The following is a 60948-nucleotide window of genomic DNA, read 5'->3' as shown; positions in this document are numbered from 1 at the left end:
AAATCAGTGTCAAGTAGAGAACAATCAATTGGTTGAAGTTGGTAGGGCATACCTACAAACTCTCAAACAATCAAGTCGGTATGAGAAGATGAAATGCGAGATTTTTAGGATAAGAATCGCATAATTTATTATTACTTCTTGAAAAGGTTAAATAGTCCCGAAAAAGAGCTGATGATCTTTGATGGAGGGGACAGTTACAACCGGCACCCCCCAATGATAGATTTTGTGGCCATCGATAAACCTTTTAAAATCACATGCATTACTAAATTTTTACATGTTTGAGTTATTTTGGTGAAAATAGCAACACATGTTGCATTTGAGAGTCATGCTAGTAGTGCAAAATAACGCCCATCAGATTATATTATTCTTGAGAATGTGAAATCTCTTGTATTATCATGAATACATTTTTGAACAATCCTGTAGATGTCAATGACCCGGATTAGTTTATTTTTGAGTTTATGTATTATTATAAATTTGTCAAGATAGTTTATGATAAAATAGCATATAAAAATTCAATTTTCACTAGTGTGAATTTATAAAATAGCATAAAACTTAATTTATATTGCATAAGTTGTTTGTATAAGTTCAAAAATAAGTTAATCTAAACGGGACCAATATTGAGGAAGTTGTCCATAAGGCCCTTGCAGACATTTTTTTTTTTGTACAGGCCCTTGGAGATCTTACTATGAAAAAATCCACTAGAAATATATGTAATTCACGTGTTTAGTATCCTACCTTATGTTCATGTGTTTGCATGCTTATCGTAGAAAGTTTAAGAAGTAATTTTGAAAGATACTCCGGTCTTTACTATAAGTAAAATATAACTTTTTGATTTAATGAAAAATTGATGTATTTAGTCCAAAATATAAATCAGATATATCAATATTTGAATGAACTTAAAAAATGAATTTTTGTTTATAATACAAGAAAGAGTACAGTTTACTTTTAATGTTAATTTTTTGTCAAGACTATAATAGTGTTTTCAAAATTGAGGATTAGACAAATCGTTAGTTGGTCCAACGGTGAATGATGCTGGACTTAATAGGGAGGACTATAATTTCATCTCTCGCAGCTGCGATCGGAGGGGGCCGGAACCACTTGATCTTCGAACCAAATTAGGTCATCTAGTGAGTCGTATACCGATGGTGAAAATAAAATAAAATAAAATTGAGAATTAGAATTAATACCACATTTTGGGCCTGTTTGTTATAGATTTTTTTTAAAATAGATTCTTGTATATGTTACATAATTTTGTGTAAAAAAAGTTTACAAAGAAACTTTTTATAAAAGCCTCAAATAAAGATTTTGTTTGAATAGTTATTCTTAAAATGTGATTTTAGGTATTTGATCATTTTATTGAAACTTTTTTTTGGATATCAAAATTTCGAAAAATCACTTAATTTTGAAGTTATTTCAAATATATTTTCATAAAAATCATTTTTGAAATACAACTTTTTGAAAAAATTGTGATTTTGACTATGTTTTGATATTCAATAATGTGTGTTTATGTTGTATGATGTCAAAACTAGTGTTTCAATTTAGAAAAAACAAATATAAAAAAAACTTGTAATATTTTGAAAATCGATTTTAGAAAATCTAATTTCAAAAATATAAAGAAAAAATTTATTTTTTAAAAGCCGAAACAAACAAGCTTATGTTGTCTTAATAACATAAACAATAACTCAATCAAACGATTGATATTCAAAAGTATGCCGTATTATCTTCTTTAAAAATTATGATAATTGTTTATAAATAATAACTATAAGATTTTTTATACAGTATATTTCATATATTATTTATGATAAATATTTTAGTAGACTACATTTTTTTTTTTTTTTGACAAAAGTAGACTACATGGTTTAAATAATTCTTTTGGTAAACAAGTGTAATGAATTTTATTTTATTTTTGACAAAAACAAGTGTAATGGATGTTTTTAATATAACAACTTCTCTACCCAACACCAAATATTGGGCAGCTTGACCCATCTGATTTGTCTTAAATTCATTGGCTTAGAAATCTGCAATTTATTCAATGACATTAAAAAGTAATAGTTTTACTTGTGGCACTATTATTATTGGTAATTATAAACCCACCCCTATGTCATTAAGAAGGTGATGATTTCCAATACAACTTATGAGAATGGACACGTGATGATGTTTTTTTTTTTTTTTTTTACAGTTTTCGTTAATTTTCTTTTTAACTACTAGTACTAGTAACTTAACTTGTTTTCAAAATTAACAAGTTTTTTTTTAACGGGAAAATAACAACCTTTAAAGCCCATTTAATATATATGAACTCAGTTTACCCTTGTTAGTACTTAAAAAAGTAATAATAATGGGTGGAGAAAATTAATAAAATGTTATTTTTTATTAATCATTTTTTTATTATAAAATTATATTTCTTACTAACAATAAATTGGTTCAAGTGGTAAGAGTCTTGGTCCCTTTAAGCATGTGGTTAGAAGTTCAATTCCTGACTCATGCATACGGAAAAAATTCGGTTAGAGGGGAGAACCCACCTCGTGTGCCCCACAGTTCACCGATGGAGATTAGTCATCACTAACAACGGTGAAAACTTCGTGCCAATATCATGGTAACCCAAATTTCTTTTTATATTTTTATTAAAATTAATTATTATATTTTTAAAATAGGAAAGGTCCACATATGATTTTTTAAAAAAAAATTCATATTAGACACGCTTACTCTTTCGTCTTTATTTATCACTAGCGACCAGACAGACGCGTTCCGTGCCTGCTGTCTAACTTATATCCAAAAAAATAAGACATCTTATGTTATGGTGAATTTGTTAATAAAAGGATTTTGCTTGCTAACAAAAAAAATAGTGTGTCTTATGTTATGGTGAGTTTGTTAATAAATTTTTTTTGTTGCTACTAAAAAAAATCAGGGGTATTGTCGGTATTATTAAATGTCCATACAAAAACTCGTGTATTCTCTTTATATATAGTATAGAATATATATTTATACCTATATAAGACGATACAAAAAAAAATGGTATCGACTTTTGATGACAGTCAATTATATGATGTATTCAGTACTATTTTAGAGTAGTTTTAGTAGCAATTGAAGATCAAATACAAACAAATACCTAAAGTTACGAAATTACTTGTCCAAGAATCAAGAAAAGTGGAAAATGCATAAAAAGGGCAAAAAAGGAAGGAATTGAAGAATCCATCGTACCCACGATGGATGGTCATCGTAGAACGATGAAGAAATACGCACATCATACCAAAAATACCATAACTAGAGCTACGAGTGTCGGATCGAGGCTCGTGACCATGCGTTGGAAAGCTAAGATAAAGCGCTACAACGTTCGTGTTAGAGCAAAAATCAAATTATGGACGCCATCGTGGCTACGATGGGTTACATCGTGGCCACGATGACAAGCAAACATGGCCGAAAACGCACAAACCATCGTACCCACGATGACTTGTCATCGTGGCACGACGATGATGGAAAAAGCACGCAAAGAATCTGAGAAAATCTATCATCGTACCACAATAAGATCCATCGTGGCCACGATGAGGCGAATTTGAACGCCATCGTGGCTACGATGGATACGATGGGTCGCAGTAAAAAGCTCAAACCCAGCTGAAAAACTATAAATAGAACTCTTCTCCTTCACAATTATTCATTCAGAAGTTCAGAAAACTATAAGCTCTATAAGGAACAAAGGAGAAGGAGGCCGGGGTCAATTAGAATCTCGAATTTACTTTCAACGTGGTTTTTAACATAGAGAATTAATAAATTTAAAGATAGTGTAATTTTTTTAGGTCCGATGATAATGTATTTAACTTTTTAATTAATAATTTAAATTAATTTAATAAAACTTGAATTTTTTTAATTAAAATATATTTGAAACACATGTAAAAGTAATGTAGCAAAAATAATACATGTAAGAATATCGAAATGAATTTTTTTTTTAATTGAATATCTAAATAAAGTCTTAACTTGTTTATTTTCAAAATCTGTCAAAAAAGATTACCAGTTTTTTTGTTACATTAGTTTTTTACTTTGTTACAAAAATATTACCGGTTTATTTTTAAAGAAAAAATATGGAGGCATCATCCTTAAATTTTTAATGGAAGTTAAAGTGGAGCAACAATGGTTATGGCTAAGCACTAACTAATGCTACCTACGTGTGTTTTCAAGTGAAAGTGGAAGTGAGCACCTTAATTGGCTAATTGAATTGGAAATGATAAAACTGTTATTAATGCATTTGGGGTTAAAAATGCAATTATCTAATAATAGTAGTGACACAATAATAATATACATAGATTTATCTACAGTTGACAACTAGGATGGGTCAAATTACTCAATTTTGTGTGATGGGTAGTTAAAAATTTGCCTTTAATATAACATATATATCAATTTCAAAAAGATGTACAGTGGCAAAAAGATGCACAGTGGCAAGTGTTGATATGAGCGAACCTGTGTTTTGAGCATTTCAACGACCAACGAAAAACCAATCTCTCTTACTAAGGAATCCGAATCATCCAGCACATTTGTCAAAATCTGATTGATGGAGTAAAAAATAATGGATAAGTAACAACTTAAAATAATGGATAATTAGCAACTGACAATGGATTCTCTCAAGTATAATTTACATTTGAGAGAATAAAGTGTGGTTTGTTACCATTGATCAAGAGAGAAACATAAAAATTTAGAGAAAATAAATTTAGATGGTGTTAGATTACACTTTATTCTCTCAAGTATAAATCACACTTGAGAGAATCCATTCGCGTAACAACTAAAGCTTCTACACTTGAAATGCCTAGTAACTAATAGTAGAAACAATATATTATCTTACCAGAATACCATTATAGCAGCTACTAGTGTTCCATTGACGAGTTCAGTGCTTGATTTCTACAGATGATAGCAAGATATTTGCTCAAATACAGAATATCATGTGGTTCACCCCATTATTTTGACTTCTTTAATTACCAAACAACACATGCAAATGGCTTAATTTACACTTTTGCAATATATTTTCAAAGATTCAAGTCATTGAGTATTGAATCAGTTCTAAAATTGGCCTAATAGGAATTGCAGTCTTTTAAAAGTTCCCTAAGTCAACTTGTATATTGCAATATTTATCCACGAAATTATATAATGATTTGATTTTGTGAAATATTATATTTAATTGTTGGTGCTATTTTTTGGAAACTAAATGAAGTTTTAGATTATGATCAAATACTATAAGAAAAGTAAAATATAACCACTAAATTACACATTAAGTATATGTTTTATGTGTCTACCATAATATAGTTACATTAAAATATTTGTTTTGGATCAACACATGGAAAAATTTGTTACAAAAACAATCCTTGATTTCCTCACTTTAGAGGATCTAAATTCATATTCTCTTTTTTTGAACAAGCTAAATTCATATTCTCTAAATGTAAGATTACTTAAACTCCAGACATTTTGGTAGGACGTGTGAGATTCTCTAAATGTGTAAAACAAATAATGTAAAAAAAATTACTTCGCATAATACTTGTTTAAACTTCTAAAAAATCAAAATATGAAAAAAATTGATATTATTGATTAATGCGAATATTAAATAATGATTAATTTTAAAATTTCAAAACTTTTTTTTTAAACTTGTCTTTTACATACAATTTTAAAAAACACTATTGTAAGATACTCAAACAAATAAATTGTTTCATAATTATGTGATAAAAAATCTGGAGACAGAAAATGGATTAGATGCCTGTGAAGCAATGAAAGGAGCATTGCAACTTGAAGTTTTCAGTTGGAAAGACAATAAAATTGTGCAGGGAATTTGCATTCTAATCAAAGCCCAAGGCAGGCAATTATGGTTTGCATAATTACGAAGGCACACTGCAGACTGTTTGATATAGCAATTGAATATCTCAAATGAAACTGCCAAATTGTTGGCTTCGATTTCCTTTACTATTTCTCACGTGATGGTTACTGTTAGAATAGAAAATATTATAATATTATTTGTTGAGAAAATATCTCGATTTGGTTTGTTTATTCTTAGTCCTATAATAAAGGGATTTAGTTTAGATTTAAATTTATTCACTTGGTTATAAATATCAAGGTAGTATCATACTATTTGAGAATGTAAATAATGTAAATATTGTAATTAGGGTTATTGACATTATTATCAATAATATTTTATTGTTCCTTATTATTTTCTCCTATTCCTTTAACCTAAATTCCCAAATTTCAACATGGTATCAGAGCCATGGTATCCACCTTGAAACATAATTCCGCTGCAATTTTCCCCGAGATTTAACTCTCAATTATTCTTCATTTTACTTACCTTTTTGTTCATATATGCTTTACTTAACCTTTTTTTCATATAAACTCTAGCCGTCATTGAAATTTCTTTTTATTTTGTTACCCGTTTGTGATTCTTTACTCTTCGGGTCCCCGTTACCTTTAATCATGTTACCCGTTTGTGATTCTTTAATCCACAGGTCCCTGCTACCTTTAATCTCGTTACCCGTTTGTGATTATTTAATCCGCGGGCCCCCTTTACCTTTAATCCCGTTACCCGTTTGTGATTCTTTAATCCGCGGGTCCCGTTACCTTTAACCACAGTTACCCGTTTGTGATTCTTTAATCCGCGGGCCCCCGTTTGTGATATTTCAATCCGCGGGTATTTTTACTTAATTTGATATGGATTCATCTCTTCAGCCGCTCCTCTACTGCTTCTTTGGTTGCTGCTCTTCGTTGGCTTGCTATCAATGGATTTAATTTTTTTTCAGGGTTAATTTTGTAACAAGCTTAAAGCTTAGTAAGCTTTAGCTTAAGGGGGAGTGTTAGAATAGAAAATATTATAATATTATTTGTTGAGAAAATATCTCGATTTGGTTTGTTTATTCTTAGCCCTATAATAAAGGGATTTAGTTTAGATTTAAATTTATTCACTTGGTTATAAATACCAATGTAGTATCATACTATTTGAGAATGTAAATAATGTAAATATTGTAATTAGGGTTATTGACATTATTATCAATAATATTTTATTGTTCCTTATTATTTTCTCCTATTCCCTAATTTCCCTAATTTAATGTAAATAATGTAAATATTGTAACCTAAATTCCCTAATTTCAATAGTAACTTTTACCGTATCACCTACGCACATCAAATTCAGTGACTTGGTTGTTCTTGGACCAACATTGAACGCAATATACATTGGATCTCCTGGCCTTGACATTGACATTGACATTTCCATGTACCAGTCTCTGACACTTGCTCTTGGTTCAGTAACTTGTATTCTCGATACTTTGTTATAGGTAACCATTTCATTGGATATTGGAAAAATCATGGTGTTTTCCTCAACAAATTCAACTGTCTCCAGAGATGTGCACTCAACAACATACAATCTCGTAAGGGATGGTACAAGATTGGGGAGAGACGTAAGCCTCTTGCAGTTCTTCAATGAAAGATATTCCAGACATGAAAGATGCTTGATGCTAGCAGGCAAGCTTTCAATATTACAATCATATAGAGACAATCTCCTTAGAGATGAAAAGACGTTGATATTGTTTACAAGTTCACCAAAATAACAATAGTAATCCTGAATTTGTCGTGCTAAATACCGCAGATCATGCAGTGGCTGGGAACTTCTACCAACAAGGCCAAAACTAACAATTACTTCGGCACAATTACCATAGCAGTTGTGTTGCATTTGAAGTTCAACAACATTTGTGGCACAAGAAATTGATGGGATGGATTTCCCAAATTGTCCTTCGGGATACCCTGAAATCCTTTCTTTTAATGACAATTCAAGTCCCTTGTCACGAGGAACAGCATATTGGCGAATAAGGGCATAACTGGTTGGAGTTTTGTTGCCTTCAAACTCCTGATATGCTCTCTTACCTTCTCGGATAACTTCTTCGCTTGAACATTGCATAGTGTCTAACGGAGCATACAATGGTCGAACTCCGCAATGTTTCACAACAAGTCCTGAACTACCAGGCCGGACAAAAAACTCAAAGGAGATCTTATCTGAAGAACCGCTCCCATTTACAACGTTTAAAATCTGGTCATACCACAGCCATACCTGATCTGATTTGGAATCAGTAGAAGAAGACTTTATAATGCATGTTCCAGCATAATTTCCCCCAACATAGCATCTACACCCTGCCACATAACCAGTACGACAAATTTTCTTCCTGTTTGAGTCAGATGGTCCAGCAACAAGGCAGAAAGCAAAACCCAATGAAGAAAGTTCAGTTGTTATGCTAGAGGAGTCTGTACTTTTAAGTGTGAACCAATCTGGGACTTCATTTCCTGGTAAAATAATATAAACCGGACGGGAAATATATACCAAATCTTCAGGGTCAAAATTCTTAGAAATTTCCCCGGTTTGACTGTAAGGATCATTACAATCATCAATCGTTGAGGATAGGCTGGCTGCTAGCTGAATTATAATCACAGCTTCTTCCATAATAGCCTGGCACGCAATCTGATTCAATTTCATGCAATTATAGAACTCAAATCTTCCGAAATACTCACGATGACGAATAGACATTTTTTCTTTCTCCTGAATCTGTCTGAAAAATGATAACTTCTTCTGCTTGTCAAATGAATCTTTCAAAACTGTGATCCCTAAGTTGGATACTATTTCTAGGGAAATGCAATTACTTGCATTCAAGTCTTGTAAAAAGAATGGAAGCTCGGGCAAGGAACGGAGCTTCCTACAGTTGCTCACATTGAGATCTCTCAACTGCGAAAGATATTTTATGCTACCAGGCAAGTTCTCAATATTGCTTCCTCTTAATGATAGTTTATTTAATTTTGACAAGAGGCCGAGGTTGTCAGGGAGTTTTGATAAATTTAAACAATTATCTAGACGGAGCGAAGTAATGGACAGTGAGGAATCAAATGTTGCAGGTAATTTCTCAAGTTTTGGGCAGTCGAGAAGCTGGATGCTACAATCTAAACCAATAACTAATGAAGGCAGTTCTTCAATTGCCGTGTCATCTAAGTTCAAAGAGTCCAATTTCTCTGAAATAACTGAATATTTTACAAGTCTTGAGCATCCTCTGAGATTGAGCCATGTAAGAGATCTAGACTGCTTCTCACTTTGAATGTAACGAAGCTCTTTACAGCCTCTCAGATTTAGTGCAAAAAGACTATCAAGTGACAAAATGGATGAAGGAACATGCAACAAACTTGTACAATCATCAAGATGCACTTCTTCAAGCTTTGAAGCCAAAGACATATCTGGGAGCTCAATCAGGTGCTTGCAACCACCAAGGTTCAATAACTTCAAATTCACAAGATCCTGTATTATAAGAAAGAAAAATGTATTTGCAAATTGTGGATTTCTATAATCAATTCTTTGTATGTATATAGCTTACAAAGTTACAAGTTTCAATAAGATACCTGCACTCCATTCCATAGCTTTTCAACAAGGCTATGTTTTAGATCAAGTTCAACAAGCTTCTCTGCACAAAACGATGGAGGCAAGGATTTCAATGGGAAAAAGTCCCATCGGAGATAACTCAATTCATCCGGCAAACACTCAAGACTTCTGGAAAAATGCACATTGGTTCTTCTCTTACCATGTGAAGGAACATGAAAATTCAAAAGCCTTATCTTGTACATTCTGTCAAAAGTTTGAGGCCTTAATGTCACTTCTTTGATTTGAGACATGTCCAACACTATGCTCTCAATACTGTCAGTACCCTGGCAAATAAAAGCAATATACAAATTCAGAAAGTAAAAACATAATGACAGGCAGATTATTTTATTACCATCTCCACATATTTAGAAAAATAGACTAAGCAAATTGATCCATACCGTGTTGTACTTGAGGACATCATAAATTTCTTTAGGATCCCACAATCGACTTCGTTTTCCAGGCTCTTTCATAGATTCTTCACGAACTATTTGCCAACCCATCTCTTGTATCAGATCATGCACCTCTACCTCGTTGCCATTGGAAATGGTTACAAGAGACTTATCTTCAAGGCTTCTCATCCCAATTTCGGTAGAAAAACCGCAGCCGTCTAATATTCTTGTTATACTGCATTTCGTTTTTCCTTTCAAACAGCAGGCAATATCTAAAAATATATTCTGCTCTTCTGGGTCTAATCCTTCATAACTCAATCTTAACACATCATAAATTTCAGCCTTGGGAATTTTCTTCAGTTTCTCCAGTGCACTCTCCCATTCTTTTGGTCGTTTGGCACAAAGATTGGAACCCAGAACTTTAAGAGCAAGAGGATTGCCCTTAGCATAATCTACTGCCCTGTCTGACAAGTGTTGGTATTCCCTCATTGGATGGTCTTGTTGAAAGGCCTTCAAGCTAAAAAGCTTTAGTGATTCATGAGAATTCAATACCTTCACTTGGTATAATTCATCAACACCACTGTTAAACACTTCTTTATTTCTGGTCGTCACTATGATTCGACTACCAGGTCCAAACCAATCTTTCTCGCCAACAAGATATTCTATTTGTTTGGAATCACTTATGTCATCGAGAACAATGAGAAGCTTTTTACATTGAAGCCTTCCTACAACAAAAGTGGAACTTATAGTAGGGGTGCTAATATCCAAGTTTTGGTTCCCTAATACACCAGCCAGAAGTTTAGTCCGTAACTCGTTTTCTCTAGAATATTTCCATTTTTCCCTCACATTGGCAGCGAAGTAGCATCCGTCGTATTGAGAAGAGACTTTTGTATATATAGCCTCTGCAATGGTTGTCTTGCCTATACCACCCATACCCCAAATACCAATAATCCGTACATCAGCTGATCCAGTGCATAACAATGATTCGACATGTGCCATGTGTCGAGTAATTCCTACAAGCCCCTTCTTTGGAACATGTGGGCTTATACATTTCAACTTATCTAATATATCTTCAACAATTTTTTCCACTAGGTCAGCCTCCAGCCTAGATGTAAAAGAAAATTTGCAAAATATTAATAGGCATATATGTAAAATCAAACACCCACCATACTCCGCCGTATGATCGTACTTCAGTTTGTACTCGTGCATGTTGAAAATTATATGATGCACATTTCTAGATATTTCTAGAATTACATTAGTAATTTATAGAATAACAAAGTAATGATGTGCATGTCTAGAATTTTCTAGATACTTTAGTAGTGCATAGAATAAATTAATAACTAGTTTTCTATTAGGAAATGTCATGATAATTCAAGAATGTAGTATCTGGAATATACCTCTCACACCTATAAATAGGTAAAGCTATGTACAATTGTATTCAATCCTTTGATATGGAATGACAATAACATTGAGGGCTTCACCACACTATATGCATGTCTCCACTTACAATAAGTTAACGAATTTGGATCCTCTCCTTACAGAGTCTCTACATCAGTTTCTCAACCATGTATTCTCTAACAATATTAGTATTTATATGGTTGAGAGACTGATGTAGAGACTTTGTAAGGAGAGAATCCGGATCCTAAGTTAACTACTCATATGTTTCCTCTTGTCTCGTGTTACTAAATACTCCAATACTAGATCGCACACTACTTGCTACTATCTTCCAACTATCAACTAAAGTCTTCTACACTATCCAACTACATTCTAAACTAACAACTACTACCTGTACTACTAACAGTGCCATATATTTTCATACTCAAATAGGGCAAGAAATCAAAATAAATATTGTTGCTAGTCTATTGTTTTTCTTTCAGAAACAGAAATTTACCTAATATTTGAGGAATCCCATCCTGCTGAGTTGGCTGCTTGATGCAGAGCAGTTCTCCACTTTTGTACCTTGAATAGATTATCCTTGAAACGCTGTTCGTGTTTGGTAAATGCATCTTCATAAGTTCCCCTCTGGTGTCTTACATGAGATGGGTCAATATGATAGAAAACAGGTATGACAATAAGTTTTTTGTTCTCATTGCATTCAATGATCTTCGCAAGTTCATCTAAACACCATGCAGAAGAAGCATAATCCTGCGAGAAAATTGTTACGCAAATCTTTGAGCTTTCGATAGCTGAAAAAAGCGTCGGTGAGATACTATCTCCTCTCTCAATTTCCTCGTCATCAATGAATGTGTGGACATTTTTTCTAACCAAGGCAGCATAAAGATGGCTTGTAAAATTGCATCGAGTATCTTCCCCTCTAAAGTTGAGAAAAACATCATGTTTTGAGTTTGACTGAGAAGCACCAAAAGTTGATGAAGAACCCATTTAAACACCAACAGATATCTGGTTACCAATAGATTTGTTATGATTATAAATAAACAAGAATCGAATCGAAAAAAATAAATAAAATAGAGCCAGTTCAAAATGAAAAATAAGATATAACCAGTAACAAAATCATACTAGTATTCTTTGCACTTTAAGTTTAATGTTACTAATAAATAACTGATAATCTACAACTTTAAGTCATTGAAGGGTCATGTTGTGAATTCTGATCGAAAACCACACCAATAATACTTTTGATGTGTGGGACAAATGAATTGAAGCAACTAAATCAAAATGGATGAGCAATAATCAATAAATCAACAATAAACTATGAAAGCGATAAAGAACACGATGAAAATTGTTTACCCAGTTCAGTCAAAACCGACCTACTCTGGGGGAGAGAGAGACCCTCCAATCCACTATCAAACTTCCTTCTTGATTACAAAGATTCATTACAAAAGAGTTACAAGAATTAGACTTCAACCCTAATTCTACCCTTTTCCCAAATCTCTTCCCGTGACCAAGAGATTTCAATGATAAGTGATTACAAGGTGTTAGAAACACTTCCCCAACCCTAGAATATACCCAAAAGGAACCCCTTTTGATCCTAGATTGATGTTGGATGAAGAAACCCTAATTTCTCCTCACATAATACCAGAAAAACGTGACATATATATAAGCCTGCGAAATTTTCGCCTGAGGCACGGGTTTTTTCGCCCGGGGCGAAAAGAAAAACAGAGAGCCCCCTTTTCCTGCTTCAAATTTCGCCCGGGGCACGAGTTTTTTCGCCCGGGGCGAAAAAAACAGCATGGAGTGTTTTTTCCACGTTTTCAAGGCAATTCCCAACAATCTCCACCTTGCCTTTAAAACGATGGTGATGCCAACTTCCCATCAACCACCGTGCTGCTCTCTCCACTTGTTTACACCATACCCTCTTCGGCCCCCGGAGTCTACCTCTCCGTACTCCCGAAAAATGCATGCCTCCAATTGCCCTTGGATTTTTAGGACAATACACAAGCTAAACCATACCCTCTTCAAACCCCGGATTGTAGCTTTCCGTACTCTTGAAGATATGCTTGCCTCCAACCAACCTTGGAATTTTTAGGTGGTTTCACAAGCTGCAACCTCAAACTCTCCTTGTGTCCAACTACCTCCAGCAGTCTAGCAAGTTACCAAGCTTGATCACCGTTGCTTCCACACAAGGTCTCCATAGCCATACCACTTTGGTATACCTCCACCTCAAACCGAGATTCCTCCACCAAAGCCTTAAACCGGTATATCCACTATGTCTTCCACCTTGTAACTGAGTATTCTTACCACCGCCTCTCCAGGCTGATGTTGAGTATTATTCCACCGCCTCTCCAGGCTGATGTTGAGTATTATTCCACCGCCTCTCCAGGCTGACCTTCATCGCAATCTCCATTAGCTTTTTACCTCCGAGGCACCGGATAACAACACGCCATGTTTTATCCATCATCCCGAACCTTAAAATTGCTCTTGATCCCATCTTCACTTTCCACAATTCCAAATTGAATCCAGAAAGTCCCTCAATAATCCATTTTGAACTCATGGTACTTAATCCGTTTAACCCTTTGCCCCACGATGGGCGCCAATTGTTGTGAATTCTGATTGAAAACCACACCAATAATACTTTTGATGTGTGGGACAAATGAATTGAAGCAACCAAATCAAAATGGATGAGCAATAATCAATAAATCAACAATAAACTATGAAAGCGATAAAGAACACGATGAAAACTGTTTACCCAGTTCAGTCAAAACCGACCTTCTCTGGGGGAGAGAGACCCTCCAATCCACTATCAAACTTCCTTCTTGATTACAAAGATTCATTACAAAAGAGTTACAAGAATTAGACTTCAACCCTAATTCTACCCTTTTCCCAAATCTCTTCCCGTGACCAAGAGATTTCAATGATAAGTGATTACAAGGTGTTAGAAACACTTCCCCAACCCTAGAATATACCCAAAAGGAACCCCTTTTGATCCTAGATTGATGTTGGATGAAGAAACCCTAATTTCTCCTCACATAATACCAGAAAAACGTGACATATATATAAGCCTGCGAAATTTTCGCCTGAGGCACGGGTTTTTTCGCCCGGGGCGAAAAGAAAAACAGAGAGCCCCCTTTTCCTGCTTCAAATTTCGCCCGGGGCACGAGTTTTTTCGCCCGGGGCGAAAAAAACAGCATGGAGTGTTTTTTCCACGTTTTCAAGGCAATTCCCAACAGGTCATGATAGAGAGATCAAGTTATTCTAAGAAAAACATAAAGAAAAGATAAACTAAGAGTCCATTTGATCTGCAAGATGTAAGTAATGGAAAAAACTGTACATGACAAATTAAGGTATTGAAAGTATTAAACAAATTTTGTCACAAAAAGTTATTTTGGTATCTTAGAAAAGTTGTGCAAAGGACAAAAAGTTGTCCACCGGTTCAGTAGGGGACAAAAATTTCAGTTTTTGTCTAGTCCCTTGCTTCCTAGTTTGTCCAGTCTCAGGAACAACTTTAAAATCAAACCCAGCACAACTAAAACTGTTTTTAGCAGATCGAACGCACCCTAAGATAGATAAAATAAGAAAATTTCATTTGATTTCATTCATTTCTTAAAGTGTGGCAAAACACTACATCTAGCCTTAATGGATAATAACTTAAATGGGGTTAAAGCTAATCTAAACAACCTAATATAATAAATGTTCAAATCACAATGTAAATTATACTTCTAAATTATTCTAGCTTAACTCCCTATCAGGTCAACAATTGAAATTTCTTATTTAAATGGGAAAAAACCATTAACACTATGAATTGAAATCAACTTTTGTGGAACTGAATTGGCAAAACAAACCTGAAAGTGTCTTGCAAAAAACGCAAAAGAAATTAAAATGTGAGTGACTTTGCAACTTGAACGGTTATAAGTTGAAGATTTATTTATCCATCGTGATTTGTAGCTCAATAATTGAAAGAAAAAATAAAAGAAAGCGTGTGGAGAAGGCGCGTTCCTATGAAGCTCACATTCATAGCACTGACTGACTTCAGAAAGGAAAGGAGGACCGGGTTTACAAATGCATTTAGCACAGGAAAGTAAAATATTTTTTCACCATGGTTACATTTTTACTATTATTATATTATATTATAGATTCATGTAAAACTATAGATTTTAGGTGGAATGTATGTCTTTTATGTTTAACATTTGTAAAAGTTAGATATTAGGTTATTTAAGTTCACTTTTTATATGTCAAAAAAAAAAGTTTATTTTTTAATAACAAATTATGTTATTTAAGTTTTTAACTTGGAATAATGCTAGCAACATACTCCAACACACTCTCTTTTATTGGTTGAAATTCACATGGGTCCCATAAAAAAATGTGGACCCATATAACTTTTATGGGATCCATGTAAATTTTAACCAATAAAAGAGAGTGTGTTAGAGTGTGTTTGTTATTGGAGTGTGTTGCTAGCACTCCTCTTTTAATTTGTTCTATTTTTTTTCAAGTGTTCTAGTTAATATATGTTAGCTTTTTGTATTGTTGTCGTTAACGTTAACTTCCATTATGGCACGTATTTTCAATAAAAAAAATGCACATATATTGAAGGAGATTAAGTGGAAAGCAGTGTTTTAAAAACCGAACCGGACCGGACGGTTGAACCGGTTGAACCGGGAACCGGAGGGGTCACCGGTCTGGTTCAGTTGTTGGATCGGTCATGTTATTGACCCAGCAGAAACCGGAAAAAACCGGGAAAACCGGGAAAACCGGCGAACCGGCAGTTTTGTAAAACCGCCGGTTTAAATGCTTGCACTTTTTTTTTTTCGTCTTCTTTTCTTTCACTGATTCAAAACGACGTGGTTTGGATGTTTCTTTAAGAAAAAAAATAGATGAAAGTAGAAGCGAGAGCATAGAATAGAGAAACTAGAGGAGAATAGTCGTCTCAGTCGGATTCGGATTCGAAAAACACCAAAACTAGAGAACCACCGATGACAAGATTCGAAGCCCAAGAACATGCTCGGGTTCTTCGAGTGCGGGTTGCTCTGAATGGTGAGTGGGTGCACGAGGGTTTCATAGAGAGATCGTGAGAAAAAGATGTAGATCTAGATCTAGGGAAAAAATTTCAGGTTGAGAAGAAAAGACAATAATTATGCCATGCATAACTCTCAAGAAGAAGAAGACTCAAGATAAGTGAATGAAAATATTGATAATTATTGATTATTCTAGTAACGAGTAACATTTGTGGGAAACTGATATTGAATTTCAACGTGTCTTGAAAATATAACTATATATTCCTAAGTGGGTCTTTTTGTGGGTTCCAAGACATGTCCAATAGATTCTTTTTTGTTGACAGAAGAATAGGTAACTATGAGTTGGCAACAACTTGCTACAGTATCATGTTTGCTTTTATTAATTTTTTTTTTCCAATAGTTGTTGGTTGAACAAAGCTAATGTAGTAAGACATGTTAAGGCATATATTATATATTTAAAGACCGAGTTATCTGATTCGACCGGTTTAATAACTAAATAGTTTTATTATAGAGGCCGGTTCATTCCATCGGTTTAATCCGATTTAATCCGGTTTGTCATGCGGTTCGACCAGTGACCCAGTGGTTCGACCAATGAACCAATGAACCAGTACCCTCACCGGTTCGATGCCCGGTCCGGTTTTTAAAACACTGGTGGAAAGGTAATGGTGCAATAAAATTGTGAAATAAAGGATAACGTAAAAGATTCTATTAAAAACATATACACTTAAAGGACAATTTGGTCTAGATTCTATTATAGCAAATGCAAATATGTATCATCTAAATAGTTGTACACACTCCGACCTAGATTTGCTGCGGTAAATATTAACACAGTTTTTCACTGTTTTGAATCACAACTATTAATTTTTTATCGGACAGCTAAAAAAACTCAGAACGTATTTTTCAAACTTTTTACACTAAAAAAAATTTGAAACTTTTTTTTTCACTGTATTTTTTGAAATGTTTATGCATGGCCCAAAATAGAATTTTATGCAGATAGAATTGATTTTTTTGTCTCATAAGTCCTACCTCAACTGACAAAAAAATGTCATTAGGCCGGACATCATGACCCGGTTTCGAATCCTGGCAAAAAAATGCCGAAATTATTAGGCCGGACATTATGACCCGGGTTCGAACCCGGGATCTCACAATTATATGTGAATTTAATTTCATTGGATTATCACTTCATGTAAGACGAGAAGAAAAATAAAATCGATCCTTTTTTGCCGCTAAAGAATTATATGCGTGTGTGGATTTTTCCCTTTGCCCATATGTTGACCCGCTGGACATTTAAATGTAATGTTGAATCCCATCATTTTTTAGCCCAATGACAACCTCCCTGCTATTTGCACCCTCTTCTCAGTTCTCACTAAAATATTTTTATTAAGTAGTTAGTGGTTAAAATTTTACTTTTTAAAATGAATAACTTGAAGTACAGGATTCTAACTCTGATCTCTACATATTATATGCAATGTTCCTTCCAACTGATCTATAGACTATACTCATAGGGATCCAATTTAATTTTTTACACATAAATAACTATTCACCAATTGTTCCTTTAATTTATGTGTCTATGATGATAGGTCATGCTTTCCATTCTTTTCTAAATCCACATTCACATATCTGCTTTAGCTTTGAAGATATAAATTAAAGAACATACCAGAGTGTCTCTTGTCACATAGCTTAATCTTTTCACACGCATTTGTTTACACTTTACAAAAATCAATTCTTTAATATAAATTAGAAACACTTTGATCAAACACTAAAGCAATCGGAAAAAGAAGCCTTACCTCCAGCCTCCAAATTCACAATTATTAGAAGATTAAATATTAATTTATTCTCCAATATATTAATACTCAATTTGTAGAACAGTCCCATTACTTGTTGTGTACCAAATATATTACTTAGAAAAAATGAACGTATCTTGTTGTGTTTAACTCGGATTTGAGTTCAGTGCAGTCAGGAATTTAGTGACTGCAGTGCAGTCGGCCATGTCCAGTCCGTCTGATCAAGATCTGACGGTCCAAAGTTTAAAATCAGATTTTATAATTAAAATCTGATCTTAAAATCTGAGCCGTCTGTTCTTGATCGGACGGTCCAGATTTACTGACTGCGTGCAGTCAACTGCACATAATCCAAATTCGTTTAACTCACTTATATAACTGTTCTTGATCCAAAAGTGAATGATTTCCAAGACTCCGGCCCTTCACAACCGAACATCATTATTTACTTAATTTCAAATGCATCTTCAATAATTATCAACTTAATGTCAAAATAGATCATTTTAAATATGATATTATATTATCAATAGAGGAACAATGAGATTAACATTTTGGAATATCATGTATATGTAAAATTCTAATATGTACCATCGGCCATGAATTAGTACTTAAAAATTTTAAAAATTTAATTGATGATATATGTGTTGTTTGGAAATATAAGTTAATGGATATTCTTATTTTTACAATTGAAATATCGACTTAATTAACATATGTTTAATTAAAAAAAAAAAAGATGTAACTTGTATTAAACTAAAGTCAATCATGTTATTGTTTTAGCTAGTAAAGAGGAGAAAAATCATAATTTTTTACTTATAAAAAGTATTATTGACTATCATTAAAATTTTTTAATAATTTTAACCATAACCCTACATTAGACCACTTATAAAGATGGTTCACGGTATCATTCACTAGAATATAATCCTATAATTTCAAGGATCAAATTGACTATCTACTCATTAATTAGAGGTTTTATGAAAGAAGAGAAGATAGAAAACAAAAAGCAGTTACTTTAGTTGGCACATAAAGCAATCCCACTGGCCACTACTTCTGTTCCAACTTTTTCCTATGACCAAGTTTAGCATATCCTTTACCTCCTTAACGACCAAGGAATTATCATGAACTTATTATATTAAAATTAAACCTCTACATATATGGTCCATACCTATTATTAGTAGTGTTATTTTCAAACACAAATAAGAACAAAAACAAAGAAGTGAAGTTAGAAACTAAAATCATAGAGATATGGGAGCTGATTGGGGACCAGTAATTGTTGCTGTTGCTTTGTTCATTCTCTTATCACCAGGATTGCTATTTCAATTTCCATCAAGGTTTAGGTGTGTGGAATTTGGTAACATGAGCACTAGTGGAATTTCTATTTTGGTTCATGCTGTCATATATTTTTGTATACTTACTATCTTAATTGTTGCTGTTGGTATTCATATACACTTTAATTGAATCCAAATTTACTTTGTTTTTCTTAGACATGACAAACATGCCATAAGTATTTTTGTGTTTTCATTGTTGTTGTATGACAAAAAATATGGTTGCTTTTAATATGGACGTACTAGTTTGTGGTCGAACACGTCAAATCAATAGTTGGATAGTTCAGTTCTATTAAATCTCATTCTTCTTCCCTCTCCTTCCTTGCCCCACTCCACCACCACGAGCAACCTACGTACGCTCACATAAAACACTTTTACGATGGATTCCGGTGTGGTTGTGGTTGATCTTACATAAATCCAATTCCAGTTGAGAAACTAAAACAAATTTAAATTACTCCCCTCAATTGTGCGAGTTGATTTTTGGCGTTTTCATTTTAATTTTAAAGAAAAATCCTGTTGTTGGCTATGTAAAATTTTTGAAACTCAGAGAGCAATCTCCATGAACATGTTGAGAGAGAAGTTCTATATGATCAAAGTATATGATTCATTGAATGAATTGAATTTGTACATGAAGTTGCCATATATACAATCTAACCAATGTCACGTCATCATAATCGTCTAACTAACTTGATGCAACTGAAATGTAAGTGAAACGAAATGAAATACATTGAGCAACTAAAACTAGTATGATCGCTAACTAGCTTAAGTAGCTTGTTTCACAAGTAAATTGAAATTGTCACTCTTCTTCACTTGACTCGGTGATTTCAAATTGCGGTATTCTTCTGCAATTTTGGCCGTAATATGGCTGTTATGAGTGCATTGCAACTACATCAGAAATCGTATTAGACAATTTTGGTAATGTTCACTTAAATCTTCTCACAAAAAATAAAAATGTCATATGCCCAAATCCCAATTTGCTTCAAATCTAATTAAAAGTCTAACCTTTACTAATATCTCAATGTTTATTTAAATGTTGAGATATTGGTTACATGAATTTAAATCCCAATAACGGCATATCTACAATTTAAATCTATGAGCACCCCATATATATGACTCATTACTCCCTACCAAGCAGCGAGGGTCATCTCAAGAAGTTCTCCGTATAAATGTCACACACATACCTGATAACAGGAAGAGAGTCATTCCTCTTTACTCCTTCCGTCCCAATTTAATTGACACAATTGATTATTTCACGCACTACTAAAAAAAAATCAAATCAGGACGGAATCATTTTCTGTCGCAAAATAATGAAATTGGGACGGAATTTGCGACAACATTCTGTCCCAAGCATTTTTCTTAAAAAATAAAAGTTTAATGTTTGTTATTCATACTTGATTAGCATATATTTATTTTTATTAATTAATAATTATATTTAATTATAAGAAAATTAATTTAATAGAAAAGACACTTATAAATTGAGACGGAAATTTTAAATCTGTCACTAATTTTGGGACGGATTAAGAGGATTTGTAAATAAAATTAAACGTTTTTCGTCTTAAATTCCGACCCAAAATTGTGACAGTTAAATATTCCGTCCCGAACAATTTGCGACGAGCGAATTGCGACGGAATATTTTTGTCACAAATTCCGTCCCAAAAGTATATTGTGACGGAATTTATGAATATTGAGTGACGGATTTTTCCGTCCCGAATTGATTTTTTTTCTAGTAGTGACGCATGCCGATGCATAACTTTGACGATTAATATTTTTAATTGTATAATAGTAAAAATTATAAAAATTTGATATTTTGAAAATAGTCATCGAGACGAATCAAACATCTTATATGCTAATATTTATTTTTGTTTATTAGTAGAAAAATAAGGTCAAAACGACATGTGTGAATAGTACACAACAGTCAAATGTATCAATCAAATTGGGACGGAGGGAGTAGCTTGTTTATTTTGTTTGTGATTATTATTATTATTATTATTATTATTATTATTATGTTCCTCTTTAGTTTGGGGTTGCCATTAAATTTACTCCAAATATCATATTATTGACGTGACTCTAACAAATTCACAGCACATAAGAATAAAGCTACAAAAAGAATACTTAAAATAAAGTCATCCTCAATCATCTGGATTGAGTGCAAAATATTATGAACAGAAAATAAAAAATATGTTATAAACATGTTATAATATGAAAGCTTCCTTAAAAGAAAAAATGTTATATGAAAGCTTCATATAAACAATTAAATACTTATTACAAGTATACTCACCAATTAAGGATCCATTCCTTAAACTTTTGTGTCTATGATGATAGGTCATGCTTTCCATTCTTTTCTAAATTCACATTCACATATGTGCTTTAGCTTTGAGCTAGCATATAAATTAAGGATCTTACCAGAGTGTCTCGTGTCATACGCATTTTCTTTCTATACTTTTCAAAAAGAAATCCATAGTTTATTAAATAAATTAAAATTATAACCACTTTGATCAAACAGTAAAGCAATCGGAAAAAAAGGGACCTACCTCTAGGCTCTTCAAATGAATATATATATATATATATATATATATATATATATATATATATATATATATATATATATATATATATATATATATATATATATATATATATATATATATATATATATATATATGTATATGTATATATATTTGCTTCTTTTACTATTTGGGCAATCGGAAACAGTCATATGTGGGCTCAAATTATTAATAAAATTAACTTAAGGACGAACTATTAAGAAAAATGTGAATTCGAATTTTGAGTAGAACAACTTTTGACAAGAGTCAGATTTTACTTACTTTCTGACCGAATTTTGAACTTCTAAAGTCCTTTCTCTAAGAACAAAGTATCGACTCCAAAATAATAATTTAAGGGAGTACAACAGATACTCATTGTTAGAGGTTTTATTTCATGAACCATTAGAAGTTTATGAGGAGAAAAAGGAAAGAAAAAGAAAAGCAAGTTCCTTTGGCTTGGGTGGCACAAAAAGCAATATCCTACTGACCACTATACCATAAAATTTGACATACCTTTCTTCTCTTGTAAACCATTGTCTTTCCTCTCACCAAGTTTAGCATAACCTTTACCTCCTTAACGACCAAGTAATTCATCTTCTACTTATTACCAAACTTCTGAACATATACTCCATACTTTAGTTTTGTTATTTTCAAACACAAGAAATAAACACAGAAAAAAAAAAAAAAAAAAAAAAAAAAGTAGTGAAGTGAGAGACTAAAAACAAAGATATGGGAGCTGATTGGGGACCAGTGATTGTTGCTGTTGCTTTGTTCATTCTCTTATCACCAGGATTACTCTTCCAATTTCCAGCAAGGGTTAGAGTGATGGAATTTGGTAACATGAGTACTAGTGGAATTTCTATTTTAATTCATGCTATTATATATTTTTGTATACTTACTATACTAGTCATTGCAATTGGTATTCATGTACATTTTAATTAAATCCAAATTTATTTTGGTTTAGACATCACAAACATGCCATAAGTATGTTTGTGTTTACATTTTTTGTGTTTTAATTTTTCTTTTATGTTTTTTACATGGGTTTCTTCAATGATGATGTAACAATGTTGATTTATTGTTCAAAGTGAAAAAGGAAATGTAACTAAAGGAAAAATATTATATATCTTTTTTTTTTTTTGAAAAATATTATATATCTTTTGTTGCAACATAATTTTAGTTTATTTTTTGTCAAGCTTTGTTATGTATAGTTTTTTTTTTTTTTTACAATGGAGCAGAGGATCGAACTCACGATGTTATGTATAGATTTTTGTTACATTAACTTTGACTTGTAACTACTAACAATCTTTTCCTTGATTGAAAATAATACATATTAAAAAATTTCACATCGCTTAGATTTATAAAGATTGCCTTAAAATTTGTCTCTTTGCAAGATTTTTTTGTTTTTAAAGAAGATCTTAAGAAATCTTGTAATGGTATATGATGATCATTTTGAAAAATTCACAAATACATTACTCAACTGAAATACTTTCAACGAAAGCAATTGTGTAATTAAATATAATATTTTACAACCATTTTATTGATTACAATAAGTATTTAAAAAAAAAAGTATTTAGAAGAGACAGGTTGCAATAGACTGAGAAGCACTATAAAGTCAATTATCCATAAGAATAAAAAATGACTCAGGAAGGATGTTCATAAACTAGTTGTTGTCATACCAAGACTGCTTTTGAAGATAGTCAATTACGCTCTTGTCCACTTGAAATGCTTTGGTAAGAACCTCATCAGAAATAGATGGATTAGATTTAAACAAAGCATTTGCAATAGTGATAACTCCTGGATTTTGACTGCTGAGTCCAGCAATGGCAACGGCGTTGCCATATCCAATATTGAGTTGAAAATGAATGAGACCAATTGGAAACACAAATACATCACCCTTGTTGAGAACTTTGGTGAAAAGACGATTTTTGTCTTGATTAGACGTCACAAATCCAACATAAAGAGTTCCTTCTACGACTATAAGGATCTCTGTGCCTCGAGGATGAATGTGGGGTGGGTTTAAACCCTTAGGCGCAAAATCAACACGAGCCAAAGATATTCCAAGTGTGTTAAGCCCGAATAGTTGGTCTACAGCAACTGGAGTTACTTGAGAGCCCAGGGCATTTGAGGTATTCCCTTGTTCGATATGCTTGAAAAAATCTTCAGCTTTAACCAGCGCAGGGTCTTTACAGAATTTTCCATTCACAAATACTGCAAATCAAGATCATAGGTTAATTTATTATATGAAATAAAAATAATTTTCTTTAACATGACCTAGCTATATATCCAAACCAAACTTAAAATTTTAGTAAAACTCAACTTATAAAGGAGAATATACATACCTCCATCTTTGGGGTCATTGATTGCAACACAAAAGTCTTGGAGAGGGCTGGGGTCATAAGCAAGGGCTACAGATGCCAAAGCCAAGATACTAACTAGGAAGTAGAGAACCTTCATTTTGCAACTTACTACTACTATCTTTAATATTGATCTTGATCTTATGTATATAACTTGTGAGTATTGTAATTTGTTGTATGTATTGCTAGCAATATTTATAAGGATGAAACATTGAAGTGGTTTGCATTTGATCTTTTCCGTAATTAATTTTTTATTAAATAATGAACCATTCTTTAACAACTACATGCGTACTTGATCATCTCCATACCAAAGTCAAGAAATTTTTTAGGCATTACCGTGTCCACTTGACATTGAATTTACTACCTATTCTTGTAAATTATGGTATTTTTATAATCTACTCTAAGTTTAGACTTTGTCTTATGTCTCCACTCTCCAGAAGTTATTTTTTAAAACAAATTAAATGTACAAAGACATCATTATAAACAACAAGTATTTAACTTTTGATAACTGCATTTGTTTTTGATAAAATTGAGGATGACTGCATTTTTTTTTATCAGTCCTCTAGTTCTTAAGAGTAGGATGTTCCGGCAATTCAGAGTTCGGCCGCGAGGCTAGAAAAGTCTGGTGTTAAGAATTATTTTCATCAGGAATCGAACTCGATGATGACTGCATTTTAGTGGAGAGGATCTTAACATGTGTTTTAGGATATAGTACTTGTTAACAAATCAAATAAATTGTCTTAAGAAAAGTCAGATTTTATAAATAAATAAATAAATAAAAATTGAATAAACAATTTCGAAATCAATGTTTGTTCTAAGATGACATATTAGCATTTACTTAAAATTAAGCATCGTCCATCTTCAACCGTAGTTGGTGGAATATGTGTTCGCAAGGCAAAATAGTTAACAAGTAATTACCGTGTGAACAAGTAATTAACCAGATATAGGACTCACTCTCATTACAAACCAAATTTTATTAATATATAGGCTAAATTGCACTTTTGGCCCCCTAAGTTTCAGAAACTTGCAATTTTGGCCCCTTATGTTTCAAAATAGCACTTTTGGCCCCCTAAATTTCAAAAAGTTGCGATTTTGACCCCTTATGTTTTAAAATAGCATTTTTGGCCCCCTAAGTTTCAGAAAGTTGCAATTTTGACCCCTATGTTTCAAAATAGCACTTTTGACCCCCTATCTTTACCCTTTTTGCAAAAAGTTAATTTTGACCAAGTCAAAATTGATGTGGCATAATAATATATAAACATGTTAAGCATAAACTGCAGAGGCAAAATAACGTAATTAAAATGACATAACAAGTCAAACTTATTACATATAAGAAATTACATTCAAAATAGAAGTTCGAGACACTTTTCTAAATCAAAATGACATAACAAATCAAGTCATTACATATAAGAAGTCATTACATAATCAAAATGACATAATAAAAAGCACGAAGGGTTTCCAATTTCCATTGTTTCCTATTTTTGGATTTGGGATTAGGTTATTTTTTTTACGTATAGTGAGAAATCCTTTTGAATAAACGTCACGAAGGATTAGGTTAATTCTTTAGGATTTGAGATTATATGTGTGTTAGTGAAAAAATAAATTTAAAGCCCGTGACTTCTTCCTTTTATTTTTTTATTATTTTAGTTTTTTTAATTATAAGATGACAAAAAAATGCTGACGTGGCAGCTGAGTCACTTAAGTGACTTGCCACATCAACTTTGACTCGATCAAAATTGACCTTTTGCAAAAGGGGTAAAGATAAGGGGTCAAAAGTGCTATTTTGAAACATAGGTGGCGAAAATCGCAACTACTGAAACTTAGGGGGCCAAAATTGCTATTTTGAAACATAGGGGGACAAAATCGCAACTTTCTGAAACTTAAGGGGCTAGAAGTGCTATTTTGAAACATAAAAGGCCAAAATTGCAAGTTTCTGAAACTTAGGGGGCCAAAAGTGCAATTTAACCTAATATATACTCTATTCGCCTTATAAAAAATATCTTATTTGAATATTTCAAAGTTTTTAAGAAAATGATTGTTGTGTTGATTTTAATAAAAGTAAATCTTATTAAAATTTAGTCCAGACTTGTACCTTTTGGAAATTCGGGTTGTGCCAATTTTGGAGGTCATATCCACAATGATATTAGCGAATGGATCGTGTGATCATGCCTCTAACCATTTGTCAAAGTTTTATGCTATCCTCAAAGTGCTCCAATTGACTTGAGACTTAGGATACAATACCATTACCTTGGAATATGATTTCATATCAGCTATTGATCTTATCTTTGAAGATAACAATAATTTTCACCCTCACGCAATTGTTCTTAGTCAGGTTCGTATCTTTCGAACGCGTGATTGATCTTGATCATTCTCTCATACTCTTAAGAGAAGTAAATTAATGTGTTGATTGGTTGGCTAAATACAGTGCTCAATTACACTTTAATCTTAAGTTGTGGGCTTATCTCCCTCCGCAAATAGTGCATGGCTGCTTGCGGATGCATCAGGTGTCTTGAAGTGGCATCCTTGTTAGTTGTTTTATTGTTGTTTTATTTTCCCCTTAATTAAAAAAATGCACTTGGAAAACTCTAGACTGCAGCTAACTGCACTCGTCCTAATAGTTTCTTTAATTAATTTTTACCTTAATTACCTATTTTCCCTTAACTTGTTTTAAAAGATAGCTTCTCATAAATACTATGATTTTAGAAAATCAACCATGGATTTGCCATGTTCTATATCATTCTACTCAAATTCAATCGACCATAGTTCATGTCCTATATATTAAAACTTTAAGTATCTCTATGGTCCTTTAACTTGTTTTAAAATTTAAGTTTGCTTTCATAATTTTAAAATAGTTCAATTTTGTTCATTACTCTATGTGCGACCTAATGCAACAAAAAAATATTCAATTAAGGAGGAGTGTTGAGAACAATGCCTAAATATCCTTTTGCAGATTTTAAATTTAAATATAGTCAAGAAGGAGTGTTGAGAATAATGGGAAGATTGGCGAGCTCTGAATGAACTTAAACCTATGGATCAGTAGCAGCAGCAGCAGCTTACAACAGCTCAGCAGTGGCAGCCTCCATCACAAGGTTGGTTAAAATGTAATGTAGACACTAGTTTCTACAACATCGAAGACGCGTGTGGATGGGGTTGGTACATCCGTGGATGTAGCGACCATTATATCCTTGTTGGTTCTGATATCATACATGAAAAGCTCATTACAATTGAAGGGGAGGCTCCGACTATCAAGAAGGCGATGTGTAAAGCAATTCAAAGAGGCTTCTCCTATGTTACCTTTGAAAGTAATTCAAAAGTAGTTGTTGATGCAATTCTAGCTAGAAGTGTTGGAGTATCCGAATTTAGTACTTCAATTGCCAGCATCAAAAAAATTGCCAGCATCAAGTCTATGTTACTACTGTATCTCAACTTTAAGGTAAAGTTTGTGAAACAACCGGCAAATAGTGTTGTTCAAATAGTGTTGTTCACAACATTTTGATTGATGAAATTCATCGAGTTTATTATTGTAAAAAAAAAAAACAAAAATAAAACCTATTTCTTCTAATGCTAGCTTCAAATTGATCTCAAAACCTCAAATACAAAGTGCACTTAAATCACATAAATTAAATTAAAAAAATAAAATCCAAAACATATCAGATCTATGCATTTCCAATCATCAAAACATAAAACCTTAAACTTTATTTCAATACATTCGATTCATAGGTAACAGTTAACAACAATAACTTACAATAATGCAGTTTCTTTCTTCTAAGAAAAAAAAAACACTAAAAAAAAAAACCAGATCTAAGAAACCGAATTAACCGGTATAGATATGAACCTTAAGAGCCAAGAGAATAACAGCATAAAGTCCAAAGAAAATGAGTGTATGAATGAAAATAGCTTTTCCATTTGTCTTCATACCACCAAATTCAAGCTGTTTTCCATTACCTGGAAAAGAAAACAACAACCCTGGTTGAAGAAACACAAACAACACAACTCCAATTACAACTGGTGCCCAATCAGTCATTTTTGTCTGTAAAAAAAAGGTAGATCTTTATGACCCAGATGATAAAAATTGTGACTTTCGGTGAAGAAAGTGGTAAAGGTTGAAGCTTTATCGAAATGAGTGAGTGAAGGAACCGAAAGAGGTGTTTATTGGAAAATTGAAAGTGATGTTTTGAAATTTTGGAACAATTTGGAAGCACAAGAAAAAGTGTTGCAGGAAATAGTGTGAGGCTTTGTTTTGTTGAGGGTGGGGTTTTGGTTCTCTGTGGGCGATACTAGGATATGAATTGGTAGTAGTACTTTTTTATTTTACTTGCGTCAGGATTAACTGATTATGATTCTATTCTATCTCTATGGTTTGAGTTTGATTTAGTGGGGCAGTAGAAAATGTGATGCAATTGGTAAATTTTATCTCTATGCTAGTATATTTACGGGTTTGGATTTAACACAGTTACTACGTTAATATAGTAATTATTTTTCACCGTTCGATTAAAATGAACTGTTTGGATTAAATAATTATAAGATTTGACTCTTTGTACATAAATCTGTCTTATATAAAAAAAATTTGCCCAAAATCTTTTACTCCATGTGACTTTATGAAGTAATTGCAATAGTAGATCCAGATTCTATATTCACTCATGTAAACAGTAAAAAATTCTAATTTACCTTCTCGTCATTTGACTTCACCTTACAAATATTTTTCAGTATGCAGGTTTTTTTTTTTGGACTTGAACAAATTTTTAGAAAATTTGAACTAAGTTTTTTAAACGATAATTTGGGTTTATAAGTCATCTAATTCAAAAAATCTGAATGGCTTAACCACCATAGGTCGGAAGCAAATATCAACAAAGCTAATAAAAGGTACAAACATTAACCATCAAGAGTACACAACACTCAAGACATAAGCAAATAAGTGAAAGTTCAGAAGGTCTGAATGGTTACAAAGTGAAGCAACAATATCCAAGTTTTGCCAAAGGTGATCACTTAGCATATGAGAGGACCAATAATTTAACTAAAAAAGAGAAAAGAAACATGGTTATATACAATGGTTTCAACACCAAAATACCTTCAACACCCACTTTTTCACTCCACATCATTTTCTCTTTCTTCCACCTAATCATTCAACACACATTCAATTTTTACCCTCTCCAATGATTTTTCTATTCAACACCCTACCCCACCACTTTCTCTACCCCACCACTTTCTATTTTATATTCTTATTTAAATTTTAATTTTTGTTTTTATGATTAAATAAAATTATAATTATCGATTAAAATTAAATTAAAATAATACACTTAACAAAATTTATTTAAATATTTTTTTTTATTTTCTTAATTTAAAATGCAATACATCACACAAATAACGTAATTAGTACGATACAAATTAACTTAAAATGCAATACAACACACAAGTTACGTAATTAATACGATGCAAATTAACTTAAAATACGAAACAACACACAAATAACGTATAGAAGAATTGTTGGAATTTATTTCACTAAAAAAAGATTAAAACTTCAAAAGAAAGACTAATTAGAAAGATAATAATAGATTAAGATAGTGAAAAATTTGGTTTTTTTTTTCTGTGTCCAAATGAAATGAACCAAGTCTCTATCTGTAGAGAAAAAAAAATCACGAATTTTGGTAAAAAAATAAAAAATTAATTTGCAATGAGATAATTGAGTTCAAAGGATAAAAATCATAAAAATCCACCGGACCAATCAGCAGCAGCCACGTCGCTGCCTTTTATCCAAAGCAGCTTCTCTCTCCGCGTTGAAGAAGAAGCCACGCGTGCTGTCTGCGCGTGTTGCACACGCGCCTGTCTGGCCGAATCATGAAGCGCCAGCTGTCCCCCGTGGCAGCATTCAACACAGTTGAATATCTTCATCACCTCTTTCATCCACATCAGTTTAAACACTTCCCTTGCAATGGTTTCAACACTTCCCTTGCTGTTGAAATACACATTCAACACACCATTGTAACTAGTCTTAATGGTTAGAGAGTGAAGCAACAATACCAATGTTATGCTTAAGATGAAATAGCACATCAGAAAATCAGGCTCCCATGTTAAGAAACATGAAATTCATCGAAATATAGGGAAAAAAACTTAAGAATAAATTGTATTAATGAAAGTGAAAATACAAATGAAAAGGATGGTACAAAATGAGTCAACCCTATGTCTTATATACTAACTTAATAAATTCTACTAACGATATTCTCAACACATAATATCTTGATTACCTTGCGTTCCGGTTTGTGTCAAGACTTAATACAAACGACCTAACTATCATGAATTCAATCCAATACAACATCACTGACAACGAACCCAAAGTCACTTACGAAGTACACCAAAAGTTTCGTACTCCTGTTAGAGTGGATTTGTCCCTCCATCTCTTCAGGACCATTAGCTTGATCTCAATGGCTCCCACATTCCTCATCAGATATCACAGAGGCAGTTACAACATGCCTCTTCTATTTAAGCTCGAACACGGTTCACGCCAAAATATGATTCAATCACTTTTCAGTTTCACTTCACCTTGATATCACACTAATTTGAGCGTTAGAGTATTAATCAGTTTTACAAGTACATTCGCTACTATAACTCACCACTTCAAGAATCAATAATCGTCATAGCCGTCTCAAACCTTACCATCGAAAAAAACACATTCTATTTAAGCTCCAAATAATGTACTCCCTCCGGTCCTTATTATAAGGAACACTTTGGGAAAAAAATTTGGTCCTTTTTATAAGAAACTTTGACCAATTTTCAAATGTTCTAAATGTTCAATTTCACTTATGCCCTTATTTATTATGAAAGAGAATTTAAAAATAAGTAAGTTAGTTGAATAAAAAGTAATTAAATAAGGGTAAACATGGAATAAATTTAAATTTATAAGAGTATTAAATGAAAATAACTATGTTAAATGTGTTTCCTTGGTCTGTGTGATTTTTTCAAAGTGTTCCTTATAAAAAGGACCGGAGGGAGTATGAAACAATAGCACGTTGTCAACCTAAATGTCCCATTCATTATAACATAAAGGGGGCCAATGATGTGAGTTTTATTGGCTACTAAAAGCACAATGATAAGTATCATCAACCATATCTTCCGGTATTTGTTTACACTATAATTTAATACAAGTGCTGTTCTTAATTTATTAATTAATTGTAGCCACTCACAAAAGTTAGCTCTTTGATGGATTGACTATACAAAAGAAAACGATGCTTTTCTAATCCAAAGAAGACCACATATAGACCCCGGATAAAAAGGAGAACATATGTTAAAGTGAATGAATTATTGATAAAATTTTATGCTAACTTTATAAGATTCCAATTCCCTTTCTTTAGGGATAGAATTAGCTAGAAACACAACATTAATATTTAATACTCATAGGTACATTTGATAGTGTTTTCTTAGCATTTCTTCTACATTCTACATGCTATTGTTTCTTCTTTTTTCATTAAAACTTTGGGATTAATATACAATGAATGATTGGGCTCCTCCTCTCATAGCTGCAGCTCTATTTTGGCTATTATCACCAGGAATGATTTTTCAGCTTCCAGGAAAGAATTCACCATTGGAGTTTATGAACATGAAGACAACTATTGCATCAATTTTTGTACATGCTGTTATTTATGGTTTGCTTCTCATGTTGTTCTTTGTTGTTCTTAATTTCCATCTTTATATCACTTGAAGTACTAGATCAAATGATAATAATAATATTATACTACTATGTTACTTTTGATTTTTCTCTTAATTTTAATTAGTCTTCTTGTTCTTAGCTCTTAAATTTAATTTCACGAGTAATTTGATAGCTGTTTATTCTTAGAAAGTGTTATATATGTAAAGAATTTCATGTTTTCTAGTAAATTTCAAGGAAAAGGATTGATCCATCAGAAGAGTTTATACAAAATCAAATCTAATAGAGAAATCTTCATGTAATTTTATTTTAATTTTATTAATACTATGATACAGTAATGACTAAATTGCATTTTTGGCTTTCTAACTTTTGCATATTTGTGATTTTAACCCTTTAATTTTTATAATAACATTTTTCATTCCTCTTGACTTTAGTTCATTTTGCAAAAAATAGGTTCCACTAATTTTGACCGAGACAACGCATATGTTACCACATGTGCTACGTGATCAAAATCATTGGAGGTCAACCTTTTGAAAAAGGAAATAAAGTTAAAAGGTGAAAAATACTATTATGAACATTAACGATCAAAATCGAAAGTTTGTGAAAGTCATGAAATAAAAAGTATAATTTAGCCAATAACTAATTTAACAAGATAGTGGAGATTTTATTTGGCTATGAAGATATAGGTTGATTTTTATTTTTTTTTATATGAATATTTTTATCGTAGAAGAAGTGGTAAAGGTCATTGAAACTAACATACTCAACTGCGTGAGTTGGATTTAATCCGGTCTTAGATTGTTGAAATATGGTTTTTTCAAATATTTTAAGTAAGATTTTTGGAACACGACTCTCCAATAGTGTTATTCACAACCTTTTGAAAATTGTTGACTCGAATAATCTTAAGTTTGATCGTAAGATAAATAAAGTTTAATTAAATTAGATTAAATTCTTTGGAATGATTCATCCTAATAGCTCATTATGTCAATTTTAAAATAGAACATATTTAGAACAAATTTATTTAAATGGTATTTTTTTTTACAATGACATAATATTATAATAATACTAGTATGCTTAATTATAATATACTAGTATTATTAACCGTACTATTTTATTGTAAAAAAAAATATCATTTAAATATGTTCTATTTTAAAATTGACATAAACTTTGGCACAAATCTTTTCCTTTTCTTTTTTTAAAAATCTTTTCCGTACAAGTGAAGTGAGGATTTTAGCGGAAATTGTCTAATTATCCCTAATAAAAAAAATTGTCGATAATAAACGTAAGCAGAATAAAAATAATTGCAATTTTTTTATAATCTATATCTATAACATTAATAAAGGGAAAACACTTTTTTTGGTGTAGCCTTTTTTTAAAATACCATAAATACCCTTCCCTTAGTATTTTTTTCACACCATAACTTCCAAAACCAACTTTTTTATTTTTTAAACTTTTTTTAACTTCCAAAACCAACTCTTTTTAACTACCAAACCATCCATTTATTCCATTCATTTTATTTACACATCTTCATTCTTCATATTTTTCTTCAAGATTATTAAAAATGATATGTCTACGTGCCCACTATTCGGAGAGGTTAGGGCGATGTTGGCAAATGATGAAAGACATATATGCACATGAAAGTTAATGCAAAAAATGGTGAAATGTTTATCATATGTATATGTCTATATGTATGACAACGACAATTGTAAATTGTGTAAACTTGATTATTAAAAAAAATTACATGAAGTATAACCACCACACCCACATTCGGTTATTCAAAAAGATAAAGGGAGAGAGGAATTGGTTATTTTGTAATGCTCTCATATCTATGAGAGAAATCTCATAATGATAGAAGAAAGGTATGACTTCCAACTCTCATCATGACTAATTGCAAGGACTTTACTATTATTTTTTTTCCCCACTCTCTCATTTCTTCTCTCTGTGTCTTCTTCTATCTTTGGTTTCTCCATATTTGTCTCTCATTTTATTTATTTATTTTTTGTTAATTCAATTCCTTTAAATGGCTAACAAAAGAAATATTTACTTCCACAAGGACATAGAAAATGTCATAATTTTAGACAGAAAAGATGTATGACATTATTTCTTTTTCTTTGTGATATTGTTGTTCTAATTCAATCATTTTCTTCATTAGAGTAAATTTCAAATTTAAATCTTCCACCATACTATTTCTAAACTTTCATATTTATATATGTCTATGAGTAATGCTTATATTTATATGGGGTATACATTGGAATGGTGGGAAGAGAAATTGAAAATTATATTAAAATATAATTAGATATTTCAATTATAATGCAATCATTTCATTCATTTTTTTACTTTTAATTATAAAGAATTCATTATATTGAACTATTCATTTGTTTTTCTCAACATTGTTATTTTGTTTTTCTTACCATAACTTTTCTTTCTTTTGCAAAAAATAAAAATCAGTAGTGTTCTTTTTATTCAAATTCTTTTCATTGAATTTTGATTTGAATCTTGATGTAAACGTATTTGGGATGACCTTTTTATTTTACTTTAAATGTTTTGGTGTGAACAATTTTTTTTCTCCCGAATTTAAAGTTTGAGAGTTGAGTATGTGGTATCAAACATTAAAATTTATATTAGATTACTATTGGTTAAGTTTTCATTTTTAATTTTCATGTTGAATTGATTGACATGTGTATATTTTTTTCTTTAGTCAAACCTGACAGAACGTTAACTTCTTTTGATATTATAAAAGGAAATTTTGAGACTAATGGTGCATGAAAAACAAAGGTAATTAACTACCATAAAAGAGATGACTCATGAGAGACAATTGAAGGGGTTGGAATGGAGACGACGGGTGGAGGCAACAAATACAAAGATATAGACAAAGAGCGAGAGTGGAAGATAAAAAAGTAGTCTTCTATAATGATGTGAAAGATGTACATGTTTTTCTTTGTATTTTTCGATTGGTTTAATGAGTTTCTTATGTTGTCTTATTGTTTGTCTTTCTTTTAGAACTACTCAATTTTTAGTTACTTTTCCTATTCAATAAAAAAAAATTTGATTTTTTTTTTTGTTGAGTAAATCTAATGTTCAAAAAGTATAATATTTCTTGATTTCATAAAGTTTATCATGCATAGGAGGAATTTTTTTAGGTTGTGTACGTGAAAGTCGATTACTTGATAAAATGTTAGCCCTTTCCTTTTAAATATTTTAACAATCCACTTTGGAATAATTTATCAAATCAATACTATAGGTTGTTGTTTTCTTTAAATATAAATTCAATAGGAAATTGCAGTCTCAAATCACTCACAATGAAGATGGTGAAGAAAATAATGGCGTGAACAAACAAATATTATGAGTAGCCATGAGCATATTTTAAATTAACATGTGCATTTTTTTATAGGGTCAAACAAGTGCATTTTCTTAGTAGTATATTATTTGTAATTTTTTGCCTTTATGACGTGTTAAATCATTCCTTTATGTCATGGTTGGATGAAAAATATAAGATTATTCATCTCTTGAATTACCTCATGATTAAAGTTGTATATAAGAATATCAAGTCCTTACATTTTAGTGATGTTTTGTTAACTCTTGATTGAATTTATGTTAAACCTTCATGTTAAGCAGCATTGTCGATGACAAAAGAAAAGGAGTAAATGTGAACGTTTGTTTTTGTATGATGCAATTTTATATCCAAAGTTTCATTCAAGTATGGATCATAATGTGAATGTTTGTCTTCACAAATTAATGTATGATCATGGGATCAACAAACATATACGTGGAGCAAGTGCTTTCTATTGGAGTATTTGGGAAAAAGAATAAAATTTTTGTTTTCTTTTCTCTTTCAATTTATGCTACAATGTTTATGTTTTTCAAGTGGTTTAATAGTTTCTTCTTTGGTTTCTATTGCTAACATGTTTGTTTTTTAAGTTTTTTGTATTACTTATGGTGCTGAATTTTTTTTGTCTTATTTCTACTACAATGTGTGTATTTTTCAAATGATTTTTTTCCACACATAATAGTCAAATATATACACGTTAGCAGAATAAAAAATACCGATCACACAAACGGGCACGGAACGTGCCCGTTTGGCCACTAGTAAATAAATAATTGCAATTTTCATTGTATAATTAATTATCAACAAAATCACAAATAAATTTTGTTAAATAAACAAATATATATAATATTAAAAAAATAAAATTTCCAAGAACTTAGCTTAGTGGTAGGGAAATCACATTATATATGCAGAAGTCATGAGTTCGAACTCCAAATCTATGTTGGATTGCAATTTTTTTTTGTTTTTGATATAGTTTGGATTGCAATTTTTAAAACTGATTATTCTTTTAAAAATTATAAATCAAAAAAAAAAAAAAAATCAAAAAGCAAGCACTTTTGTAATATTTTTTTTTTTAATATATAATATATAAGATTGTAAAATTTTGTTCTTAAAACTAATGTATAAAAGGATAGTAATTGTTTTCAAAAACTAAAAAGTAAACAACAAAAAATCCCCGTCTTTTGGTAAAAAAAGATAGAAAAAGGGAAAAATTTGGTAACTCTAATATATTAGGATTAGGATATGAAAAGACGGGAACAGAACAGAAGAGACTCAAAAACGGAATCCTAATTCTATAGTCTTTATATATTCTGCTTCGTTTCCATAAATCCTCATATTTACTTTTCTTCACAAAGAAAGAAAAACAAAACAACCCTTGTCTTTTGCAATCAAAGGTACGTAAAACTCTTGTTATGTTACTTCTTTTTTCATGAGATATTGTCCGCTTTGTGTGTTGTGTTAGTCCACACGGTTTCATCTTTTGTTAAAAGATTCTTCGTTGGATTGAACCGTGTGTATTGTTTATATATAAACTATTTTTAGCCTTAGATTTACAAGCAATGTCACACTTTTAGGTGTACTATTATGCATGCAATGTTTTTGTTTGTGTTGAAATTTTATGACTTGTGCCTATAAAGCAAAACAGATTATTGACACAATGGGCTATTAGTTTTTTTTTCCTACTTTTTTTTTACAGAGGTACAATGACTATTACTTAAGTAGGGTTTTCGCCTGATTAATGATTTACCTAATCTAGGTCGTAGGGATATAAGGTTGACTTGGTTGCTGATGTAAAAGAATTAAGAGTCAATGAAACACCGACACTCTTTGGGTTAGGCTTGTCACAGTGTTGGACACCCTTCCGACAATACACTGAAATTATGATTAAGTTCAATTATGTCATTTTCTCAAATTATGATCGATGTCAACATGTTATAGTGTCCATTATGTCTGTGTTTATGTTTGTGCTTCATAATAAAGTGTAATGTGATAAAGATGGTATCGGCCTATCGAGTTAATTTGAATTTCAAAAGTTAGCAAATACTAACAAAGTAACATCATACTAACATTAACTATTAAAATAAAATCTAGCTTATGTTTTTATATTTTTTGTTCACAAATATATGATTCTCTAGTCAAATTGGTATTTTTATGTATTATTTTTTGTAATGTAGGTATAAATGAATCCAGAAAATTTTACTCACAAAACAAGCGAAACATTTGCTGGTGCGCGTAAGCTAGCAATATGTTCAGGACATGCTCAGCTGACTCCCATACACATTGCATCAACTCTAATTTCTGATCCTAATGGTATATTTTTCCAAGCGATTTCCAATGTTGGTGGTGAAGAATCTGCGCATTCCGTGGAAAGAGTTTTAAAACAAGCATTGAAGATATTGCCCAGTCAATATCCTCCACCAACTGATGTACATGTACCATTAAGCTTTCCCCTTAACACACTAATTATAAGAGCACAGGTGGAAGCACTGAAGTCGGGCAGTGACACTCGTTTAGCTCTTGATAAATTGATATTGGGAATTCTTGATGATTCTCAAATTTCAGACTTGTTGAAAGAAGCTGGTTTGGCTACTTCTATGGTTAAATTAGAGGTTGAAAAGCTTCGTGGTACAGATGGGAAAAAATATGGTTGTGGTTTTGATGACAGGAATTTTAAAGCATTGATAACTTATGGTAGAGATTTGGTTGAACAAGCAGGGAAACTTGATCCTGTTATTGGACGCGATGAAGAGATAAGAAGGGTTGTGAGGATTTTGTCGCGAAGGACTAAGAATAATCCTGTTGTTATAGGTGAGCCGGGAGTTGGTAAAACGGCCATTGTTGAAGGATTGGCTCAGAGAATAGTTAGAGGAGATGTTCCTAGCAATCTTGCTGATGTTAGCTTAATTGCTTTAGATATGGGAGCATTAGTTGCAGGTACTAAGTATAGGGGACAATTCGAAGAAAGGTTGAAGGCGGTTTTGAAAGAAGTGGAAGATGCTGATGGGAAGGTTATTGTTTTCATCGATGAAATTCATCTTGTTCTCGGTGCTGGTCAATGTTCAGGATCAATGGATGCTGCTAATCTTTTCAAACCTATGCTTGCTCGTGGAACCCTTAGATGCATCGGTGCTACGACACTTGATGAATATAGGAAATATGTTGAAAAGGATGCAGCATTTGAAAGAAGGTTTCAACAGGTTTATGTTTCTGAACCTAGTGTGCCCGATACGATTAGTATTCTTCGTGGACTAAAAGAGAAATACGAAGGTCATCATGGTGTTAGAATTCAAGACCGTGCAATTGTTGTTGCAGCTCAGTTGTCTAGTCGGTACATAACCGGTAATGTTTGCTCTCTTGATGTTAATTATTTATGTATCGAATGTGGATGGTTTTGGTTATGATTTTGCAAACATGTTATGTTTACGTTTTTTTTTGTTTTTTGTTTTTTAAGGGCGTCGTCTTCCTGATAAGGCGATTGATTTAGTTGATGAAGCTTGTGCAAATGTTCGAGTTCAGCTCGATAGTCAACCAGAGGAAATTGACAACCTTGAACGAAAGAGAATGCAACTCGAAGTGGAACTTCATGCTTTGGAGAAAGAGGAGGACAAAGCGAGCAAAGCCCATCTTGTAGATGTAAGAGTGGATTTCGAGTTTATAATATCTTAGTTTTAATTTTATTTTGCGTATTTGAGTTACTTGGATGGTTCTAATTTTTTATACGATTTGTAGGTGCGGAAAGAGCTTGATGACTTAAGAGACAAGCTTCAACCTCTGATCATGAAGTATAGAAAAGAGAAAGATAGGATTGATGAGATTCGAAAGCTGAAGCAGAAACGTGAAGAGCTTCTCTTTGCTTTACAGGCGGCTGAGAGGCGATATGATCTAGCAAGAGCTGCAGACCTACGTTACGTTGAAATTGTTGAAGTGGAAAATTCAATAAAAGAGCTTGAAGATAGCACTGACGGGAACAAAGACATGAACTTGATGTTGACAGAAACTGTTGGACCCGACCAAATAGCTGAGGTTGTTAGCCGATGGACTGGTATACCGGTAACTCGTCTAGGCACAAATGAGAAAAAAAGGTTGGTTGGAATTGGTGACAGATTGCACAATAGAGTTGTCGGACAAGACAAAGCAGTTAAGGCTGTTGCTGACGCTGTATTGAGATCGAGAGCTGGATTAGGAAGACCTCAACAACCAACTGGATCCTTTCTATTCCTCGGTCCAACTGGTGTCGGTAAAACAGAACTTGCTAAGGCTCTTGCTGAACAACTCTTTGATGATGAAAATCTGTTGGTTAGAATTGACATGTCTGAATACATGGAACAACACTCGGTATCACGACTGATTGGTGCACCACCAGGGTAAGATATCGTATTAGCAGCTCCATTTGATTATAGTAAATATGCGAGACTAAGTTATTGTGAGTTAAATTTTCAGGTATATCGGACATGATGAAGGTGGACAATTAACCGAAGCTGTAAGGAGAAGGCCTTACAGTGTGATACTTTTCGATGAAGTGGAGAAAGCCCATAAATCTGTATTCAACACTCTACTTCAAGTCTTGGATGATGGGAGATTAACCGATGGACATGGAAGAACTGTGGATTTTAGGAACACGGTCATTATCATGACATCAAACCTTGGTGCCGAGCATCTCCTAAGTGGACTTTCAGGGAAATGTACCATGCAAGTTTCTCACGATCGAGTAATGCAAGAAGTAAAAATGCATTTCAGGCCAGAGTTGTTGAATCGGCTTGATGAAGTTGTTGTATTCGATCCTCTTTCTCATGAACAATTGAGGAAGGTTGCAAGGATGCAAATGAAGGATGTCGCTAGTCGTCTTGCTGAGAAAGGAATTGCATTAACAGTTAAAGATGCAGCACTAGATTATATACTTGCTCAAAGCTATGATCCTGTAAGTGTTATTATATCATCAGAATCTAAATCATTTTCTTATAGAAAAAATATGTTGATTATATACTTTTAGTCCTCGTAATTGTTTTTTATTTTAATTTTTCAGTCATTGCAAATATACCATATTTTGTTGTAGTCTTTGCAAAATTTGTTTATTTTGAAATTGGTCCTTATAATATTATTATTTGGAAGGACTAAAATCAAATAGTCTACATATTACCAAGACCAATTCTGAAATGAACATATATTTCACGGATTAAAACAAAAAATCAAGGATCAAAAGAAAAATGTCATATTTGTAGGAAATAAAAGCATATTTCAATAAAAAAAAGTTTAAATTTGATTTTCGTCCCCTGCAATTATAGCATTTTTTGGTTTTAGTACATGTAATTTATTTTTTTGGCTTCGGTCCCTAACCCTGCAAATTAAAAAATTGTTGCTTTTGCTTGTTCAAAAAAATTGTTGCTTTTAGTCTCTGAAATCATATGTGATGCCACCTATGAAGTACAGACACCTCTATGATTAGACGTGTCGCGGTGTCCGACACACATATGACACTTGTACGACATGTGTCGATAGTTCAGTGTCAATCACCCTCTGGTTCTATATAAGAAAAAGTTTACTCAATGTATAATTGATGTATCTAGATTATTATAGTCTAAATACATCAATTTTACGATAAATCTAAAATGTAAATTTTTTATATAGAACCCGAGGGAGTATAATTATAGAGATTAAAATCATATTTAAACCAATAAAGAATGTTACTGACTAACTTTTATTATTGCTGTGTATATAAGGTGTATGGTGCTAGACCAATTAGAAGGTGGCTTGAGAAGAATGTGGTGACAGAGCTGTCTAGGATGCTTATAACGGAAGAAATTGATGAGAATACAACAGTTTACATTGATGCTGGTCCTAATCATTTGGCATACACTGTGGATAAGAATGGAGGGATTGTTAATGGTGAAACTGGAAATGGACTAAAAACTGATCAGTGCTCAAGTGGTAAGGAAAATGATGAAATGGAAGAGTAAAGTTAATTAGTTGTTATTATTTTTCTTTTTTTTGGGATAGAGTTACTTATGTTTAATTTGTGTTCTTCATGAACTTTGGTTTTACAATTCTCATCAATTTTGGAGGGAGTACTTGTTTTTTTTGTGAGTAGTAAGGTTTGATATTTTAAGTGTATGTTGAGTATCATATTTGATAGAAAAATGGATGTTGAACACTGAGAGAATCGATAAACTTAATGTCTTAAGGTTTAATGTGATGATCTTGGACCCCCCCTTACGACCTAACAATAGTATCAGAGCCTATTATTGTACTAAATCATTGTGTCGAAAGTCTTTTTGACCAAAATGTTTAGACGGCGTTTTCCGTAGATGGATCCCAACGACAGTGCAAGTGGATGAAAAAACTTTCGTTTGAGGGGGACCATGTCCATAAAATATGGATTGACTCACATTTAAGGGGAGAGATTGTTGATATTTCAAGTGTGAGTTGAGTCTCACATTAGATAGAAAAATGGACGTTAAACACGTTAAACACTTTATAAGTGAAAAAATCCACAATTTTAATGCCTTGCATAATGGAGAGGATCCTAACTCCACAAGGACAGATGTTAGCAATTTTCAAGAGTTCAGGTTTGTTTGAACTTGTCGATCTTTTGTATCTTTTTTTTATTTTAATGTATCTATTATATTGCAGATGATTCATCGTTGCGCTTAAAAAAGATAAACATCTACACACTACATATAAAAGCATGAAACACCAGGTTCTTAAATCTTGTTGCAACATTGTTCTTCATCTTAAAACAAGACAACAAAAGTAAAAAAAATACACTACAAACATCATAATACAACCAAATCGATTATCCAAAATTAAGTTACACAATATATATTAGAAGAAAAAAAAAAAGAAACTGAATTAGCACCAAACTTTATTAAGAAAAAACTACATTCGTCCCTAATTCCGCCGTTACCAAAATTAGTGACGAACTTTATTTTTTCTTTTCTAAATTTGATCACTAATTCTATTTTTTTTTTCTAATAAACATCTAAAATAAGAAGAAAAAGAAAAATTAATCCTAGAATTCAAACCATACAAAATCAACTTAACATGCAATACATTCTATAATTCAACAATTCATGTTGCAATTGGGCTATTATTAATTAACCAGCATAGATGTGGATTCCAATTGCTAACATGAAGATACAAACAAGAGCAAAATAGAGCATAGCATGAATAAGTATAGATAATCCACTTGTTTGAAAATTTCCAAATTCCACAAACCTTCCTCTACCAGGTATTTGAAATAACAAGCCAGGAGTTAAGAGAATGAAGAGCACCACTGACACAAAAATTGGTCCCCAATCAGCCATTTTTTCCCTCTAAATATTTTTGTTAGGTGTTTCTTATTTCACTATCTATTTAAACTATGGTTGTAAGTACTTTATATAATGATATAAAATGAAAGTTGAAATTAATGGGACATAATAAAAACATAAAAAGGAAATGGGATAGAAAGGAACCAACTTTGAAGAAGAGACAAGTAATTGATGACATGGAAAAAGTGAAACTTATGGTATCAAGATATCTTGGTCGATTAAAGATAAAATTTATACCCATATGCATTGTTTTTAATTAAAAAGAAACTTCCTCCAGATAAGGTACACATAAGATTATGAATAATCATGATAGTGACCACTTGAAGAATAGGAAGGAGTTTAGGGAATGTGAGGCCGGAGTGGAGCACCTCCATTATTTCCACCACCATTTCCTCCACTGAGGAGCGCTCTCTTATGGTGGAGATTGTAACGGCTACAGAGCCCGCCCTTGTCCCGTTATAGCCGTTAAAGGCGTGTTGGTATAGTTATGGATCTCGCGCCCTGGGCAGTTTATCGATAGATTGGGTCTAGACTTAGTCCATGACAAATTTAGATCCTTGTTTGTGTGACTTTTGTATGATTATGACATATGACAGGATTCTAATAAATCAAATAAAGTTTACTTTAAATGGATGACCGTCGACTTACATGACGAATTCTAGATAAACGGATGCTTTTGGGAGCTTTCTTTAATCAAAAGATCAAACACACTTTTTTATTACTTACGAGCTAAACAATCTCATACCATAACCATATTATAAAAAGAAAGAAAAGGCAATCACATATATGATATATCCTAGAGGTCACCAATATTTGATTTTTGAGTGTTCAGAGTTCAAATCAATGAATCATCAATCTTTTATATAATACATAGAAAAATTTGATTGTAGGGGAATAACTCATGTGTGTCAAAAGAATTCTTAGTCATCACCCACTTATGGTTGATACAAGATAGAGGACAAAATTATGAAGAGAGTCTGTGTGAAAGTGGAATAGATGATGGTGTGATGTCCTCTCTTCTGTCACTATTATAAGCAAAAAACTATTTTTAGGTTCGTTGAAAAATTGATGTATTCAGCCTATATTATGAACTAAATACATCAGTTTCCCAATAAACCTAAAAAGTGATTTTTTTGCTTATAATAGTGACCGGAGGGAGTAATTGGACACAATTATAAGCAAAAAACACTTTTTAGATTCATTGAAAAAATAATGTATTCAGCTTATATTATTGATCAGAAACATTACTTTTTCAATGAACCTAAAAAGTAATTTTTGCTTATAATTGTGTCCGGAAGGATTACTTTTACTAATATGCAAGTATGAAGATGTCCGGTGAATATCATAAATCTTATCTCAATTGATCAATTGATAATATATTATTGATATTGTTAGATTGAACGTTTTTACACGGATTCGAAATGGAACATTATAATTTAATTAATTTGTGAATTTCAATGGTTCTTATGATTTTGTCTACAGGCCCCGGTAAAAAAATGTCAATCGGGACATGTTACACAGCGAGACCAAATAAGAGAAGTATACAACTTATTTATTTTTGGGTAAATGGTTGTTTATCCCTTGCAAAATTAGCGAAATTTGATTTACTTTCTACATAAAAAAAAAATCATCTTTACCCCTTGGAATATAAAGATTTTCTCATTTTTTCCCCTGGGTGGACACTGGATATCGGACTGTGCATTTTCGATGACGTGGCATTCATATGTGAAAAAAATTAATTTATTTTTAATTTCGCGTCAGCTAATAATAAATTATTTTTTAATTAAATAAAAAAATTATATTTATTTATTTTTAATAATAAATTTGTGTATATCACATATTTTATATTTAATATAAAATAAATACATCAATTATTCAATTAATTTAAAAATTTATTTATAATCTAAGGCAGATTAAGTATAAGATTCGTTGCTTCTAAAAAAAAGTATAAGATTAGTTGATTAAAAAAAAAAAAAAACTCCTGTATTCAGGGTTTGCATTTCACTATTCTTGACAAATGAAATCTAACTCCTTCTGTTACTTTTTGTGCTGAAAGTATATTCATTTCTGAACGGTGAGATAGGATCATGACCATGTTTGGATTTTTACTTTTGACGTACAAAATTATCGTAACAATCCAATTAAAAAATCAATAAAAATTTGTAAAACGTCGACAGCAGGGTTCGAACCTGCGCGGGCGAAGCCCAACAGATTTCAAGTCTGTCTCCTTAACCACTCGGACATATCGACTATGATGCTTCAATTTAATACGATCGCTATAAATACATCATGACATACTTTATAAGTTATAAAATGAATTGCAGTTCATTTTTTCACATTCAATAATTTATGCGATGGACATAAGTTATAAAATGAAGTGCAGGTAATTTGTTTTGCTTCCCTGGCTCTAGCATCTCTCTTTCGATAAAATTTACGTCATTAAAGTGAGACTGTAGAAAGTTTAGAACAATCTCAATATCTTGGTACACAATATAATTAAAAAGTTTATAAAAAAAAAGGAAAAGACATTCAGATTTATATTAGTTTGTCCATATCATACACGCTAAAAGACTTAATCAATTCCCACAACCAAAGGTCATGGAATTTCTTTCATTATGGCTCTGTTTGGGAAGGCCAATAAGTTAGCTTATAGTTTATAGTTGTTAGGTTATAAGCTAAATGCTCTGTTTAGTAACAGTTTTTTTTTTTTTTAAAAAAGAGCTTATAGCTTATTTTTTTACTACGTGGGCCGGATTGGGTTGGGTTTGACCAAAACCAAAACCCAAACCACATATGGTACTCCGGGTTGGGTTTAGTAAAATAACCACCCGTTATAACATTGGGTCGGGTTGGGTAAATCCACCAATTTCCGGGTTGGGTTGGGTTGGGTTGTGGGTTACCCAAATTATTTTTCTATTTTTTTTATATTAAATATCTAAAAATATTTTTTCATAAAAAATAACTCAATCAATGTATTTTCTTGAAAAATAGGGTAACTTTTTTTCACTATAAAAAATAATCAACCATTTTTTTGTGTAAATCTACTAATTTACGGGTTGGATAGCGTGTTATCCAAATGATTTTTTTGTTTTTTTTAATATCAAATGACTTAACCATGAATCACTATATTTGTTTATGAAAATTATTCAATTTTTTTAAATTTTAAAAAAATAATGCGAAAAATTATCATATTTGTTCATAAAAATTATTCAATCTTTTTGATTTTTGTAAAAAATAGTATAACTCATTTTCAATATAAAAATATTTAATAATCAAATGAAAAAATCTTTAGTATTTTCATAAAAAAAATTCAAGAAACATAGCAATAGTGGGTTAGTGGGTTTTTTTGGTTGGGTCCGGTTTTACCCGAAACCCGACTTTTTTAATGGGTTTTTCATTTTTGAAATCCATATCCACCCACTTGCCCGACCCAACCCACTTTTTTGGGTTGGATTGGGTGGGTTTGACCGGATTGACCGGATTTGCCCAACCCATGTACACCCCTAGCTTATAGCTTATTTTTCAAACGTTTTTTCAAGTAGCTTATGAGCTTATAGCTTATCAGTTTTCTTTCAATTTTACATCTATCATCTTACTTGAAAAAAATTAAATATTAATTAAACATATATTTTTTATGTTATTTCATACTTATAAACTAGTTCAACCGCTAATTTTACCAAACACTACAAATTCAATCAGCTAGCTTATCGGTTATTCACTATTTTTTGTTACCAAACATAGCCTATATGATATTATTGAATTGTTTTCCTTGAAACCATTTGATTTAACACCTTGATTCTTTAGTCTTAAATATTTGATGAAACAAGCAAAACTTATATTTTGATTCCTTCAAAATATATAAACCTTGAAGCCACCAAATTAAGTCTACCTTACAAAGCTCGAACCTTCAAAAATTCCTTTGAACTTCATGTGCAAGAGTCATCACCAATCTTATTCTTCATTAATGGTGGTTATGAAAGATCCTTCAGAATGTCGAATACACAAGTTAACACTTCCTTTTTCGTTGCAAACTCAAGCAAAAAACAAGATTTTGTTGTACCTACAAAATTTGAACTTCAAATGAAGCTTTCCCTTCAAAGTTGAACCAATCCAATTGATAGAAAGTTTTTCGTTTCCTAAGTCATTAGATTTGATCTAATGGTAAGAAATTTATGTAGTATACATGAAATCCTAAGTTTGATTTTCATTGGCTCCATTGTAATATAAAAAAATTCGCTTTCCAAAACATAGAAATTCATCCCTTGAATTTTCTCCTTGCATAGTTATAACCCAATAAAAGCCTGGCAAAAAATGAACACTCTCCTAATAAACAATTCTACCAATTGTTCATCAACCTCACAAACCTAAGCCTTTGATTGATAAAAATAATGATCTTCCCTCGCCTTGATTCAAAAATGTAAAGATATTTTCTAATCGCAAGATTTATCTCACTTGTGTATTATAGAACTAAAGGTATGCTAGTTCAAATTGTTCACTTTTTTATGTGAATTTGCACATAATTGTAAAAGCTAATTTCTCAAGTCAGATGTAACCACAATAGATAGCAAAACTCTCTTTTTAAAAATGCTGCATTTCTAAGATTGAATTCAAACTCATAACTTTTGATTAAGCTAGAAGAGAACTATCAATGTATCATTTAAATGCTCTGGATTTAGATCATTAAAATACTCATGGTCTCATTGAGTACTCAATGAGTCAATTGTATGAATTTATTTATGTCATTTTTTTCCTAATGTTTGTGTTGTGGCCACGTTTTTTTCCTTTGTGGTTCTCTGTTTTTGTGGTTTGGTATTTGGTTCTCTATTTTTTTTTGTTAACGTGTTACACGATCTTTTTAAAATATTATTAATATTCAAATATGGTTTATGAAATTATTTCCTTTTATTTTTCTAATGACGTACATATATATCCTCTCTTTTTCCTTTTCATTCTACATGAAAAAATATATGCACTTAAGCAGTAAATTATATATATGAAACCATATTTTCATAAACTATTCAAAAAAACAAAGCAAATTGAAAAAAAATGATTTTCTGGAGTGAGTTTTTCATTTTGGCCTAACTAAATTTTCGGGCTCTCTTTTCTATAACAACTCACAAGTACAAAAGTAGATTTTTTAAATTCAAATTTTTTTGTCTTTTAATATTATCAGAAGTATCATAGTTGTAAGCAACAGATTAAAATCGGTTACTAACATTTGGTCATTAAATTGGTGACTAACATTAGTGACTAGTAGTTTAGCAACCGATGAATATCAATATCTAATTTTATCACTAAAGGAATGAGTAACTAATTTTTTTTAAACTAATCTCTAATTTGGTCACTAAAAATAAAAGTAGTTCAATTGGTTGAATTAAAGGTTAAGAAATTGAATGTCTATGATTCAAGTCCTGACAACAAGAAAAAAACTTAACATTTCCATGTTGCCATGGGTGATGATTATAACTAGTCTCCATGTTGACGCTAATTAGTATTGACAAATATGGATGCTAAAATTGAAGATAAATTTGTATTAAAAAATTAGTAGACGCTAATTTGCAAATAAAGTAAAAAAATTATTAGCGTCAGAATTATAAGATACCACTTAAAAAAGTATGCGTACGTTAAATAGACGCTATTAACAATAAAAATCGTCTGACGCTAATAATTTTGAAGCTAAATGGTGACAATTTTTTTATAGTGTTTAATTTCTTTAACTATTCTCGAACACTAGTTAGCGTGAACTTTTCAAAAAGATAAACAATTTTTGCTAATGTAATAAAATAGAAAGCTAGAAGTGAAATTAAGCATTACCTTTTTTTTAATAGGATTAAGCAATACATTTTATATACTAATAAAAAAAATGGCAACTTAAAATTAAAGTTCATTTTAATAAATAAAAAAAAGTTCATTTTAAAAATCATAATCATATAGTTTTCTTTTTATAAATCCAAATAAATCATTTTATGAATTGGTTAAAAATAGTCACTTTTATTTAATACTCTATGCGTTCCTAATTATAAGCATCATTTCAAACATAAAATTTGTTCCTAAATAAGCTTCTTTCACTAGTACAAAACTGGGATTTCACGTATGTTGGTAAGGACTTTTCACGTCGGTTGGGCACCCGACGTAAATACCATCGACGTTGTAAGTTGGGACTTTTCACGTCGGTTGCTTTAAAACCGAAGTGAAATCATTCTTTAGTATTCAAATATCCGTAGTGGAATTATTTGCTCAATTGTAATTCAATTCTGGTATTAACATATTAGTAGTGGAATCCCTTATCAAAAAGTCTTTTTTCTAGTAGTGTTTTCAATTCTCTAGACATATTTTTTATTATTTTTTCAAACATAACCATACTTAATTTGCATTAAAATATGAAAAACCAACTATAAATAATCTTTTATTTTTTTATTTGACAAATACGGATGTTGACATTATCACGTGGAACACGCGTACTTTTATTTGTTTCAAGAGAGATTCCGGTCACACAGAAAACAAAAGCACGTTTCTACCGGCAAAAATACTACACCCACCCACACAAGTATTAGAGTAAACCATCATTTTGATGTGCAACTCTTACATTAATCCCTTAATATATTATTAAGAATAAGGCTACTGAGACAGAATTAATCACTTACTATATTATTAGGAATAATGTTATTGGAAATTTCAAAAAAAAAAAAAAGAATAATGTTATTGGATACATTATATGATCCTGATATTTTAACAAAAGAGAGGCACTAACACCCATCAATTTACTGTGGAATGTGCTTATAACCTTTCATGAAGAAGTACCTCTTCATTGACAGATTGGAAAAGTTTATAGAGTTAGAAGGGATCATATAGAATCCAAACTTTCATGTCGATTGTAGCTCGTGGGCAGCTTTTGACAAACTACCGGAGAAGCAAATTGGGAAATGGAATTTCGCACAAATGTCCCATTTGTGAGAATGAAGACGAAACTATTATTTATGCTCTAAGAGATTGCATTCATGCAAAGCCAAATTTGGATAAGACTAATAGCTTCTAATTACATTACTGATTTCTTTTCTTTGACTTGCGGGGACTGAATCTTTGATAATGTGGCGGAAGCGAATAACAATAATTGGCAAACTGTTAGGTTTTTGTATGTTGGTTACATTTTGCAAAAACATATTTTAGCCAAAGTGTTGAGACATATGTGCATACATCAAGTGTTGAGACAGATGTACATACATATGGAACTACACATGTGTAGTCTGATTGCGCGCCACCTAGCGTTATAGTTTTATATGCAATCTTTCGAAGATTTGCATGTAGAATTGTTTTGTGCTTACTTATACAACAAGGAGCACGTGGTTTATTAGTGTTCAGAAGACTTTTGATACCATATTAAATATGTTTAGATCTCAACTCCAAAAATAAGCTCAAAGAGTGAGGTTGCCTAAATACATTTATGGGTTAAATATGTTTTTGGTTCCTATAGTTTCACAGAATTTTCGTTTTAGTCCATGAAGTTTCATCGGTCAATGAATTTAGTCCCAACCGTCCACATGAATTTAATGGACCCTCACTCTTCCTTCACCCGTATGGAAACATTTTTATAAGATTCGCTAGTTAATGTACTAATTCACTACTTAAGTATCAGCATGTGTTTTTTCAAATTTTGCACCTTTCACATTCGTTGAATATCTTGCGAAAAAGGTATTTTAACATATCCAGAAAACGCTTAAGAAGCTAAATGAGCGCGAAAAGAAATTCTCAAATTTATACTCTCACCTATTTTGTCTCTTAAAATAAATGAAATAACTTAATGTTTGTGAAATTTGTCCCGTAGTTTTTAATGTTATGCCAAATAAGTCTCATTGGTCCATATTCCATAAACATTTTGTCTATATATAATGAATATGAGATAGAGACAAAGCAAGTATGAGACGTGATGCAACTTCATACAACAAATTTATATTTTACCCAATATGAAAAGCAGTCACTATAAAATTATTTGTCCAACGATGAATTCTTTAAATACATTTCGGTAAGGATTAATTAGTAAAATGTTCTCCTAAAAATATTTTTGATTTTATATTGGTCCTTTAAAGAAAAAATATCAAATAGGTCCCTTAAAGTAAAAAATGTCTGAATAAGTCTCTTAAAAAAATTTATCACGATATAAAAAATATGACAATATTTTCAACTTATTACAAAATAAACATCGGAAATTTTAATTTATTTTATTGTTTACATGATACAATATGCATATACAGAAATTGCATATACATAATAACTTATTTTTAATACCAACAATATAGTTCTGGATCGCATGAAATGATATGCTTTGACAGTCCATTGTTTTAAGGACTCAATTTGGGTTGATTGTTAATAGTTGATAGAGCTAAGTTATGTATTGCGGTTCAGTTTGATTTGGTTTGGTTTTCTGAAATGAAAACCGCAAACCAAACCGTGCGGTTTGGAAGAAAAACGATTCGTGCTGTTAAAACTAAATGCGATTTTTTGCGGTTTCAATTTAGATTGGTTCGGTTTGCGATTTTACTTTTGGATTGGTTCGGATATAATCACTCCTAAGTAGCTCCATTAAGAAGCTACAAATATTAAATACAAATAATATAAATAAATGTTAATTATCGGAAAAAATATATTTTTTCATGCTTTGCCACTTTGTTGAAAGGATCTTGATTTAAAAAATAAGAAAATAAATTTATGGCCAGAAATTTGTATAAAATTCCCACATGATTGTTGTTTTTTATTATATAAATAATACAAATAAAATATTGATTTTCAGAAGATCTTATTGAAGAAAAACAATAGCAGCCAGCTCATCCAAATCGTTCACTGCTGTCTCTTAGCTTCATCTGCTCTTCCATCAATATCCTTCTTACTCATCAAATTCCAAATTTCTCAAACAATCAAAATCTTCATCTTCATCTTCAAAAACAACAAAGTCAAACACTTCTTATGTTCTTGTCTTGATTCAAACAATTGATCAAAACACAAAAATGGGTTCCTTAAAAGAGAAACTAAAATCACTATACAAAAGTAGATGGTTTGTATTTGTTGGAGCAATGTGGTTACAATCATGGGCTGGTATTGGATATTTATTTGGAAGTATATCACCAGTTATAAAAAGATCATTAAATTATAATCAAAAACAACTTGCGATGTTAGGTGTTGCTAAAGACCTTGGTGATTGTGTTGGTTTTGTTACTGGTGTTTTGTGTGAAATTTTACCTATTTGGGCTGCTTTACTTGTTGGTGCTTCTTTGAATCTTGTTGGTTATGGTTGGGTTTGGTTAATTGTTACAAGTAAAGTTCCTACTCTTCCTTTATGGGCTGTAAGTATTTTTTGAATTTTAATGGTTTATGTTTAGAATTTTTATTCATTTTTATGATTTTTGTTATTGGATGATTGAATTAATTGTTTGTTTGTTTCAAGTTTGACTCTTTTTTTGTTGGGTTTGTTTATGTTACTTTCAATCATATAAGATGGTAATTATCTCATGATAATTTTTGTTGTTTTATTCATTCATTGATTCTAAGATTAGTACTATTTATTGTACATACTATAATTTATCATAAAATTAGTACAATTTTTGGATTTTTTTTCTCTTCCTTCTAGTTTTTAGTACAATTAGTTCATCATGTGGTACCAAATTTTTGTCTATATGATCTTTGTGCATATTTGGATTGACTTTGAGTTTGATGAAATCACAATGACACTGTGAATGTTTTGAAGCTAAAAATTGTATCTTTTGCTAAAAACATGGCGGCCCAACATGGCGGCCCACATCGTGATTCTGCTAGACTCATTATCAATCCAAACACTCAATTTCTTAAAATGAAATTTCCAGTTTTTTTTTTTTGCTGCAATTTCTTTAATTGATTTTGAATGATCATATGAGTTTTATGTCCACCTAATATATGAAAATGTAACTTTTTCATTAAAGAAAGTTTAGGACCTTAATATCTGGAATAAAGGGTTGTTTTGTTTCTTCAATATGAAAAAGGAAAGGAAGCACTTTAAATCTAAAAGTGATAGAAGCATACTTTACAGACAATTTCTCTTAAATGAATATTCCTTTTTCTCTTTTCTGAATTTTGGTTTGGGAAATTTTTTCATCAGTCTCTTTTCATGGCCTTTCTTTGATCTATAGATTCCTTTTTATGCTTACTTTTACTTTTGACTGTTACACATTACTATACTAATGTGATGATTTACAGCGTGCTTATAAAAAAGTGAAAAGAATGGTTTAATTTAATGTACCTCCAGATGCAATGGTATAAATGTTGCAACAATTTGTATCTTAAGATGACTATAAAGACTTTTATAATTAATTGAATTTAACTTTACTTAATTTAGTTGTTGGTTGTACCTGTCAGCTGTCTCCCATGTGAGCATGTTACATGATGCTAAATCTTGGTCACAATTTAGATGACCAATCTTGTTTTGGATTATTATACACTGTTTTCTCTTTCTTGTGTCTTTTTGTAACTGAATTTGGGAAATTGATTATGCAATAAATTTTAGGATGTTTTGATTTAATTTGTCACACTTGATAACATAGTACCTAAAAGTTGTATCTTGGTTCTACTTAGTTTGGCTTATTTTGAAGGCATGTGTGATTTTGGTTTTGGTTGAAGATGTAGTTTGGTGGTTGGTCGAAAAATTCAAAATAAAGATTTTTTAGTTTGTTTGACCTGAGGACAGGAAAGTATTATTGTTAAATAGCAGCCATGGAAGAACGGCGCGACACATATTGTTCCAGCAATTTGTTAAGTGCTACTTGCAATGGTGGTGGTATAAGTCGCAATGCCGTGTTGCAAAATAAATACTTTGAGGTTGTTTGACCTGATCTTGGAAAAGGAGTGTTGTTAAATAGCGGCTTTGGCAGAATACCACAGCGGATTTTGTGCAAGCCGACATAGGGAATTTGTGAAGCGCCGCTTACCATGGCGGCGCCATAAGTCTGCAATCCCATGTTTCAAGATAAAGATTTTAAGTTTGTTTAACCTAAGAACAGGAAAGTAGTGTTGTTAACTAGCTTTGATGGCGGAATGGTGTGGTGGATTTTGTGCCAGCTGCGTCATGGCGGCGTCATAATTCGTAATGCCATGTTTATATGCAAAAAATATGTCCAGCATAAACCTCCATGTGCTAGTGACAACATTGCAGGTACGCCTAATACAGGCAAGTTGTGGAGATGCCCTTATCAAGTTATCCCTACTGACATCGTATAGTTCATGATTCCTTAAGATCTTAGGTTAGTTAGTGTCGATCGCTCTCATTGGTGTGTCAAGATGGTGTATTGTAATTAACCAAGACATAGGGCTCAAGTGGTTGATGAGCTCCCCTAAGACGGATTGTTCGGGAGAACCCGAGTTCGACTCTTGGTAGGAAGAATTCTTGGTCAGGCTTTACTTACTTTGGATTACCGGGGCCCTCTTCCCCCAAGAACCAGAGGGTTAATCCCAAAAAAAATGTTGTATTGTAATTGTATACTTCAGGACAATATAATCAGCATATGATAATAAGCATATGCACATTTATTACATTAAGAGGTGTCTTTTACTATATTTATTTACCATGCTGGCTAAATTATATGATTGATTATTTGTTATTGGTATGCAGATGTGTATTCTTATATTTGTGGGAACAAATGGCGAAACCTACTTCAACACAGTTTCATTGGTGTCTTGTGTACAAAATTTCCCAAAAAGCCGCGGTCCTGTCGTCGGAATTCTAAAGGGCTTCGCTGGATTGAGTGGTGCAATATTGACACAAATATATGCACTCATCCATTCCCCTGATCATGCATCATTGATATTTATGGTTGCGGTTGGTCCATCATTGGTAGCAATAGGTCTTATGTTCATTGTTAGACCTGTCGGAGGCCACAAACAAGTGCGTCCTTCAGACGGAAAATCGTTCACATTTGTTTACGGTGTATGCCTCCTTTTGGCGGCTTATTTGTTGGGAGTTATGGTTGTTCAAGATTTAGTTGATCTGAGTGAAACTGTTATCTCAATTTTTACGATCATCCTCTTTCTGATCCTCCTTGTTCCGATTGTAATTCCTTTGTCGTTGACTTTCGGGACTGCCGAAAAGTCTCTAGAGGAAGAAGCACTTCTTCCAGAACCAGAAGGACAATCACAACATTATTCTGATGAAGTAATATTGAGTGAGCTGGAAGATGAGAAACCGAAGGAAGTGGACTTGCTACCTGCATTGGAAAGGCAGAAGCGTATAGCGCAATTACAATCGAGATTACTACAAGCTGCTGCAGAAGGAGCTGTTAGGGTTAAGAGGAGGAGAGGACCACACAGAGGAGAAGATTTTACCTTGATGCAAGCTTTGATTAAAGCAGATTTTTGGCTTCTTTTCATTTCCATGGTTTTAGGTTCTGGATCTGGGTTGACTGTAATTGACAATCTTGGTCAGATGAGCCAGTCATTAGGATATGAAAATGCACATATATTCGTCTCCATGATCAGTATTTGGAACTTTCTTGGACGTGTCGGAGGGGGCTACATATCTGAGATTGTTGTCAAGTAAGAAGCATTTCATACAGTGAATAATATTTATAGCTTGTTTGGTTTCAGATAACTTTTTTCTTTTTCAGTTTTTGTTATGTAAATATCGCCTTGTTATCACTTTGTTTCCTGTTTCTGAAGTTCCGTATAGAAAACCATGAAAGCTTTCTTTGTATTCTTTTCGGTGTTATCTATACAAAACTTCAAAACTTCAAAACAAAGTGAAATGGTATGGCATTTCTCTATTTATTTAAAACTACAAAGAAAAAACCGAAACAAAAATGAAAATCAAATAAGCCCTTTGGTTTGCTATATAGGGTCTCTTTAAATTGACTTATTTGAACTTATCTATTAGCATAAACACTTGTGAGACTGTTTGCTATAGCTTATGGAAACAATTTACAACAAGTCCATAAGTTGTTTATAGCTTATATGAAAATAGATTGATTTTATTTTTTCTTTAGTTATAGAGTTGACTTATACATAAGAACTTATATGACGAGAGCTTATAGTATATGTGTTTAATTACACTTATAGTATAAGTGTAATTATCTTATGTATATATAAAGTTAGATCTTTTTTTGTTTGACAAAAGAAAAAGTCATTAAGCTGTTTATCTAAACATATCCATAATCTTATCAAGACTTCTAACATATTTTTCCATTTCCATTGTGTTTTACTTGAGCAGGGATCATACATATCCAAGACCAGCTGCATTAGCTGTATTTCAACTAGTTATGACTATTGGTCATCTTTCCATCGGTATGGGATGGCCAGGTTCAATGTACATCGGCACTTTACTAGTTGGACTTGGTTATGGTGCTCATTGGGCAGTTGTTCCAGCTACAGCTTCTGAATTATTCGGTTTAAGAAACTTTGGTGCATTATACAATTTCATCACACTAGCAAACCCTATTGGAACTCTTGTCTTCTCTAGTCTCATTGCTAGCCGAATCTATGATCGTGAAGCGGAGAAACAAGCTCATGGTGGCCACCACCTTAATATAGGATCGTTTGTATCTCACGCGCTTAATGTTGGTGAGCAGCTAAAGTGTGAAGGTTCCATATGCTTCTTCCTGACTTCATCTATCATGGCAGGATTTTGCATTGTTGCAGCAGGTTTAAGCATGTTTCTTGTCTTCCGAACAAGGATTGTTTATGCTCATTTATATGGAAAGTCTTCTATGAGAAACCTTCGATGATTCGAGATTTTTGGACTAAGTATTTTTGTGTCCATTATTATACTTTAGAATGTATTTGTAGCTGGTTTGAATCAAAGAAAGATTGAAGATGAAGAATCAAGGATTCGAGTATGTGTTGAGTGTTTAAAACCAAATGGATTTGCCATCTAGCTGCTTCCACATGGTTTTGTGTATTCTTGTCCAAATATTTTGTGTTATATTGGTTCCTTAATTTACAAATAAAGCAGAGAAATTTGACACTAGATGGTTTCTTTTCTTATTCTATAGGGAAATTCATAGAATATTCCCTTGTTTTGTTACTAAGAAAACTGAAAATTGTTCTTATCAGAGAGGTTATGCTAAGATTATGAATTGTAGCTTGATGAAGCATTTCATTGTTGTAAATGTTCTGCTCTTTATACCAGCAGTTTTTTAATGGTATTGATTGATTATTTGCTTATATATTTTTTTATCAACCTCTGGTGTGCCAGTTATCGTTCCATCGGTAAACGTTGGCTAGCCAAGTACAGAGCGGATAGCTGCTGAAAGCATCTAAGTAGCAAGCCCACCCCAAGATGAGTGCTCTCCTATTCCGACTTCCCCGAAGAGTATTTATCGTTCATTTTAATTGTTTGAAAACGTGTTGATTGTCAGAGCTTGTTTGACCATTTTGCTTGAAGTAGCTTTAAAAGCTGCCCGTCTCACCTCTTGATTATGATAAAAATTTGAAACATAAGAATTAAGAAGCCATTCCAAAAAGGAGAAGATTGAACAAAATTGATTAAATGTAAAAGCAAAACGAAACATAAATTGTAATGAAAATATTGAAACACACATTCAATCCAAACAAAAGAAGCAACAGACATTGAAGCATGAGAAGAATGTGTTGAATTGGACGAACACGGGCTGAAGCTTAATTTGTTGAAGTTTTAATGGGAATTAAGCAACAGAAATTTGAGAAATTAATTAGAAAAAATAGACTCAAAAGAGGACCACAAAGTAAATATTATGTGCCGATAGATTAAAATAGAATGGAGGAATAAGATTTGGAGCAACTCTTTAGAATTATTTTTGAAGTCTATCTCTCCTCTTATGTTATTTTACCTTTATTGCTCAATTGTCAAATTATTTTTCTCAATGTGTGTATTTGTTTTTGCTTTTAAATTATTTTTTATCTTTTCATTCCTGTTTTTAATTATGAAATTACATATTCTTTTACTTAAGGATCTAAATTTGTTCTTATTTTTTTTTGTTTCTTGCCAAATATGGATTTTGTGTTATGGTTCATGTATTTCATAGTTATGATAAAAAAAATATTCTCAGTTTACTTTTGTTAGATTAATAATTTTCTATTTGCTCTCAACTATTTGATTTATGACTTTTTTTGGTATTAAGATTTAATTATTTTTTATGGTAGGAACTTATATGGTTAATATTTGACACATATATTTCCTCAAAAAAAAAAAGTCTGTTCCCCATAATAATGTCTATTATACCAACTAAGTTATACTATGGGATTACCGGGATGAAGATTTTACAAGTAATAATGAATACAAATGATATATTAACATAATTTTAATTTATTTTAAAAAATATCATACGTATTTAAGTATTATATTTAAAATATTAGACACACGAATAAACTTATTACAATTAAAAATATTTGAAAAAATAACCAAGACATTGAGCTCGAGAGATTAATGAACTCCTTTTAGGACGGATCGCTCGGGAGAACTCGAGTTCGATTCATGAATTAATATTTTAATAGGAGTAACATATTAATATAAAATCTTATACCTTTTTAAAAAAATAAAAAATCTTCTATATAGGAATTGATGAACATTTTACAAGTAACTAAATGAATGTTTAATATAAATAATACACGGGGATAAACATTTCACAATATTTATTAGTATATGGGGATGAACATTTTACGAATAAAGAAATAAATGTTTAATATAAATCTTATACCGTAGCAAATTAGTGACTTTTTATAGCATAAAAGAGAGCTGGAAGAATGGGAAAAAAACGCTGATTCTTTCGTTTTGCTGCTTCTCCACCTCTGGTTGTCTCAGGTTGGTAGTGGTTACTCTATTTTTGCCTTCGCAGCGTATTGTGGTTGTCTCAGGATTCGAAAGCTCCTTCTCCGGTTGTTTCAAAACGCAGCTTTGCGCAGGCTCTCCTCAACAAAGAGGAGGTCTCTTTGACTCAACTTCCAAAACCTTGTTTGAAAGGTAATTCCCCGTCGATTAAAATTTCAGAAGATGTGTATCAAACTGGTCTTGCTAATTGCAATAATTACCTTCATGGAAGATTGGTGTTGTCTAGAGGGGATAAGCCATTATCCTCTAAGGACTTGCGCGAAAAAATCTTGCAATTATGGAAACCTATCGACCAATGGAAGATGATTCCCTAGGGTCGGAGATTTTTTCAATTTCGGTTCTCTTGTGCTGTTGATCTTAGAAGTGTTTGGTCGAGTGGTGCTTGGAGCTTGAATCCGGGTCTACTGCGGTTATCTCGTTTGTCACCAGACTTTAATCCTTTTAATCAGATACAAACACATAGCCAGGTATGGTTACATTTGCATTATCTAATATCTCCCTCTTGAATATTGGCAAACTAGGATATTATTTGAGATTGCTGGAGCGATTGGTACGCCTATTTCAATTGATGAGAACACTAGAAATCACTCTTTTGGTCACTATGCACGTGTACTAGTAGATGTCGATATGGCTGGAAATCTTCCCGTTTATTTGTGGGTTGAAAGAGAAAATTTTGCTTTTGACATTGAAATTGAATATGAAAATCCTCCCTACTTTGGTTTTACTTGCAACTGTATTGGACATTCTTCTGATCAATGTAAAAAAGATCATGACCTTATGTTGGAACATTGTTGAACAAGTTAGCAACTTAGCTACTTGTATGATGAACTTGGCATAGATGTAAACACAAGTGAAAGAACTAAAGGTGTGAATTTCAAAACCGAAAACTAACAATTTTAAGACGTTCCAAACTATCATGGCAACTGAAGAAGTTATCGGTAATTCTGCTGTTGGTAATACTGAGAAACCATTTATTTTTGAAGGTCTTCATTTCAAACGTTGGCAACAAAAGATGTTTTTCTTTCTAACTTTAAAAAAATGTGCCTACGTTCTGAAAGAGCCTATTCCTGTTGTTCCTGAAATCCCTGCTGCTTCTGGTTCAGGAACAAAGGAACAAACGGTTACCAACGGTGAAAAATCTGTGTCTGGTGAAAAAGATAGTGACACAGACCAGATAAGAGCCCAGGCTTTGCAAGCTGAAAAGGAAAAACAAATTTGGATCAGTCATGATTATGTTTGCAAAAACTACATAATTAATGGACTGGAAGATGACCTGTATGATTACTATAGAACATACAGTACTGCTCGTGATGTTTGGGAAGCATTGTCAAAGAAATATGATACTGAAGAGGCAGGTGTGAAAAAATATGCTGTGAGTCGGTACCTGAAGTACCAGATGGTGGATGAAAGGTCTGTAGAGGTGCAGTCTCATGAACTCCAGAAAATAGCTCATGAGATAATAACAGAAGGTATGCCTTTAGATGAACAATTTCAGATTGCTGTAATAATAGACAAGCTGCCCCCTGGTTGGAAAGATTTTAAAAATCAGCTTCGTCACAAAACAAAAGAATTTTCCATCGAGAGTCTGATTACTCGTCTTCGCATTGAAGAAGAGGCTCGAAAACAAGATCAGAAAGAAGAAGAAAAAGTTCTCGTTGTCTCCAACAACAAAAAGAAATTCGGTGCGGCTCTGAAGCCTACGGGCAAACCTCTTAAGAATCAGAACCGCAATCAAAACCGGATTAAGAATGGGAACCCATCTAGGGCCCCATCTGTAAGGCAGCAACAGCCTCCACCTCCTCCTGTGAATGAATCTGGTGAATTCCTCTGTTTCAATTGCTGGAAACCAGGTCATGTAGCAAGAAAATGTAGAGGCAAGAAAAGGCCTAGACCTGCTGCTTTGAATGCTCAGGTAAATGCTACTGATGAAGCATATACTGCTATGATCACCGAAATTAATATGGTCGGTGTAACTGATGGATGGTGGATAGATACTGGCGCCACTCGCCATGTCTGTTATGAACGTGCTATGTTTAAAACATACACGAGTGCTGAGAACAAGAAAGTGCAGATGGGCAATGCCCACACTTCTGATGTTGCTGGTGTTGGAGAAGTTCAGCTGAATTTCACCTCAGGAAAGACTCTGATTCTGAAAGAAGTTTTACATGTTCCTGAGATGAAAAAGAATCTTGTTTCTGGTTTTCTTTTGAATAAGGCTGGGTTTAGTCAGACTATTGGGGCAGACTTGTATACCATCACTAAGAATGGTACTTTTATTGGGAAAGGGTACGCCACTGATGGCATGTTTAAATTGAATGTTGATTTGAATTTGAATAAAATTTCTACTTCCGTTTATTCCTTGTGTGATTTAAATGTTTGGCATTCTAGACTATGTCATGTTAATATTCGCTCTATTTCAAATTTAAGTCACTTAGGATTAATTCCAAAATTAAATTTTGATAATGTAGAAAAATGTCAATTTTGCAGTCAAGCTAAAATTACTAAAAGCTCACATAAATCAGTAATTAGACAATCTGAACCTATGGAACTTATACATTCTGATATATGTGAATTAGATGGAACTTTAACTAGAAATAACAAACGCTATTTTATCACTTTTATAGATGATTGTTCTGACTATACATTTGTTTATTTAATGAAGAATAA

General features: G+C 32.2%; 8 protein-coding genes and 1 non-coding gene across 10 annotated transcripts; 5 read left to right on the top strand and 4 right to left on the bottom strand.

Moving 5' to 3' along the window:
- Positions 1 to 6311: 6311 nt before the first annotated feature.
- Positions 6312 to 15193, bottom strand: LOC123891409 (disease resistance protein RPV1-like). The gene is made up of 5 exons (XM_045941275.1): positions 15033 to 15193; positions 11687 to 12195; positions 9805 to 10900; positions 9388 to 9690; positions 6312 to 9286 (listed from the first exon to the last, which is right to left on the bottom strand). Exons 2-5 carry the CDS (start codon positions 12175 to 12177, stop codon positions 7061 to 7063), a joined length of 4116 nt encoding a protein of 1371 aa, XP_045797231.1. The 5' UTR covers positions 12178 to 12195; positions 15033 to 15193; the 3' UTR covers positions 6312 to 7060.
- Positions 15194 to 19035: 3842 nt separating this feature from the next.
- On the top strand, positions 19036 to 19464 carry LOC123891408. Its single transcript, XM_045941274.1, has one exon. It carries the CDS (start codon positions 19223 to 19225, stop codon positions 19433 to 19435), a length of 213 nt encoding a protein of 70 aa, XP_045797230.1. The 5' UTR covers positions 19036 to 19222; the 3' UTR covers positions 19436 to 19464.
- A 2732-nt stretch (positions 19465 to 22196) lies between these two features.
- LOC123891407 lies at positions 22197 to 22973 on the top strand. The gene has a single exon (XM_045941273.1). It carries the CDS (start codon positions 22575 to 22577, stop codon positions 22785 to 22787), a length of 213 nt encoding a protein of 70 aa, XP_045797229.1. The 5' UTR covers positions 22197 to 22574; the 3' UTR covers positions 22788 to 22973.
- Positions 22974 to 23331: 358 nt separating this feature from the next.
- Positions 23332 to 24365, bottom strand: LOC123891406 (germin-like protein subfamily 1 member 17). Its single transcript, XM_045941272.1, has 2 exons — positions 24185 to 24365; positions 23332 to 24053 (listed from the first exon to the last, which is right to left on the bottom strand). The coding sequence occupies exons 1-2, from the start codon at positions 24297 to 24299 to the stop codon at positions 23506 to 23508; spliced, it is 663 nt and encodes a 220-aa protein (XP_045797228.1). The 5' UTR covers positions 24300 to 24365; the 3' UTR covers positions 23332 to 23505.
- Positions 24366 to 31443: 7078 nt separating this feature from the next.
- Positions 31444 to 31936, top strand: LOC123891404. Its single transcript, XM_045941270.1, has 2 exons — positions 31444 to 31607; positions 31666 to 31936. Exon 2 carries the CDS (start codon positions 31683 to 31685, stop codon positions 31890 to 31892), a length of 210 nt encoding a protein of 69 aa, XP_045797226.1. The 5' UTR covers positions 31444 to 31607; positions 31666 to 31682; the 3' UTR covers positions 31893 to 31936.
- Positions 31937 to 36305: 4369 nt separating this feature from the next.
- Positions 36306 to 41734, top strand: LOC123891403 (chaperone protein ClpB1-like). Of its 2 annotated transcripts, none has more exons than XM_045941268.1 (6): positions 36306 to 36554; positions 37335 to 38499; positions 38612 to 38793; positions 38890 to 39524; positions 39601 to 40078; positions 40878 to 41734. In XM_045941268.1, exons 2-6 carry the CDS (start codon positions 37341 to 37343, stop codon positions 41112 to 41114), a joined length of 2691 nt encoding a protein of 896 aa, XP_045797224.1. In that variant the 5' UTR covers positions 36306 to 36554; positions 37335 to 37340; the 3' UTR covers positions 41115 to 41734. The 2 variants fall into 2 exon arrangements, with proteins under 2 accessions (XP_045797224.1, XP_045797225.1); XM_045941269.1 differs by having other exon boundaries at positions 36306 to 36555; positions 37338 to 38499; positions 40878 to 41554.
- Positions 41735 to 41855: 121 nt separating this feature from the next.
- LOC123891405 lies at positions 41856 to 42537 on the bottom strand. Its single transcript, XM_045941271.1, has one exon. It carries the CDS (start codon positions 42459 to 42461, stop codon positions 42252 to 42254), a length of 210 nt encoding a protein of 69 aa, XP_045797227.1. The 5' UTR covers positions 42462 to 42537; the 3' UTR covers positions 41856 to 42251.
- Positions 42538 to 44635: 2098 nt separating this feature from the next.
- TRNAS-UGA lies at positions 44636 to 44717 on the bottom strand. The gene has a single exon. It is a non-coding gene; the product is annotated as a tRNA-Ser (tRNA).
- Positions 44718 to 51220: 6503 nt separating this feature from the next.
- LOC123891402 (protein NUCLEAR FUSION DEFECTIVE 4) lies at positions 51221 to 56639 on the top strand. Its single transcript, XM_045941267.1, has 3 exons — positions 51221 to 51802; positions 54097 to 55016; positions 55687 to 56639. Exons 1-3 carry the CDS (start codon positions 51467 to 51469, stop codon positions 56198 to 56200), a joined length of 1770 nt encoding a protein of 589 aa, XP_045797223.1. The 5' UTR covers positions 51221 to 51466; the 3' UTR covers positions 56201 to 56639.
- Positions 56640 to 60948: the final 4309 nt, after the last annotated feature.

Source organism: Trifolium pratense, linkage group LG6 (genome assembly GCF_020283565.1).
Source record: "Trifolium pratense cultivar HEN17-A07 linkage group LG6, ARS_RC_1.1, whole genome shotgun sequence".
In the NCBI taxonomy this organism is placed as follows: Eukaryota; Viridiplantae; Streptophyta; class Magnoliopsida; order Fabales; family Fabaceae; genus Trifolium; species Trifolium pratense.
This window is presented reverse-complemented; position numbering and strand designations above follow the sequence as displayed.

What these genes read in the sequence shown, in the direction of transcription:
- LOC123891409 (XM_045941275.1), bottom strand. Translation starts at nt 12,177, where the DNA reads ATGGGTTCTTCATCAACTTTTGGTGCTTCTCAGTCAAACTCAAAACAT. An exon ending in ATGTCCTCAAGTACAACACG is followed by an intron (nt 9,691 to 9,804) that starts GTATGGATCAAT and finishes TTTATTTGCCAG; the next exon opens with GGTACTGACAGTATTGAGAG. An exon ending in AGCTATGGAATGGAGTGCAG is followed by an intron (nt 9,287 to 9,387) that starts GTATCTTATTGA and finishes CTTATAATACAG; the next exon opens with GATCTTGTGAATTTGAAGTT.
- LOC123891408 (XM_045941274.1), top strand. Translation starts at nt 19,223, where the DNA reads ATGGGAGCTGATTGGGGACCAGTAATTGTTGCTGTTGCTTTGTTCATT.
- LOC123891406 (XM_045941272.1), bottom strand. Translation starts at nt 24,299, where the DNA reads ATGAAGGTTCTCTACTTCCTAGTTAGTATCTTGGCTTTGGCATCTGTA. An exon ending in CAATGACCCCAAAGATGGAG is followed by an intron (nt 24,054 to 24,184) that starts GTATGTATATTC and finishes CTTGATTTGCAG; the next exon opens with TATTTGTGAATGGAAAATTC.
- LOC123891405 (XM_045941271.1), bottom strand. Translation starts at nt 42,461, where the DNA reads ATGGCTGATTGGGGACCAATTTTTGTGTCAGTGGTGCTCTTCATTCTC.
- LOC123891403 (XM_045941268.1), top strand. Translation starts at nt 37,341, where the DNA reads ATGAATCCAGAAAATTTTACTCACAAAACAAGCGAAACATTTGCTGGT. An exon ending in GCAAAGCCCATCTTGTAGAT is followed by an intron (nt 38,794 to 38,889) that starts GTAAGAGTGGAT and finishes TACGATTTGTAG; the next exon opens with GTGCGGAAAGAGCTTGATGA. An exon ending in TTGCTCAAAGCTATGATCCT is followed by an intron (nt 40,079 to 40,877) that starts GTAAGTGTTATT and finishes TGTGTATATAAG; the next exon opens with GTGTATGGTGCTAGACCAAT.
- LOC123891402 (XM_045941267.1), top strand. Translation starts at nt 51,467, where the DNA reads ATGGGTTCCTTAAAAGAGAAACTAAAATCACTATACAAAAGTAGATGG. An exon ending in CTACTCTTCCTTTATGGGCT is followed by an intron (nt 51,803 to 54,096) that starts GTAAGTATTTTT and finishes ATTGGTATGCAG; the next exon opens with ATGTGTATTCTTATATTTGT. An exon ending in ATATCTGAGATTGTTGTCAA is followed by an intron (nt 55,017 to 55,686) that starts GTAAGAAGCATT and finishes TTACTTGAGCAG; the next exon opens with GGATCATACATATCCAAGAC.
- LOC123891404 (XM_045941270.1), top strand. Translation starts at nt 31,683, where the DNA reads ATGAATGATTGGGCTCCTCCTCTCATAGCTGCAGCTCTATTTTGGCTA.
- LOC123891407 (XM_045941273.1), top strand. Translation starts at nt 22,575, where the DNA reads ATGGGAGCTGATTGGGGACCAGTGATTGTTGCTGTTGCTTTGTTCATT.